The following is a 54,614-nucleotide window of genomic DNA, read 5'->3' on the forward strand; positions in this document are numbered from 1 at the left end:
GTATTTGGAACTTTGTATTAATCACTATTCTGCTGCAACATCATTTTAGAAAATGCAGGTAATTGGGTTTCACTGAATTTTGAAAAAGTCACATATAAACACATAAATGGGGGCTCATATCATACACACAAAGTTTGTTGTACGAATGAAGAAATTTATAACTGCTTACAATATTAATCTGAATGCAGATTGATCAGTGACAACAAAGATAAGCCTTGTGGTTTATTAACGTTGCAGGTAAAATAAGTAAAAGTTTTTAATTGTTTCCTTATTTTAAAAAAAAAACATAATTTACATCATGTGTCTAATGTTAAATAATGATAATCGGCGACAGAGTCAAATATAATCAGCGCAACAAATATTCCGAGCAGCTCTAAAACTCATGTCTGCCTTGTAGTGTTGATGAAGACTCATTCAGTACATGACGGCCACTTTTATGGACTTCTTACAGTCAGTTAAGATGACCGACAAGCACTGGGAACATTAGTTCTGTGCCACAAGTCCCTCACATCAACTGTCTTGTGGCGAGTAAGGGAGGGGATCAACATATTCTAAATGAGCAGACATAATCCCACTGAATGTGGAGTTAAGCCATTTCATAATTAGCAGATTTTCTAATGTATGCCAGGCTTTAATGACCTTTGCAAATGAGAATGGTTGTTTGAATTTCCATCCTTCACATCGTTTTATCCCTGCCATATCTGCCTGATAGAATGAGTGCACCAGTTGATGATATGCATAAGCTTAATGAACAAGTGCACACACTTCTGAATGGAAACTGATGAGCTCAAGGCAGGGAGATTGGAAATGCATTTCCACACCTTGCATATCATCATCATGACCATAAGTGGTGTCTCTATGACCCGTTAACAATGCATTTCAAGCCTTTTCCTTTAATTAGGTACACTTCTCCCTCAGATTTCTCTCATCAAAATATTATTAGCAAACTATGGCTTAAAAATACACTAGAGTTATAGAGCAGCACACGCTTTTAACTATTCTAAATGACAAAATCATCATTCATTCAGCAGCACTGATGACATATTTCATTGCTAGACTGATGTTTTGTTTGTTAGATGTCTAACCTGAAGCTGAAATTCTCAGACCTAAGCTCAAGGGACACAAATGTCTGACTGATTCAGCTTAAGATTGTGCATTGCTTTTAGATTTGGGTTAAAGGATATACCAAACTGCTGGTGTGGAGGGTCATTTACTCCATGTTTTATGGTCATGTAATAAAGTCCAGGGGTTTCAAAAAAAAGGGGGGGGGGTAGAAAATGCCCTGCTAATTTTCCGCTAGTACATGACCTTTATTTTATGAAAGCTTATAGAAATTTTTTGGCAAAAATAAAAAAAAAAAATGTAAATAAAATACAGAAAACATCTGAAAAATGCACATATTAAAAAATAAAATGTGATATTATGCTCTATTTTTGCTTGTTTGTTTGTTTTTTCCAGTGTATCTGAATATTTGTAATATTTTATATATTCAACTCCATTCAATCCAAGTCTGTTCTGGGTGATGATACAGAATTGTCAAGAGAAAATAAACATATTAAAAATGAGCTCATACAAACAATTTAGAAGGCTGAAAAATTGTTTTTAAAAATTGCAGTATCTATCTTTGTTGTTGTTGTTTTTTTGTTTTTTTGTTTTGGAGGAACCTGGATTTAATGATGAAATGTGCTTATAATTAATTATGAGTGATGACTAATGTTGGGTGGGTGCTTGGGTGCGTGGAAGTGTATTTATGGATTATGATATAGTAATTTGTGGTAGTAAGTCTCTGTTTATTTTTGTTTGAAATAGAAATAAAACTGTTAATCATAAAAAAATATCTCAAGCTCAATCACTGCTGTAATAAATAATAGATTAAAATTGCTTAAATTTACTCTGTGTAACATAGAACTAGACGGCAATAAAAAAAAATAAACACCTATTAGTGTTTTTATTGTTTTTAATATTTTTACTCACAGAGGGCAGATTTTAATGAAACCAATGAGATAAATCTACTTTGCAAAAAGTAAATCAGCTCAATCAGCACAATTCAAAATGAAATTAATGTTGCCCCTTCCTCTACTGGCTGTTTAGACCTTGTAAAACAGAGCAACTTACAAGAAATTAGTTATTGCACAAGTATAAGTTTGTCGTTTGCAAGTTTTTCCTCTCTGCAACTACAGCAAAGATGACGGTCATATTGTTCAGGTCATATTATCTACTGCAGTAAAGCTTTGCCAGATGTGATTGGACAAACATAGAAAACTGATCAAAACTTCTTTGTCACAATGTGCACATGAAAGTAATGCATCAATATCTAGTGAAACCTAATTACCTATCTAATTACCTAACAGTTAGGGTTTCATACATCCATCTATTTTCTTCCACTTATCCAATTTAGGATTGCCGGGGGGCTGGAGCCTACGCCAGCTGTTATGGGGTAAGAGGTAGGGTATATCCTGGACAGGTCAGGTGTTGTGCATAAATAGCAATATTAATCCAACTACAAGTGGGCCTACTGTGTGTACCTTTCTTTAAACTGTAAAAAGAGACATAAATAACACATTGATAACTGAAAAATCCCACACATAAAAACAACTCACTCATGTTTAAAATACAGTTCATAAATGTATGAAGATAACATGGCCAGCAGTAGCAATTTCTTCAAGACAGAAAAGTTTCAGGATAATAAATTGGCTCACAGAAAGAAAGTTTCATTAAATTACACCAGTGATGTATTTACCACTCTACTGTCAAGCTGCCTAACTTCTAGCCCTTCACAGGATCCTGGTAAGAAGCTACATGGTGGGTTCTGCTAAAAGCCACCAGCATTCATCGTGGCTTTAATGCTATCAAACTCTAATCTGTCTGGGATTTCATGTGTGTTAACACAGCTACAAATGAAGGGAGCATACACTTCAACAACACTACATAAATGTCTCAATATCCGAACTAGACAATAAACAACCCATTCAGTTCAAGGGATTTGCATGAGAAACGTGAGCATTAGCGAACACAGAAGAGTCTTCTGCGTTTCTGCAGAGGGGAACGATGGCTTCAAACATGATTCTTTGTCAGTCAGGATGGGGGACACAGTCGTGAGCGCTTCTCAGTTTTGGCAGATCTGGGCTCACAATGCCATAGATTAGTAACAGCCTGACCACGGATCTGGAATAAGCTAATTGCTTAATTAGCTGACCCAATTCTATAAGCTTCTTTTAGCATATTAACAAGAGCTATGCAACAAATAGTAATGTTTCACAGAGGCGGTGTTTGTTTATGGAATTACAATAATGAGGATCAAATACAAAACATCCGGTCAATGGCATTTCTTTTATGGAACCTCTGCTTTAGAAAATCACTGCATTATGTGATTTCAGCAGAACACTGAGGTAAAACTTTGCTCTGATCATAATGCTTATTTGCTTCTTATTTTTTCCTTTTCTTTTAAACAATTAAGCTGCTTTGGGGTAATGGTTTGACTGCCCTCTTAATGATACTGGACATTTGAGCAATGTGGGACAAATGAGGAAAAGGATGGGGGGAAAAATGTTATTAGATTGAATGATGATTGAAATGGATTAATTTACATTTTCGGCATGCATACTTTACATACATGATCTTTGCTCAGCACAGGGAGTTCTGGGCAAAAGAGCACTATTTGTATGAGATGAACTCATCTATATGCTAATTCATTGGCATGTAGACCTGCTTCATTTCTACCATTCAGGACTGTTTACCTATTAGCTCTTATAGATGCAAAGGGAATTGGAATATTAAAATAAAGTAAAAAAAAAAAAAAAAAAAAATACAGGGCATTAGCAGCACATCAGCTGTTATTATATTTATAGAAGCGGTGGCATTTCTGCCCTTTGTTTAAGCTGTAACCAGCACCACAATCCAAGACTCAAAATGAAATAAGCCAACTCTTTCACTTAAGTGGGACTTGTTGCCACTGACAAAGGCGCCGCGGCTTTTTAGAAGTCCTTCAAAAGGACTAGAACAGACTAAACCAGGCTGAAAGCTATACGAACTCCTTTGATTCGAATGAAAAATGATCAGATGCTCAAAAAGCGCAAGGCAACTCCTCTTTAGCATGGAGCATTCAAGTCGATTTAAGGTGCTACATTATGTTTGTGTATTAATCTACGTGACTATAATTCAAGCAAAAAAAAGGATGTGATTTAAATGTTGGCTGAGTGCTGCGTAGTAACACTAATATGGCCTTATAAAGAGATGTTTGACAGATCAAGCTGCAAGTGATGCCTAAATGCTAATGTAATTTCATATGAACCAGGCTGAAAGAGATGCAATCAACCATTCCCGATTCAGATGACTGTTGTGTTTAAGAGGATGACAACCCCTTTTCTCATTGTCTATGTAATTCACCAAAATTGCCACTTACAGCCGCTAAGAGCAGGACGTTTCATCTCCAAGCTTCCTCTGGTCTTTGCTACTCATCCCATTTCTACTTCCTCCAAAAGTGCCACCACTTCATTAACCTTGCCAGGCATGAGATAAGAGAGGCAGTGCATCAAAGCTGCCAGCCCACAGAGAGAACAGAGCCCTGCATGTCTCCACTACACAGCGGCCGTCACACACACTAGCAGATACACAGTCCAAAACCCATCCAACTCACAGAAAAGACCTTTTGTGTTCCAAACTGTCATTCACAAATGTGGTGGTTTTTTCCTGTTCTTGTGCACATGACATCATTATGTTTTAAATATAAGTCCGGGTGGAGCAAAAGCAATTGGTTGTTCTAAAGGTTTTAAGTGAGTTTGACTGTGAGGAATGCAAAATAATTGGTCTCGGTCAGACTTTTCATTGCTTCCAACACTTATCTCCTAACACGCATTGTCTCATTGCATAGTCATAAGAAGAGTTCAGGTACACGCTGCTGTCATCGCTATGACCTGCACACTTAAAACCTCGAAAGTGAGAAAATTAAACAAGAAAAGCATCAAAGCCAACTTCAGCCCAATGAGTAACAACTCCCGACTTCCTCAAAGCATGAAAGTAGATGGAAGGAAATATATTAACTGAGTCACAATATTGTTTTACTTGCACCACATACAAATCTCTCTGGTGTATTTAATCCCTCTACCCACAGTTTCTCAGAAAGGAGGATATAAATTATTTTCCTTTGGTGGAAACGGCAAATCCCTGTCTGGATTCTGTTAAAAGGCTTAAAATGTCACTAAATGCCAAGGCTGAGACTCCTGCTAACACGTAGGTCTTTAAGACAAGATGTTAAAGCGTTGAAAGTTACCTGAAATTGATGAGGTTAATATTCTTATCGCAGACTGAGGCTTCTGAGAAAGTGGATATTGAAAATAGCCAGGTAACCCTTCATATTAGAGGCTATCAGGCGGATTAGTAGCATAAACACCAATTACACATTTCATTGTTTGTTAGTATTTTAAAAACATGCCACAATGCATAAATTAAAAGGACCGGGATGTGAGGGGTGGGGGATGCATTTCGCTGTACAGCATCATTACCAGTATGGATTTCAGTGAAGAAGACAAGGAAATGTCCCTAAATAACAAGTCGAAATGCTGAATGCTGGGCTATAAATGAGTAATTTACCATGAATATCCTTCTCTATCCCTTTACGGCCATATGAGTTTCCAAACCACATTATAGGATCATGGAGGGGTCTGTCACTGAAATTTGAAATAGAGGACAAAGGGCCACGGAGCAAATAGGTTTTTTAGACACCATCCTCTGAGTTCTCTGCCAATGTGAATCAGAGGTAAAATACAGTGCATTAAGTCGACCTCTGAGGCTGCACAGAGGAGGGTAGAGTGAGACATTCTGCTATCTATTAAGACTTGCGTTATGTATATATTGTGTTTTGAAGGAATTTTACTGATCCACAAAACCAGCAGGCAAGGATAAGAGTGAGTCCCTAAGACCATGTGGTAAGCAACTGCAGTGCAAAATCTCAGGCAAGTTGAAAGTTGCTGTGCCGTTAAGGAGAAAGTCTGGCAGAATCCTGCATGCCCGCTGATAACATGGTTGGATTAAGGATGTTTAAGGGAAGTGAAAATTATTCATTTGAGATGGATGAAAGCTGCACTTGTCAAGTCTACCAGTCATGCACTTTATACATTTCATTTCCACTAGCCAGCATGCATAATTTCCCCTCAATGCAAATTTCTACACACTGAAAATGGTGAGCATATTTACACCGCTCCCTTAACACATTCTCTGACACAGAAAATGGATAATCTCTATTGAACAGGGAACAAAACAATGCAATTTTGTTTGCAGAGGTGTGAGAATCTAATTTTGTGCAGAAAGATAAACTCTCAAGACTCCCTAGAATGCAAACAATGGCTTTCATTTGAAATCATGCCTGATTCTCTCCCCCCCCCGAAAAAAAAGAAAAGAAAAAAAAAAAGACGACTATGTTTTGTGCCCTGCTCATCACAGTCACATCTTTTGTCATTTTTAAAGCATGTGCCCAGTTATCCAAACGGACTTGTCTTAGGAGTGTAATTACTGATTTTAAGTCACAAAGTCTTGGCCTCGGTGTTGTTCTAGGAGCTTTGCAACCAAGTGTGTATATGTATACTGTATCAGTCTCACTCTCACTCTCTATACAAATATTATGATCTCTCTGATGAGAATTAAGTCTCCAGCCTGGATGGCCAATAAATTAGAGGCACGCGTCTCGTTTACTCATCAGAGCTAATGAGCCTGATAAAATTACCTCGAGGATCATAATTACAGGCTAGTGGCAGAGACTCTGGCAGTGACTGGAATAAGACGAAACACACATACACGCACGCACACACAGAATTTAGATGGCGTTGGAAGAGGCAGACTAACAGCCAACCTAAAACATCACAAAGCACTCACGCCCTATTAATACAATAACAGACTAATTTCAGTAAAAGAAAAAAAAAATGCTTTGTACATTTTCATGAGACACACAGAAACCTATACTGTTTGACATCACATCGTCACAAAATGCACACGATTAACATAATGTAAGGTTCTGAACAATATTACGATTTCCACCTTTCTGTTCAAGCAGTTCAAACTGATTTTACCACCCTTTCATAAAGATTAAGCACTTCATGGGTAATGGCATATTTTAATGAACGATGGCAGCCTGGACACAAGAGCTCACCTCAGAGGATTCCATTTCATCACACATTCACAGGATGAATTGTTTTACTTATGAATATTAATGTCTCTCTAATTTGAGGCTGTTGTTAATGCTTGTCGCTAGGAGCTCGGCAAATCAGGTCCCATTCCTGTTAAAACCATGTATTAGACACCCCCCTGACACTAAGCCCTCGCCTTTGATTCTTAATTGCAGAAGTGCAAGCATTTGCAGTAGATGGGGCGCAAAGCTTTAATTAACTCTAATATCACACATTCAGTCTCGACTGTCACCCACATCACGCGTGGCATTTTGTACCAATATCATCCTCAACTCTGCTCAGCTAGAAAGATTGTGTTCCAAGTTCATGATCACAATTTCATGCATCTCAAAATGAGCGATATGTAGTTTATAAGAAGCTGCGATATATTGACGCCAGTGAATTATCTTGATGCCGTCTTTAAAAAGCTTTAATGAAAGCATACATCGATGCTGCTCCGTGATCGCTGCACAGCTTTAATGCAGAGGAGTTCCAGTGCTGTTGGCTTCTTACTGAAAGCAATGTCTGATCTTGGTAGTGTCATTGTATCAACAGTCATTGGTGAAGCTCGTAACATGGGGAGGGAAGAGATGAAAAGTTTGGGGATCTATTTAAAATGGAAGGAAGCGGTTATTGAGTAAATAATTCAACCTCTCGTTCGTTCTAATCTTCAAAGGATTTATTGGACAACAGATTTCAAGTTTTAAAATACTATAAATAGGAGAACGCATACACACACCTTTCAATAACACTTCTAAAATGCAACATTACAGAGCATTCCTTACAAACACAGCAAATGCCATTTTCACAGATGAGTGCCCTCGCACGTCATTTCAACATTTTAATAGCTCAGGTATGGAGCAATTCTGATGCAGATATTAGTAAAGAGTAATGTTTAATTAAACCAGGTTTGAAGATAAAGAGCTCAATACATCCTATAGTTTATAAGCCTTTGCCAGCCATAAGCTACTGCTCTTCCTAATCCTCTTTCACATAACATTATTGCATCAGCACAGCTGAACATTTTTGCAGCATTTATAAAATTAGCAAAGAAATTAACTGTCTGTACTGTGGCAAATTGGATTTCCAAGTTCTTGCCGTGTGATACAGCATACCCAGGCTGCCACCTACAGTACAGTCTGAGAGAGGAACTACAGTCCAACAGTTCAACATGTGTGGCTCCCCATTTTACACTCCACAGCCATTCAAACTTAATTGTCAAGGCTCCCTCTAATATCCTTACAGGAAATTTGTTAAAATCCATTATTAAATAAATACTGAAATAATTTCATTTTGACTCAAGACTGGCAAAGGATTACACATTTATCCTCCTCACTCCTCTTCGCATGTGGAAGAGCTAGTGTTCCCTCATCATTTTGACATTATGACAGTTGATTCAATGCTGCTTTTGTTTTAAACCATGTGCGATTTTAAAATGGTTAAAAAGGTTACTTTATTCCAAGAATATATATCTATAAAAATTTGTATACCCCCAAATGTGATATTACTTTACTTTAGTGAGACTGAAATTATATTAACAGAAAATGAGAATTTTCTATACGAACAACCTTAACAGTGGAACAACAGTGGAAAAAATATATATCTGACAACACCTACACTCATCTTAAGTAGCAACAAACCAAGAATTGAAAGTGATTCTTTAAACAAAAACATTTGCACTGATTTTTTTTAAATGGTGTATAGACAAAATATGGCTTGGTACATTCTTCCTAATTTGAGATCTCTTCTCTTATTTTTCCCATGAGCACAAATTATACATAAAAAAGTTAAATATTTAAAAGGAATATTAATACAATAGAAATAATGACAATTTAGTAAAAAATAAAAATAAATGAATCAAATAATCCCCTTTAGCATCATTCAAAGCGTCTTTTACTTCTTCGCCTGAACAGTTTTGAGATGGAGGATTTCCTTTCATTTTTGGCTTTCTTCACTCCTGTTCTCAACAAAACCAGTATATTAACAACTCAAATCAAATTGAAACAGAAAAAAAGACATTTTATATGTTGCTTACCAAGGTTTTGCATCATTTTATTCAACTGCTGATCTTCTTCCACTTCCCTGAAATTAGCCAAAAATCAAACTAAGCACTGTCATATCTTTTTACCACATCAATCTTTAAGATTAACTGCATTGTACTTAAGAATTAATTAGAAGATTGATAATGTTACCTCAGCCTGTCCTCATCGAGACCCTCCACAATTGCATTTCTGCCATCCACGATCTCCATCAATTTCTGCATCAGTTTCTTCTCCTGCCGTTGTTCCTCTCTGGACTTTAAATGATCTGTGACAAAGTTAACAACCGCATGTTGGAAAAGGAGGTAAGACAGATGCTGACAGGCAAAGAGACCAAGCGCTTACCTGGCTTCTCGAGCAGCCTGCGAAGTTCCCCCTCAACACCTGGCTGCTGCTGCTCCAGCTCTTGAGTCCTGGCTCTGAGTTTTAACACCAAATACTAATTCTAAACGCACATTATATCTAAAACTTCTAAACAATCCTAAAAATGTTGAGTTTCTCAATTAAGTTTGATTTTTGTCCTAATGTTAAATGCAAGTAAAAGTGTAAAAATTGTGTACAAACAATGGGGGAAAAAAATCTTTAAAGAAAATATCAGGTACAATAAATAAGGTTTGGAATTAATATAATCAAATATATAAAGAGAAATCCAACTATCAAGTCACAAAGTCAAGTCAAAGTAAGAGTATTGTTCAAAAGCCTTTTCTGGTGTAAACAAATATTATCCAAATGAGTAATAATTCCCCAAATAATGGAGAAAGGGTCATTTAATATTCTCAACCTACATCGATCCTTCAGTAATACTCACATGTAAACGAGCTCTGATTCTTTCCTAATGAACATTTGTTTTTTTCGAATGAGGTTAAACCAGTCGACCATCAGTGGGTCCATCAAGATGTCACCTTCTCCATCTGCAAAACAGGTTAGTAATACTCAGCTGAATTTATTAAAAAAATAAAATAAAATAAAAAGTTTTATAATGGTCTTGGTCTTGTTTTTCAATCACTGATGTGTATATATTGTAGTAAATCAAGCAGTTATGATCACTGACTAGATGTTTCTTTAACAAGCTCATAACATTTATCATTTCACGTAAGCCAAATATTTTGTGCTGTTCTGATGTTAACTGATATACTCCAAGAGCAAACTTAAAACAAATAAAAAATAAAAAAAATACCCCACTTGAGCAGACTCAAACCCAGTGTTTGCAAGAAAAACATTAAGTAGAAATTAGGGGGGGGGGGGTAGGATAATTTGGCTCATATGCAGGTAGGTGGTTCTCAATTTTTATTAAGAGAAGAAGTGACTCACATCCTGGAACCATGCTGTCACCTTTATTAAGACACTATGTCACAGCCAACAATCTTAAAATGGAGCTTAGCCTGCCAAACCCAAATCTATTTTATTTAATAATATCAAAATGTATGTCACAGAACATGATGTTACAAAAACCCTGTCTATAGACACTGTATAGTTTATGTCAGTCATCATTCCTGTGGCATCGACTTTAGAATATAATGCAATTTGCTCAAAAACCAGTAAAAAATAATGAATTACTAATTAAATCATTCACAACAATGCTGCTTATATTTTCCCAAAGCTTTCACATATACAAAGAAGCATTTTAAAATTTCACTTTCAGCCCTGAGAAGTTATATTATTACTCAGATTTTAAAGAAAATGTGAGAATGGATGAATTATGGATACATGATGCAGGGAACAATGCAATTTACCATCTATGATTCAATATTTCAGGTTTTCAGGATACAGTGTATACTTTTCAGTATTGGTCCACCACAGTATTCCGACATGCACTGAAACAGTGCTTAAATTTGCTGCTTCACCGAGTCATACCCGAGTAGGTGGATCAATTGATTTTAGGCTGAATATTTTGCTAATCCTAATTAGCGACCAATCAATCAAGTCACATTTACAACAGAGAGCGAGCTGCAGAGACAGAGGACGGAGCCCCACACATCCTGTCATTACCAGAACAAACATGATTTGATTCTGAACTGAACCCGAGTGCCAGGGTTTAGTTTTTATGCCAACAAATTCCAGTTGAGAAGTAGATGATCTCCTAGGTAGTGTGGAAATGATGTTAAATTCTGGCCGAGTGATTGCATGCTCAGGCTTCCTGGGTGGCATGTAGAAAAAAAAATTAAGCAATCGACCAGAATATATATAACTATACCCAAGTCATGTTGACCTTGAGCAAAGCAATAAGGCCCCCTACTCCTACTACCTCAAAGGAAACGCAACATCCCTGTGGGCTAGCTGTGCCTCTCACCTCATTTGACTGCAGAAACACTAATAGAAATGGCAGGCAATTCCCCTGCATGCACACACACACACACACGTGCACACACACACAAACCATCAGCTGATGGTGAGCAAATGTGTGAAGCACCCAAGATACAAGTCACCAATGCAGCAGAGCGATTCAACAGTTCAAACAAAAATATGATGTCAAATTTTATTTTAAGGTTATTGCACGACACCTTTTGCTTTAGAATATTACCTCATTCAAACCAACATAGCAGTGAAGGGTCTACCAACCCCCCCTCTTGCTCAGAAATGGTCAGGTATTAAATATTACCTAGCTTAGTCCGATCCACATATACAGATGTCATAATTGGTCATATTCAGTGATATAGATGTTACAGATGGGATAGGATAAAATAAAACAAAAAAAGGAGATACCACAATAAAACTTAGTATAAGCATTTTGCAGCTCAAACTTCTTGTTATTACACAGAAAATCCTTCACGTTTCCAGATAATCATACTTCAAGCAATGTGATGATTGTGTGGAAAGATGTAGTAGCTTTTGCTTTAAGAGGTTATTAACATGGAATTAGATACAAATCAGCGTTTTTAAACCCCGATTCCTGGTTTTTACATTACCATAGAAATAAGAAACTACAATAGACAATATGCCACAACATTAAACATAATATTTACAAATAATAATAATACTAATTATTAAAGGAAAAAAAGATAATATTTGCATTGTGACCTTGTGAATAAGGAAAATGCTGGGGACACAAGATCCCATAATCCCATCATCATAGTCTGATAATACTATCCTGATATGGTGAAGCATCACCCAAAATAACCTTATGATTATGAGGTTACTACCACTTAAAAAAAAAAAATTAAAAAAAAATCAGTGTATGAAAAATGTAAATGCACAGATGCAACTTATATTCATTGCTAACAAGTTATAATATCATTACCAATATACTGTACGATTAATAATTGGGTTTGCCTCAAAGGCATGTTTGTTTTCATTGTATTACCCCTAGATTTTGGCCCCTTATTAAATTTCAGTTTAATATTACTAAAGTAATTAGTAATGTAAGATATCACATGATATTCATTTGTAATCAAGATGTGGTAACTTGCCATTTCCATATCTTTAACTTATCATATCCAGCTTATTACCCCACTACTGCCCTCACACTTGTTCGTGAATAGTATGGAACTACGCTGCAGAGTTAAGAGTGAAAAGTCAGCTACTAAATGTCTCGTGAACCGTGTCTGAAAGTGGACTATTGATTGCACTGATTAATATTTGTATGTTTTTACAAGTAAAAATGAGAAGAAGTGGAACAAACAAAACGTACCTTCCTCACAGCTTCGGAGCTTCTGTTCCAGCTCCACACCCTCCTTCTCCAAATGAGCCAAGTTTGTCTCAATATCATTCAGCTCCCTTTCAATCTGCTCCATTGGGATATGATAAGACCTTACCTGGTGCAAAACAGAGAATTTAAGAGTCACTGTCAAGTAAAGATTATTGTAATTTGAAAATTCTGACTTTGGCCACTTTAATGTAAAGAAGGTCATCCATTTTTTGCTGGGAATGTAATGAAAGCATATTTGTAGAGCTGTTAATTAATCTCTTAAGAGACTTAATGGAGGGAACTTACAGAGGGTGACCTCATTTCAGTCCTGGAGGCGTTGGTGGGTGACAAATACTTTCCCTTTTTAGCAGCTAAGAGGTAGATAAAATAGGATTAGATAGTCCTTTCATGGCAGCTTTTTAGAAAAGTATTGTCACATATGACTTAACCTGTTTTCAGTAAAATAACACTTTTTAAATGTATTTATACACTTTTCATATGAAATCAACAAGAAATCTGAAATCATGTATATTTGGCTTTGATAGCGATTTAAAAGATGGGAAACAACCTGATGGATTTCCATGATTGGCTGGAAAAGTAGTTGAAGAGCTAATAGATTTCACAGCTGGCAGTCTGGGTGAGGATTTCACAGGCAAGCAACTCCCAAATTTAAAATCTAAAATAAAGAGAAGAGGTCTTAAATGCTGCAGAAGTGCAGAGTTCACAAAACTTTGTTTTCGTTTTGTTTATTTAATATGGGAACTAATACAATAGGGTGTGTATAATTTTGTGGACGTTCAGAGCATACACAGGATGAGTCCCATTGGCTCGAGTGATTCATTTAGCATTTCCTCAAGCAAAACCATGAGGTTCACATTTATAGTTTTCAGTAAAATAAGCCAACTAAAACTGGCATAAAAAAATTACATTCAAAGTACAGCTATTTTACCATCTTAATAGATGAAAGCGCACATTTTCTACCAACTTCATAGTTTCCTTATGTAGCTTTAGATTCTTCAAGAGCTTGAATAAGTTAGCCAAATAAATAGAATAAAATAAACATACACTTGCTTTACTTGGGTATTGCTGCTCTCAGTGTGTATTATTTGATTCCAATACAGTCATTTAACACATGACTGAACTTTGTTATTTAAACATGAAAATGGCAAAGACAAAACTGCTTGGATCACTAAAACCTTACAAACTAGTTCTGGTTCACTTTGACATCAAACACTCAATTCATTTAATATATCAGCAGACAAATGTCTCTCATTATAATGCAAAGAAGCCTCTCACCTAGGATTTCAGAGGCAGGCTGAGGTTTCTGGGGACTGACTTCCCTACAGCACGCAGGATCAAACAGAGCAAAGCTAACTCCTGGTGCTGCAGGTGTTTGAGCCAGAGGAAGCCTTGTTGGACTAATTGAGACATTAGATGGAGGTGTGGACATGAATTCGGCTTTATGATTTTCAGTAAAAGCTTGAGGTTCAGCATCTCTGCAAGATATAAACAAGGAAATTAACTTATTATTTTAATACAGAGGCATTAATCCGACACAGGTGAAATGTACTGATGGGTCAGATGAGTAACAACCTCACCTCAAATTTTGAAATGTTAAAAAGGTGATGAAAACAGTTGAGGAATCATCAGCAGGGGTTAGAAATGAGAAAATCTAGTGTTAAGGAGTAGGAAAGTAGGAGGTCAGGCCTTGCACTCCTTGGGACTTGTTAAGATCGGGGACAGAACTAACGGCTCCACTTTGAGCCAGTCAGCAATAAAAGAGATGGACGAAGCTTGATGATTCTGCGTTCTGGTGAGTAAATAATCTGATAGGTCAGATGTATTTCAAGGCAAGTCTTTCAAGACATTCTGGTCCACTTGTGCAGCTTTTCAACTTGCAGCCGAGTAACTGTAAATACTTACTTTAGCCTGAGTTCGGTTTTAACAGGTTTTCTTTGCCACTCATGGCATACTGGATCTGCAGAGAAACAACAGACAGTAAAACCAAAAAACGAAAAATAAGGTCATTATTGCTAGTCTCCAAAGACCATGAATACTAGAAATGAAAACTATAACGGCATATCACTGCATTTAAGAAAGGACTTGCTTGATAAACAACTGAAACAACATTAGAATTTGCTGTGAAATTCCAACAAAATTTTATGTTGGAATCGACATAAAATTATGTCGATTCCAATGATTCATTTTTTCTTGCTGAAGCAGAAGGGCATTCTTCCACAAAGATCAATGATACTTTTCTCAATTTAAATAAAGTGTTTCAAAATTTCAGAGGTGGTTCTTGTGCCTGTGATCGGCATCGCCACCAAGTTTCCCAGCATCTCACTTGGCAGTCTTTTTCCTAATCTTGCTGACAACAATAACACGAATCACAATGATCACAAACGTCTAACTCTGCATTAGCCTTGGCGGATAAAAAGCACAATATTAAATCTGCCATTACACTTCACCTTATCATCTTGTGTAACTACCGTTTTAAAACTTTTTAGAATGAAAGAAGATGGCACATTGCAGCTTATGAGACATCTGCTTTGTCAATGACGTGCACACTCGCGGCAGCTCCAAGTTATTGTACACAATAAACAAACAAACAAAAAATTCCCTCGACTCGTGTGTCACACTCGTCTAAACAGCTGTCAAGCGCACAGTTACTGGTTTCATTATCTAGGTATTCACAGCACTCCAATAAAATGATTGCGCTCCACATTCTCATCTGTACACAAGACCCAAATGACGCTTTAATCATTGACCTTGGCGTAATGTCCAGTCAACATATGGTTAATATTAGTAAGAAACAGACTTAATTTCCATGTCTGGAAAACTTCCATCAATGCTAAAAGTAAAAGTGACTGAAAAACCATTCTCAGTAGACCCACCAGTAATTGTGTTTCTGTCTACAAACCCACCGACAGCCAGAATGTGACACCCGTGCATGCACATCCATCCCAGGAGAATGACAGTTCAACTATGAAAGTTCATTAGTGTGAGACAGGAATTAAAATGTCAGCTATCAGCATGCGAGATGCACTGGTTTTATAAATAGGGTAAAAATGACAAAAGGGCTTTGTTTTCTAGGAATGTGAGAGACAGACTGAATGGTGGGGGTGGGTGGATGCTGGCTGGATGTCAAATAATGGATCAGACACAAGTAAAATGAATTTAGTGGAGCTTGCCTTTGTTGGTTTTGTGTACAGTTGTTGGCCCTGTGTTGTCTTTATTGATGGCCTTTAGACATGGCAATTCCTTATTGTTTGCCTGAGTGGTGGAGGGCTGTCCTGCATAGTTTCCTGCTGAGGCTTGGCTGCATTTATCCTTTTTCAAAGCAGAGCTGTCAGCTAAACTTGGCTCATCACCAAACCTGGGGACAGAGAAAGCCCTCACCATCAGCTTTGAAAAAAGACTGTGGGAAAGTTTCCTTCAGAAGCATTCAAGTGCATTCATGGCTATAGATTGTATACTAATGCAATGCTCACCATCTCTCATCCGCCGATCGGATTGTAAATGGGCGTTTGTTATTATTGTTGTAGTTTTGCTCTGCTAGTTTTTTTCCAACCATTACCCTCGACTGGCTCTTTTCATCATCATCATCAGTCAGGACCTTTGGCCTTACTTGAACACTTGATTGCTCTGTTAGCTTCCTGTTGTTGTCTTTGGAGGTTTCAGTAACTTGTGGCACAGCCTGGAAAAACTTCTGCCGGGCAGCCTGTGTCTTCTGGGCTGAGGCCGTCCAGGACTGGGAGGTTGGAGTAGGAGCAACTGGTTTCAAAACATTATTCAGTGGGGCTGACAACACCGAAGGGGGGTGTGGTGAAGGCCGTTTTAGGCTGGCATCATTTGGTGGTCGGGCAGCTGAACTGGTGAGACCATTTTTGATCAGAGCCTCAGAGGAGGAAGTCTTGGAAGCATTCTGGTGGGAGTTACAGATAAAAGTGTCTGGATTCGTCCCAGATTTGTAACCGCCTACATGAAGTACGCTGGAGCACTCGCCACACCTGGTGGTGGAAGTTTATTAATATTAAATTATTAATGGAATAAGCCCCTGTGCATAGGGGGGAAAAGCATCTATGAATATAGATTAAATTCTTACTTGAAACAGCTTCTGTGATAGAGCTTGCCTTCCACAAAGTGCCTCTGAACAAGATGAACATGGCCCTTGCATGCAACACATTTGCTATTGAGAGTCCCGTTTTTGTTGGTGTTTTCAGCCAAAACTACCTTCTGTGAAAAAGAATCAAAAGTGAGAAAAACATTTATCCAGAAAGGTATCCCATTTCCCCTAGGATTCCTTTGGTGGCCCACTGAAAATAAATGCCATGTTTAACCCTAAATATTATTTCTTTAAAAAGCAAAAGTGTGTAAAAGAAAGACGTTTTAACACACAGCCTTAATTTTAGCTGACTGATGACGTGCCGTTTGACATGACTACTGACCTGAGTAGAAGCTCTTGCCAATTTGGGTGAGGTCTGAGCTGTGTGAGTGGAAGGTAAACAACTCTCAGTGGCAGTTTTAGTTACAAAGCTTTTGGCAACCACTGGGAGATTTTTTTTCTCCGATGGCTCCTCCTTGGAGCCCTCTGCTGGCCTTTTTACACCTCCCACTGAAGACAGTAAAACATCATTAGTGTCAAAGAGTTGGGGGAAAAAAATACCTCAGCCTGTACATAAAAAAGAAATATATAAGGAAAAAGCTCAGAATTAAAGAGGATGAACTACTCAAATGTAGTTGCTAGGGATTTTTAAAGCAGACATATTCTCACTGGGAGGCCGTCCTTTGAAGTAGTTGTAGTACTGGGAGACGTAGGTAAGAATGCTCAGCCTGTCTGGGATCCTTAAAGCCACCATGTCCTCTGCATCTAACAAAGCTGGGATCCCCAGCTTCTCCTCTGCGATCTGAAAAGCCTTAAGAGAAAATAAATAAATAAATAAATCAAAGTTTAACCAACAGCCCCCAACTCCAACTAAACATGACAAACAAAGTAGGCATATCCAAAGCACATGTAAAAACATGGCATTGGCTGGGCTAACTCCTACAGTTACAGCATGTGTAAATATGTCACACAATACAATTTACTTTAAATAGATTGGCGGTATTCTGTGGCACAATCCTAGGAGGTTTCGAAAGGGCTCTATAATGAATGGCACACTTCCTGTGAGCTTGCAGGGATAAGAAAAAGGATGGGAAGAGCGGGATATCAGTGCATTGTTTAGGATCAGCCTGGATATGCTCATTAAATTTAAAGAAAAGCCTTACGGAATAGCAAGTGGGCATATATAAAAGAAGAGGATGCTGAAGAGTTTAAGTGGACAAAAACACAAATTTCAGCTCATGGGGAGGAAAAAAAGTCTAACATGGTTATTTATGAACTTAAAATATATATAGGATTTACTCACCTTTAACCCCACCCCCCCACATGGGGGATTTTCCTAAACCTCCAGTAATATAAAAATAAATAATCGAGTATCGGAGATGGGGACAATGGGTGTTCAATCAGGAGTTAGGCCCATAGGTACAGAATAGTGGATGTTTTTGACTGTGAAGCAACCAGTTGCTCTGCTGGCCTCCACTGTGAGACGTCTGTGGGTTCAGATAAGGGCAACAAGAGGCCCAGTGAACTCATAAACATCAGAAGACCTCCGCTGCTGGCAACAGGAGGAGGAGCATAAGCCAACTCCTCCATTGCAGACCATGTTAAAGACCCTGGAAATAAAGGCAGCTGGGGGAAAAAAAAATCGGTTTCCGATGACCATGTTCTCCTACAGAATCCTTCCTTCAATTACTTCTCTCGATAGGTCTTGTTGAACAAAAGGCTCGCTTTCTGTCCATGTGGCTTGAGCTGAACTAAATAGCTTAGGCTTTTAGAGTGTAAAAACACACCACTGTCAGGTAAAGGGGGGTGGTTTATTTCTAACACAAAACAAAATTAGAGCTTTATGGTGAAAATGAATTCTAAGAAGCAATTTCATACTAGATTGTACCTGAAATTAAAATCCAATTTATCATCCAGCCCTACCTGTAAGAAGCGTGACACCATTCATGAAATATAGAAAGGGTGTGAATTACCAGTTGCTCTCTCATATTTCAGTAGAGGGAGCATCTTCAGCAGGGTATCAAACTTAACCTTGACCAAACACAGTTCTTTGCCCACAAATCGTTTTGTTCTCGTATACCATTCAAGATGTATGTATCAGCAGTGCCTTCAAGAGAACAGTCACCATAAGGACCGACTGGCAGACGACAGTAAAGCCTCATTCAAAATGAATAGACTTGAGAGCCTCTCCCCTGAGCTCAGGTCTGTTGCTGACACAGCCAAGATGATCGAAAACAACAAGGAAGTCGTACGGAGCGCGTACTGTAGCGCACTGCAGGGCCTGTAACCCTCAGACGAAGCCGACAAGAGGGTAGAAAACTAAATAATGGAGAGGTCCCAGCAGTGCTGCTCATGTCACGCAGGGGTTAACCGAATAGATGAGTTCAAACGGACAGAGGCAGAGCAAAGATTGAGAAAGGTTGGGTTTGACAGGAGTCTAAAATTAGTAGAGAGATATGGCTTTTGCTTAATCTGCTGTGCTGTGAAAACTGAAACAGCTAAATATTTGTCCAATCTGCTGCATAGATGCCAAGGCAAGAACAAACAGCGTGCTGCTGCGTGGCCCGTCATGTCTGGGGTTAATGAAGTGGATGTTTTCTGCTACATCAGATTTTGCAGTTTGTGTATGAAGTCTGCTCCTCTCAGTAAGACAAAGGCTGAACATCTTGACATCTTACCAGTCTGTTGTTCTCAAACACATCCTCCTTTCTGAGTGAGTCATAGTCTCTGGGAAAACAGGAATACAATGAACACAGAGAAGTTACCTCAACTACCCAGAATAGCTCTTTTACAGCATGTAGGAAAAATATATATTTAAAAGGGGAAAAAACAGCAATATGAAACTGAACAAATGACACTGTATTAATAAAACAGAAATAAGAATAAGGATCACTTAAGTTAGTACTTATACAACTAAAATATTAAAAACAAAATTTGGAGAAATTATTAGAAGAGGCAGGCTGTCTATATGTATCACAATTATTAAAGTACTTGACCAAACCAAAGTAAAGTTTTTGAAAAAAAAAAAAGTTTTCAATACTTACATCAGGTCCGGTCTGTACTTGTGTATTAGCGCACAAAAAGCCAACCCGTTCCTGAATGAAGTCGTCATGTTGGTGATGGCCACATCTCTGTAACCCTCACATTGCATTTTACACCACTGCTCCAAAGCCTTGATGGCAGCCATGCTTGTAGCGCGACAGAACCACTACTGCAGACAAAGTGTGCAACAGGCAGGAGGTTTGAGTGTGACGGAGTGAGAGGAAAGACAGATATAAAACAACGTGTCTCTGTTCTGGCTTTGACCGTGATCTGCGAACTGCAGCTGCGTCCTGTTTCCTTCTTTCACCTGCTTGTCTGACTCTCCGACTCTGCGAACTGCTGCTGCTTGCTGCTGCTGGTGTGTGTTTCTCGGCTCATTTCACTAATTGACGCGACTGCCGATTCGTCATTCACGACAGTTGAATAAAAGCTCATTCAGCAAAGGAAATAGTTGGCTAACTCTGATGTTCATAATTCAAGCACGTTTTAATCCCAGGAAGTGGATCGTGTTGACCTGTTATTTATTTATTTTCCCTGGAGTGGGAGTATTTATCATAAGTATTGAAGACTAAAAGACTCAAGAAATTTGAGTTAAATGATGTTCAGAAAACCAAAAGAAGGTTAAATTCAGTTAGTAGGTTAGTGTAATCTGTTATCAGACAGCACTTGTTGTTATTTAGTGTTTTTAGATCCTCGTGCTTGTCTCACCTGACCTTTTTTCACAATTATGGCACATTTGAACCATCATCTCTAATAGTCTTTATTGCATTTATTGACCCTGACAGCCAAAATGATGATCGGGGAATAAGCGCTTCTTGATTTTATTTTGCTGGTAAAACACAGTGTTGGACTTATATGCACGTGAGCCAGTTACGAAGTTGAGTTTTCAGTTATATCTTTAAAGATGTAATTAAAAAGATCAAATTAAATAAAAGATATTAATGACATGGCATTTATAGTTAAACATACATAAGAGATATAATTAAACGACAGCTGAAACTTTTTGAGAACAGACGTTTTATGGCCAAAATATATTAATTTAATGCTAAATAAAAATATCCTTCGAGCTAAGCTTTGAAGAACAAGTGTGCTCTGGGATATCTAGAGTATAAAACCCCAGTATTGCTACCTCAGACAGTGTACATAAGGATAGTTAATACTCTTCTACATGCATTCTTTAACCTTATTGTTCTTTGTGTGTGGCCTAATTGGGGACTAATTGAGGCCAGCAAGCCTCATCTAAAGATTCTGACCCAATTAACCCATGTCGCCATGTCCCATTAAATCTTAGGGAAAAGTTATATGTTAATTTCTGGGCATTTTTTTATGTAGTAAACTGAATACTTAGACATTTGATTTGCAAAGACAGCTTGCAGAGTCATTCCACCTTAACTGGGAACAAAATAAGTCTGTGTGCTTCCCTGGTCCGTTCTGAAAAGTAGTCCCAAATCAAATTTGACCCAGACCTCATCCATGTGTATTCAAACCTCTGACACAGAGAATGTAATTAGTGTGAGACCAGAGCTGAAATTGAGTCTTTGAACTGGGAGCAACCCACACTGACCTCATCATCGATACATGTCACAATTACTGTAAGACATGAATTGTTTATTAATTGACACAGGGTGACTCAGAATATGAAAGCAAAGTCTAAAACTATTGTAGACAACAATTTAAAAAAAAAAGTTTCAATACGTTACAGTAAAATAAAAAAAAAAAAAAACGCATTCAGTCGGTACATGTAAAAAAACAAACAAACAAAAAAAAGACAATGTTTGTTGCCCTGTCCTGTCTAAAGACGTATTGAAGCCCAGAAGGGGGCAGTGTCACACTGTTATCATGCCGCTTTCAACCTGTGGTCAACTCTATAAACAAGGCACACATAACATAATTAGTATCTTTAAAATCTAGAAGTTTAGGTGAAGCAGGAACAATTAAGGAGGCACAGAGCACATATCTTTCCACACTTGTGTGTGTGATTCAGCACATCAGAGCACAATTTCCTAATACTAAATAAATAGACTGTAATTATAGTACAGAGGAATTAGTATAAACAACAGGTATTGTTGATCCAAAAACACCTGAAGGTTCCAAAGAGAACCAAACCATCCCACCCCTCTCGCAAGCGCTAATATGCAAATATGAACAAAGCTTTTAAATGTATTGTAGACCACTGCTATCTCCTTTAATCTCAATATTAAACATGAGGTAAAGTTTTGACCCGACATCAGAAATGAATAAATGCAGATTTTGTAAATTTGAAGTTTGAAGCAGAAATGTTGTATTAATTAGTATTACATGTCTAATAAATGAGTGTAAATACTGCAGTTAGTCTTCATGATTTCATTTTTTAGCTATTTGCGTTGTTTCCTGTGAGGACGTGTGGCTGCATGTAGACATCCTGCCTGTGTGTGGAGGTAACCCAAGAGGTCAGGGATGGTTGTCGTGCTGAAATCATTTACAGATTACTTGAGTGTATCCCATTTCAGTTTTGCCCTGATAGGCTGACACAATAAGACGTCCACATTTATCATTTGTCATTGTTACATGTTGAGGCCCCACCATAGAGCATGTACCATTCATTGGGAGTGGATGCCACTACACACATTTGAGGTGTATCTAAAACTGTATTCAGCATATAAAAAGACATGATCATCTCTAATAAAATGATCATTTTCATTAACCCCCCCCCCCAAAAAAAAATATATATATATATACATATATGTATATGTGCTCAAGAAAACATAAAGAAAGTCAGTTGTAATTCACGGTAAAGCCAAAACCTTAAACTTTGACATTATGTAAAATTTATTTTTCAATATAAAATCTTACAGAATATATAGACATACATATATTCAGCTAATGACGGCTAAATATTTAAGTTCCACTTCCCCCAAAAGTTCCAACTCATTTATAAACAGGAAGATTGAAAATGATCAGTCATTGTGCGTGGAATCAGTTTCCTGTGTTTGTGACTGTTTGGTGCCTCCTGACATGCTTACATTGCTGTGGATCTCAGCCTCGTGCTCTCTGGCTTTGGCCCGCAGCTTAGCAATGCTGCAGGAGCGGAGCTCCTCTGAGCTCAGCCCCTCCGGCCTCTCCCACTTCCCCAACTTCTGGGTTGTCCATGGATAACCTTCGGCTTCCTGTTGTTTCTCCCAGTGCTCACCGTCCAAAGTCTCTGTGTGTTTTAAACTCTTGCTCGCTTTTGCAGATGTTTCATCGTTGTCCCTTTTCACATAAGGCCCTGGACATTGGCCCTGGAGTTTCAGTTGCCGCCTCATTTTTGCACGGCGGTTTTGAAACCAAACCTTGGAATGAATGAAAGAGATATGATATATGAATGTAAGTAACAAGGAGATTATATAGTTAAAAAACAATAGTTGAAATGTAACTGCACTAAACAGGCTCTGATGTATTTTTAGTCAAGAATTGCTTTCATGTTGGTATCAGCTGAAACTGTGATTACATTTTTGTTGGGACAGAAAGGAATCTTGACCCATATGGATAGCAAAACAAATACAGATTAATCTAGTCAAGTTATTGTATTTATATAGAATAAAATACTTTTTTTTTCTCCAGGCATTTATTTGGTGTGCAAGATGATTTTACTATGAATTATTGTTATTATTGTCAAAAATGCCTATGATGGAAAATAAACAGTAGGGCTAAAGGCAAATTTGCACACTGTGCATAAAAATTAATATCAGCGAAATGAGTACAAAATTAACAACTCCAGCAGGAGTTCGTCGTGCCAATTACCTGGACTCTGGCCTCAATAAGGTCCAGTCTGAGGGCCAGGGCTTCCCTCATGAAGATGTCCGGGTAGTGGGTGGTCTCGAATGCCTTCTCCAGCTCCTCCAGCTGCCAGCTGCTGTAGTTGGCCCGTGCACGACGCTGCTTCACTGGCCTCTGTTCATCTGGAAAGTGCACCACAAGCACCAATTACACAATCGCCAATGGGTGACAAGGAACTAATGGCTCTAGATTGGATAATTAGCACAGCAATCATTAGGCCCAATTTAACACTGCTTGATAATTGATTGTTAGTTACGAGCTGTTAGTCAGTCTTTTGTAAACATTTACACTGCAATCAGATGGTGCTCACAGACTGTCTTTGAGACTGGTCATACTGTGCCAGTTTGGCTACGCTCTATCTGAACAAGTCCAGTATGATACAATCAGTCCCATTTTGGCTACAGCAGCTGTGGCTTGAACTCACCTATGCTCTCTGTGAGTGGCCCAATCCCGACCGCCTGTGTGGCCAGGAGCAAAGCTTCCTTGCATAGCTCTGGCTGCAGATAATTCCTCAGGGATTCGTAGCTGATAAAAGGCCCCGGGATCAGGAACTGAGGTTGAGAGCCCAGTCTGGCTGGGAAGGCAGGAAAAAAATGAGCTGCAGGTGAATGGAAAACTGCAGGAAGGAGAGAGGATACCAGCTGCCCTGCGCCAAACATGTCCAAGTCCAATATTTAACGTCAGTCCACTGAAAAGGGTCTGGTTGATTTCTAGAGGTTTGCTGGTAGAAAGGAGAAATGCATTCCAAGGTCCTGGGTAAAAATAGAAGAGAAAATTAAAGAGCTCCGATTGTCCAGCAGATGCATCCACTTGGTTGTCAGAGCTGCTGTTTGCTGCTGAGGTGCTCAGCCCAGGTACAAGGTGTTGCCTGAAGAGGAAAGGTAAGACTTGAGCGGTGGAGGTGGGCTCACCTTAGCTTTCTTCCCTTCCCCACCAATCATCTTCCCGTCTCTTCCCAGTCACATGACATCTAAACAGATATAGGTTTATGGCCTAAAAAAACCAAAAAAACCTATGATTTGTTTCTCACAGGATTAATAGTATCACCCCATCACTATTTACTGTATTTGTCATCTCTTCTCCAACCACACACATCCTGCAGTCTTTTTCAGACATGCCCCAAACCTCCTCTCACTCTCTCTCGCTCTCTCTGCCTTTCAGGGACAAGTTGCAACATCTTTGGCTCCTGAAATTTCAGTGAGTGAGACGAATGGCAGCTCAGTAAGTAGCAGAGATGTTTATGTTCACTTAGGCGCATACGCTTCAGACAACTAGTTCAACGGTTGTCAGATATAATAGCAACAAATTACTGTACAGGAGACATAATGAAAGCAGTTGTTCAGTTTTGTGGAATGGAAGTAAATACAACGGTAGCTGAACCTGAATAGCAGGTCTCAGTGTTACTGCTTTTGATTTTCTTCTTCTTTTTTTTGGCTGTTCCCTTTCAGGGCTCACCAGGGTGGATCATCTGCCTGCATGCTGGTTTGAGTGTATTGTTTTTAGTAAATGAATGCTGTTATATTTTTTTAACAACAGCAAGGATAGCTGTACATCATGTCACTCATCTTACACAGTAGCAGAAATGCAGCACAAATCATTTTTACATGATAAAATAAACTATTTAAATATTAAAATAGATAAACAAAGTTAGCTAGTTAAAATGTCTAAAAAAACCTAATAAAAACAAAGTATTTTTACTGTGTGCATTTTGCTTATCCTATACATATTCTATATTCTCTCTCTTAGACATCTTCTTTTGCAAAATTTGGTCCCGGACACAGTGGTTTTTTGTTTATTTACAACTAATTTACAATTTGGCAGACTTCCATTATAACTCCTGCAAATCTAATCTAATAATCTCAGTCTCCTGTAGATGATTAAAGATCAAAAATAATAACTTGTCTCACCTGTGTTTGCTGTACTTTCTATTCTTCTGAGTACAACAAAATGTTAGAAGGAGCCTATTAAGGTAATTTTTCAAACTTTTATTCTTGCACTCTACTCAAGTTTCTTGCATTTATCATTCAAAATACTGCTTTGTTGTATAGCCCATCTTCCATCTGACTGTCTGTTAGCAGACTGTAGGTTTCATCCACAGGTGGGTGGGGTTTCCCTGCCTAAAATGACCATAGTAGGTATATCCACTCTCGCTGATATCATACAGAGGCCGGATTTGAAAAAAGCGGTACATAGGTACATTTTAGCATGTTATCTGTATAGGTCAGTTAACATTTAAGATGGTAAACTTAAAGGTTTACAACTTTTAAAAGCATATCATCAACAGCTGCATGAATTGGAATTACATTTTTTGACACGTCTATAAATTAATGGTCTCCTGTGGATGTTTGAAATTTTAGTACACTTTAAATGGTGATCATAAGTACTCTAACTGCTAACAAGTGTCCATAACAAAGGGTATGTACATGCAAGGGTAGGTATATGCATTTTCTTCAAATGTTTAAGGTTCTCATATTATGTGGAAACAAAATACAAGTTTTAGAGAGGAAAACATTGCATCAGAAGGATATGTCCTTGATAGAAAATCTTTAAAAAGGCAAATTTCTATTTTTATGCATTTGTATTCTGTCACTTATCTCCTATAAAAACCCATGTTAGAAGCTAACTAGTGAGACATAAAATCTAAAAATGTTCTGCAGTAACAGTAAAATACTTTTATCATATCATGTGTTTGGTAATGATAATCTTACTTCCACAGCTGTAAAGTATGTAGTCAGTAGTCAAGCCCTGATGGGATTCTTCCATCTCAGATCAAAGCTAACACATCAACACATTAACAGCCAAGGCACGAAGATTATTAACACTTTTTTTTTTTTAAAGCAAGACAGCTGTAGCTTAGTGGTGATGGCTCTCTGATGAGATGATCTCCAGCACTGTCTGTGAGAATTAAACCCAGGTGTGTCAATTAATCCAAAGTTACACATCACCTAACAACATATCTTTCTAACTGCTCATCAGCTCAAACGGTGGTGAAAACACTCAGCTGTCAGTGTTGTCACCACAGAGCTGGCGGGCTGAGGTGGCTTTGATCAGCCTGGGATCTCTGCAAGAGGCAGCTGGTCAGAGCTGAGGTGAGTCACAGGATGGTCATTCCTATACGTGCTGTGAGGACTGCAAATCCATCACCTGTGTGGCCCTTTCATCTGCACCTGTTCAAACACTAAATTAGGAGGCAGGATTAGGGGTTGAGCAATTCGGATGTCTTTACAGCCTGAGTTGTACCTGAAAGGCAGTATTTAGATGAAGTGGAGTGTCTTGTCTTGAATTGCAGATAAAAATTGCTCGTTTTCCCTACATTATGATTCCATAACAAAAACCTAACAACAATGAAATGTCAGCTAACAAAGCATTTTAGCATCTTTTTAGCAATCAAATCACCCCAACCAAAGGAAACAGCACTTTTAACTGCACTATTAATCAATATGAATGATCTGTTGTTTTAAGTGAGCCAACTCAACAATTAACAGGTTTTAGCACCACTTTCTACTCGTGTGGAAGCGTATGCATGTAGGGATTGGAAAGGACAGATGTAGATTGAGAGAAATAATTTTTGGGGTTTGCAGGGAAAAGGAAAATAGATTAGAAGTGTCTGGTTTGAGCTGTGGCTAAATAAACACTGTGTGTGGCGGGAGTGACGACTGAATAGCCATTCCGTTTGTCCCTGGCACACAGATAGTTACAGGGATTTCTGGATTGTCTGAAAGTAGACCCCTTTTCCCACCCTCAAACTACTTCTGTTTGTCTGTGCCGGGGTCCTTTAATGCCCATTGATCCAGATAATCAGGGACAAGATTGGTGAAAAACCAGCGGGGGAGGTTCTGACAGTAGTTGCTCAAAAAGCCTGATAGTGGATAATTGAAGGAGGCATTAAGACAACAATAGTAATGGCTAATGCCAGCCTGTATTGGAGTTCCAGCTTCTTGAATGACAACACTGGAGATCCACAGCTAAAGTGGCAATCATTGTATTATTAGCAGACCTTCAAGTGAAGGGACAGACTGCACATTATCTGAGATTTCAGTAAGTCACCAGTGGGATGCTCTTCACGTGTCTTTAGCTTGAAATGGGCATGTTTGAGCTTGAAATTATTCATTGTGAAAGTTAAAAAAAAAAAAGAAAGTAAAATCAGTTTTTTGGTCTCACTTAAAGTGAAGTAAAGTGTTTTGTTTCTTCCACTTCAGTCACACTTGAATTTAAAACCAATCATCAACTCTATCTGACATAAAGAAGTAGAAAAGTAGTAATAGACAAAAATCATTATTCAGATTTGAATATTTGTATACACCTGAAAGCCAGCGTGACTGTTATATAGCCATCTGGCAGCAGTGTATATAAACACTGATATGCACGACATTGATATGCAGTCATGGTACAAACAAAGTCCACCGGCTGTCCCTTCAAAGTTTCACATATCAGGACATAATATAAAATTATGTAATCCTTACTAGGTCTTAAATAAGGTAAATACAATCCCAGATGAACAACGCTGACATATTACGCCGTGTCACTATGTAGTTAACAAAGTCAAAATGCAGAAGCAGTGTGTGAAAACTACAGTACAACTCATGAGTCAACAGCTTACAAAAGCACTTCTGGCAGCAACAACTTTAAGTAATTATTTTCCATATGACCGAATCAGTCTCTTGCATCATTGTCAACTCTCATTTACAGCGATGCTTGAGTTCATAAAGATTCGTGGGCACTCACAGCTCTTTTAAGTTCCCACCAAAGCAGTTCAATCCACCCAGTTTGGTACAAAATTCAGCTATTGGACAGATAGCCTCAGATTTCACTCTAGAATACTTTAGTATACAGAGGAGTTGTGTTCATGACCCCTCCACCACCGTGCTTGACAGCTGGTTTGAGGTGTTTGTGCTGATTTGCTTAAAGAGCTTCTTTAAGATCATTCCTTATATATCACCCCCTTAGCATTGTGTTAACATACACCTGAATGCTCCATATCTGCAAAATTCTGCTTTTATAGAAGTGCTCACACTTGCTAATGATCAATTAATCTCGTGCAATTGATTATCAGCACCTGGCTGCTACTTACCCTCTAAATTCCAATGGAAGCGGTTTTCAGATACGTCTTCTGCAGTTTGACTTGATGTTTGTCAAATACATAATAACACGTTGTAATAAGACTTCTTTTGTTGTTCACCTGTAGTTGTACTTATCTAATTTTAAGACCTGTTAAGAACTAGATAACCTTTCATTAAGTCCTGATACGTAAACCCTTAGAACTGGCAAAGGGTGTATCTCCTTTTTACCATGACTTTATCACTTTTGGGTTGATATGCCAAACATTTTATCAAACAGCTGCTTTTCAGTACATCCAGTTAAAAATAAGCATAGGGAAGTATGAATTGAAAATCCAGATTCCTGATAAATCTTTGTCTAAAATTAATGCTCTTGAATTAGTCAGTTTTGGTCTCCTCCAACTCTTAAAGAAAATACTTAAAGTGACTATAGCAAGCACATCAGGAGGTTGCAGAGTGAGTCTGTCTGCAATTTGTTTTTTCTTTAACTTTGTAACCTAAAACAGCTTCTGGCCGCAGCCAAAAACAACATTACAAGAGCTGCGTGACACAGGAGCTGATAATTATCTGTAGGTTCAGTTTTCAAGTATATAAATATTAGTGGGGGAAAATAATAATCTCAATATCTCCAAACAAAGCTATGTATAAAATAACCTAAAAATATTGTTTATAACTATCTACTGAAGACATGATTATTGTATTTAAAGCTATTAACAAGACTTTTTCACTGATGCAGGAAACTTTTTTTTATCTTCAAATCTGTTGCACAAAAAACACTTTCACTAAGCTGAAATTTAAATTAAATCACACAGGCTATTTACCCACTTTTTTCCTTGACAGACATGGCTGAAGTGGATTAACTGTCACGCTCTGCCCTCAGTGTCATAAGATACCATCTGCTCTAATAGAGATCGTGAACACTGTGCATTATTATTTTTTCTGATCCACTCCAGTGGCACTTCAGCTCATAAAACAAGAGTTCTGCCAAATGTCATGCGAAGATGGATGATTATCGTCAGCTCCACTGTCATGGGAATTTATCTATCTGGTGTAATTTGCAGGCTGGAACAGCAATGAGCACAGATTCAATATTTAATGAAAGTATAAGTGAAGCTTAAGGGTTGTCACTTATGCCTCTGCTGTTAATGACATGTCACATTATCATACTTATCTGATTGGGTCAATTTTAACTGCAATTACTAGCCTCATTTCTTTTTAATTCATTAAAAATGTTGGATCATTTCAGTTGTCCACCTCTGCAAACACATTGGGAATGTATTGTAATGTATTCTCTAGCTGCTATATATTTTAGTGTCAACTGTCAGTACAAACTTAAGTCTAAAATCTATTAATGGGAGCTTGGATTTGTATAATTCAATCAACACACCTAAAATATTTTAGTTTAGAGGGGAAAAAAAAGTATTTTATGACCGAGGAAGCCCCCATGGTTGGTGCCTCACTCTTGCTGGTAACAGTATCCCACAGCGAGCAGGTTGATTGTTTTAGTCCTGGATCACTGGCCATGGGATAAACCTGAGAGCCCAGCCTGCTTTTCATGTCAAAACCTTCAAGGGAAAGCGGCCACAATCCAAAAGCAATCACACTTGAGACATCAAAGTGCCAAGGAGAAGAGAGGCGAGAGACGGTCCACATTTTTTCCATGCAAGCCAAGTGCAACTCAAGCGTGGAGTAAAAGGAGATGATCTAAGACGAGGGTGCCATTGAGAGGAAGACGGAGAGCAGACAGATGTGCATGGGCAGGTAGTGGCACATCAGGGCCCCTCCTGCAGCTGAGAGGGAGACCAAGAGGCCTCCAGTGGTCGGCATTCCTGCTTGCCGCTCATTTACTGGCCACTTTGACACGGACAGGGGAAATCGGTGATTTTTCCAACACTTGCATGATTGGTGCTGGAAGAAATATTAAGACTGTGTATTCAAATTAAAGTGATCATACACTGAGCAAACCAATTATAGCATTCAAATAGTATAGTACCAAACAATTACAGCAAAATGTTCTGTAAAAATGAAAACTCCAAGCACTCGTTATGCACAAGTGACTGCTGTTAAAAAAAAGAAAAGTGTACCGCAGGTTGAGATGGAGCTGAAATGTTTTAACCACAACTTAAGCTGTTTGGTAGATTTGTCCACCCACCCCCACCCCCACCCCACCTCCAGCAAGGTCACGGCCTTAACACAAGAGTGTGTGTTTTGGGGGCTGGAGACCATATGAGAAGCCTCGGTGTTGGAGCTGCAAACAACCAGGGAGAAATCTGAAATGTGATAAGGAGTACCAACTAGCCACTGTTGTTTTGCAAGTGGTCATGACTATGAGTCAGAGTTGACGTTCACGGCATTAAGTAAGAATAACATTTACTTTTATTCTGAACTCTTTACCCTCAAATCAACAGTTAAAGCCGGTGCAAAAATACATTTGGTGCATAATTACTTTCTGCAGTGGATTTGTTTTTTTTGAAAGGATTCTTTATTTTACCATGAAGCAAAATGTTAACAGTGATCACGCAAACATTTAGCTCTTTGCAGCTGCCTTTGAGGGCATCTGGATTGGTATGATGAATAAAGACAGAGGTTGTTAACTTGTCAGTGGTCCATCAGGCTATTCAGCAATAGGCTTGGCCCCCCCGCTCTCCCTCCCACCACTTCCTCGTTCGCTGTCACTCATCTCTGTTCCGCCTCACTGCTGTCCAGCCAATGGGATGCTGGCGCCGGACCAAGAGCCCAAGCTGCTTGGACTTGTGTAGTCCGTTGATTGATAACCGTAAACAGAATTTTTGGCGAGTTACAGGACACCATACAGGTGCAATTAACATATCACGCAGCAAGATGAGCAAGTACGGTGCACGATATATATTTTCAAAACATTTAAAGTTTGAATTATGTACATTACTGTTGTCACAAGTCACCCTGTGACAGTCCCCAATAAGTAAAGTAATCATTTTTATAGCACTTTGTCCAACAGTTTTGGTTATTGTCGTTTTTCTTATAAGAAAAAACACATTATTTTGATCTGAAGAAAACCTGCTTCCAGCTGCCTGGCCCATATATCTCAATGGGTGACTGAACATTTCTGAATGACAGATTCCACTGACCCACCAGTGTGGGCATGTCTTACCATCACTGATGATCCTCAACCGTGCTGCGACTGCATCGCCACGTCCTCCTATGTAACAAAACACCAAGAGCACTCTACGTTGTAAAACAGCCTACCCACATCACATCTTCAAAGAAGCCTTTGGTCTGTGTGATTGAACAATTACCACCATGGTTAATTTACCATAAATGTGGACGTCCACTTTGCTAGTTTACCGGCATGCCTGCACATTGTTTAACTTATCCCTTTGACTCCATCAAGAGGTTTCCAGATGAAGTCACTGGCACTGGGCAAAACAACTCACACTTTCATGGCAAAATGGTTTCCATCACAGCATGTGCATCACGCCTTTAATTTGTCTGTTACACCCCAGTGAAGAGCAAGCGTACATGTGACAGCTGTTTCCAGTTTTATCAGGATCCAAGAAATATTGGAATGAAATGAATCCTTACAGCATGAATTTTTCCTCCGTTCAATCTTTTTTTTTGAGGTGCTAAAATATTATTTTGAAAGCTAATAATGGGTTCTTGTGAAATTTCTGTTGCTACATTTTGAACTTTAAACTGCTTTCCATATGAAGTTCCATCAAAGTGTCTCCACTGAGCTTCCAAACTACTGAAATATTACACTCCTCACATCCTGTCAGGTTGAGTTGAATGAAAAATAAAAAAGTGGCAGTTTCAAAAAGTTATTTTATTAAGTTCACAATAAGGTTGCTTCCAAATGGTGCGCAGGGTTGTAAGGAATTCACAGCACTGTTTAAACAGTTACACTTTTTGGTTTCTTAGTTTTAATGATTCACAAGCTCTTCGAACATTTTAATAACTAGTTAATAAACGAAAGCTCTTCTCGAACCCAATACAGTCAAGAAAATAAGTTAAACTCTTAATTTCAAATTCTGGAAATTCAAAAATTAAAAAGGACTTCATTTTCTAAACTATTAAAAGTGTGAAGCCAAAAAACCCTTTTCTTTTTTCATGAAGCGTTGAAATAGTGTATCTGTAAATAATTTAATAACTTCAGAAATGCAAAAGTTTCGCTCCAAATTACACCCCAAATTATGAAATATCAATTCCTATATTAGATTTATTTTTCATTATCTTCTGTTGAGAATTTCTTCAGCGTTATCCGCTCTGCTGTCTCCAACTAATATTCCTATATAATAATATGACCTTTTGATGTTCCTTTTAACTTTATTGTTGAAGTAATCGAACCAAGTTAAATAATCCATATCTATTAAAATGTAGCACAGTAATACCTGTTCCATTATTACAATTACGCAGATTTTACAGTTTTAATTAGATTATTTTCATTTTATTCAAAGGGATTTTTTATGCATTTCTTGAAGTTAATAAATTATCCTGAACTTATATCGCTGAACTGAAGTTAAGGGATTTAAAAAAATAATATCAAGATGTGGAATGCAAAGAATGACTGACACCGTTTTTAGTCAGACGTGGAGTCGTACACTTTATCGTTAGGTTGTTGCTTCCATGTGAAGGACTTTCATGGACTCTGAGATCATTGAACTGGTGTCGATTTGTCCGTAGATACCCACCAAAAACGCCTTGTAGAGCAAGATGTCTGCATGTTCTGGAAAGGGAGGGGGGGAAAAGAGAACACGCCATCATTCAGCTACAAATGTGCGACTCTTTTACAACAAAGACCTTTGTTAAAACAACTAAAATATTAAAAATACACAACTTACAAAATGTTTAATATGTGATTCGTTTGACCATAATACCAGCGCAGGACTCAAAGAAGTGTCTTCTTACCTTGACAGAGAAGCACATATTCTGGAAGATTCCTTAATGCAGTCTGCACCACGTCAAAGTTGCCACTGCCCATGCAATACATGAAAGTTGGCAGGAAGTCTGTTGCCAGGCTACAACACAAAAAACATAGACTCTTATGTAAGCAATCACAAATTATATAAATATCTGAACTAAAGAACAATGACAGACAGATAGAGATCAACATATTTTTTTCATGACTATTGGCCTTTTCCCTCCTCTCAGCTATTGCCACACATTTTCTTTTGCTATCAGCATGTTTTCCTTTGAGTGGTTTGTCCTGAAATGCTTTGAACCTACCATGGATTATTCTGAATGCAGCGTAGGGCAAGACTGAAGGCCATGTTCCGACACAACTCCTCAGGCGAAGTCATGAGCCTCTGCAGATCATTCTACCAACAGAAACACAAGGTGGTGATTGACGTGTCTCACACTGAGACACTGCACTTGACCTTTTTTGTGTCCATTTTCTGTGACTCACAATGAAGTACTGTATGATCTCTGGGCTCCTCCTTGACTTCTCATCCACCTCTGTCAACACCTCCAACACATCTATAGCAGTTCAGGGGGAGAGAAAAAAATGAGTGTATTACTCACTATAGGTATTAAAACAGTATTAAACAGTATAAAACAGTATAAAACGGTATTAAACATTACTCAGTATGATGTGGGACATAAAGGAGAGAAGTTACCCTCGACTGCCTCTCCCTTTGACATCTTTTTCAGGTACATTGTCATGTCTGCAGCGCTCAGTGAAAATGAGGCCGATATGTTGACTAAGGGCAGAGAACCTGCAGCCAAGTCATCTGGTAAAGAGAAAAAAAAATGAGATTAAAGAATTCATGCTTTGTGGAAACCACAGTTTGCATAGAGAAATTACAAAAGATGCTCTCAAAGTGTAACAATGTATTCAGATATACAGTATGCCAGCAGGCACAAGGTGATCACTTGTAGCTTCAATGTATCTACAACTTTAATTACACATAAGGATCAAATGTGGACAATAGCAACTCTTACCATCTCTCTCTTCTGTAGATACCTCTGCAGAAGAGCTTTTTACGGGCAAAGTGAGTCCCGCTAGGAGAGATTTCAGCTGGACCAAGTCTGGATTTTCCGCACACAAACTCCTGAAATCAGAACGGAAAAATTTGCCAAATCTTTCTGCAGTACAGACTTTTTTTTAAAGGTGTTTACCCATCAGGAATGCTTTTTAAAGTTACTGCTGCCACTTACTGTAAGATGTCAGAGTGCTTCTGTAGATAAGGAATGGCTGCTGCTGCGTCATGCGTAATGTACTTCTGTGTAAACTGAAGAAACTTGTTAATGAAGACCAACGGCGAACGCGTCCTCTGGAAATTCTACAAGACAAGAGAGAGGCACAAACATAAAAAAAGATACTATTAAAATCTGATTTGTAGCTCCTTTTGGTAGGATCCCGATACTAAATCCCCTAATGAAGATTTGGAAACGTGGAGCTGCCCACCTGAAGGACCTTCATAAAAGACAGAAGGCAGTCTTGAAGCGCCCTCTGGTGATCACTGTGGAAAACAAGTGGCTGCAGAAGCTCCAGAATAGCGAGCACATTGCTGAAGAATGTCATGTGGTTTTGCTGGCGAAACTCCTGCATGTTTAGGTGCATGCGACCGTGTAGGAGGCCTGCAATCATGGGCAGGTGTCTGGAAGGCCAAAAGAAACGAAAGCGCATCAGTAATCAGCTTAAATTTATAATTTACAAGCTCATGAACAAAAAACTGCATCATAGTTTAGTCTTTCTTTTTCACCTGAGTAACAGTACAGGGTGCGATACAGCCAACTTCCTGCAAGCGAGGTTGGCATCAGACACGCGGCTCTCGGCAGACTTTGAGTCTCCTATATCAGCAAGCAGTGTGACCAGGCGATGCACCAGCACATCAAGCTGAGAAACATAACATTTTGCAGTAAGTGATATGTAGTAGTGAAATTGTGATTTTAAGAATTCAGAAAACAAGACAAAATATTTTACAAAAACATAATTCAGCATTATGAGAACTTTTAGTGGGTACATCAGAGACGGTTAAACCATTAAACAAAGCTGCAAGTCATGATGTGTGACCCATTTCTAATACATAGTGTAATACACCATTGTCTTCTACTGCTTCGGTTTAATTATATAGCACTTAAAAATTCCCAACAGTATCCATCAGTTATGGTGCTAAAGCTACTAAATGTAGCCATGTGAACTGCACATAAGGGGACCTTTAGCATGATATTGCTATAACTAATTGCAACACTGAATAAAGGGAAATAAGAATAATTACATTTAAAGACACAATCAAATCACTCAATTACTTGTATTTAGTAAGAACTATACCATTCAGTCTACAGTAACATCTTGTTGCAAAGCTGGATCACTATTGGACCCTGGCATGTTGATGTTGTTTATACTTATAATCCACCTTTACGTCGTTGGATACCAAAAAAAACACGAGGAGCCTACACAAGATTAGGCAGGAAGTTCTATAACAGAGGGAAGACATCTTTACCTTGCAGGTGCTGCCATCTGCTGCCCCGCCGCTGCTGAACGTGCTTTCAGGCAGGGCAACGTGCTGGATGACCTCAGGGAAGTGCAGATAGATCTGTAGCAGCAGGTTCTGGCACCTCTTACTCATTGCACTGAAAGCCAAAATAAACAAAACGCTAAGTATACTATATGTTATGGTTTAGGGGCAATCCACCATGGAAAGTTTCTTCGCGGGGGGAGGACACGCATTAATGCATTATTGGCTTAGAACAGTTCAGCTGACCATCCTAAAGCTACAAACTTAGCGAGAAAATAATCAAGAGTTTAATCCCTCATGTTATGGAGTTGTGTCGCTTGGATCTATTTATTTGACAGTAAATAGGTGCCTGCTTTTTGTGCAGTCACAGAACACTTGTCACAGCTTTTCTGCTCAAGCGAGCTAGAGTCCCACTGACTTTATAACGTAACTTCACAAAAAAATATAAAACTTTCATCAAATTTACTCAAACTAATCTTTTTGCTAGTGATTATACACCGAGCTGACGTGACACCAGTTTAGGGAACACGATATAGTAGTTCCCTATTATTTATGTCTGTAGGCAACAACAATTAACATATATTAACACAAGCTATTGACATGAATAGCTTAATGCAATTCAGAGGTATTCACCTTGGAGTCACTGCAGTTTTATAAAATCCTCTTACTTGCTAAGGCTCTTGTCAGGCTCAAATGATGCACTTCTACTAAATGAGCAGTTTATTACAGCTATGCATTAAGCAAATCAGAGCGACCTTGACCAAGAGTAAAACATCGGCTCACTGTTCAATAGTTTCTGTGTAATTGGAATAAACACCAGCTTATCTGTCAGCAAGCTCTCGCAAGAAGAATGCTTAACATACAATCAAGTATTTACTCGACACAAGGCCGAAACCCTCTACTTTCAACATGTTTTTATCCCGCCATATTTTCACTAGCAACCATTTCACCAAACAGCTTAGCTGCACTTAAATTACTGTAATTCTGAAGCTAATTTTCCTTGACCTTGGCCAAAGTTTCCTCATTAAAGTGGTTTAATAACCAGAGACATATTCATGAAAGGAGGGTTTGCCTCCACAAAGAGTTGCACCCTGATCTCTGACAGCTAAGTCAGTGCAGGAATTCACAACACAGGCAAGTTTAGAGCTTCAGCCTTAATCCTCTTGCCTTCATTATAATACACTGAGCTTTTAAAGAGATCACAGTACAGACGACTTCTGCTGGTTTTAATTTCACACCAATAGACCTAATTATCAAGTTTTCCCTGGTCCACAGCATTGTGGCTGACAGAGGAAGTCTGAAAAGTTCATCTGCACTGAGAAGGAAAATCTGGTGCGATTTACCCCAAGTTTATCAGCACAGCATAAAAGGGAAAAAATGACTTTCAGTATTGGGGCCAATTAGTGTGAACAATACAATGTGTCACAATAAGATTAGTTGAGTACTATGGTAAAATATCCACAACTAAATGCAATAAACATATGTATTACCAACTAAGAATGGATAAAGAAAAAAATCAATCTGAAAAAAACAAAAAGATAAAGAAAAAGAGGAGGCGCTGCCAATAAATACAGTAGATTTTTAAATAATATAAACCTTACCTGTCCTCCCATTTTTTTGAGCAGTTGATGAGGTACTCTGATACTTTCTTGATGTCTTCTAAATTTCCATTACAGTACGAGTGAAGGAGGGGCAGTCTGGATTGGATGAGGGAGCAGGGAGCCTGGTCCACACTGTTTTTGTCATTGTGGAGTGTGTCGTGGCTGTTAAGCTCTGATTCTGACAATATCAGGTCCATCAGGCTAATGAGCTCCTCTGAACTGAGCCGGAGAACAAACTTCTCGGTTTTCTTCTAAAAAGACCAAAAGGAGAGCACTAGAGTCACCAACATCAGCAGAAAAGAAATGAGAAAAAAAAGGTGGTAACTATGAAAGCTTTTGATCCTACTTGAGGGATCTTCTGGTCACGTCCTTGCCAGATACGAGGAATGTGGCTGCACGCCCACAAGAAATCCAGAGCAGAGGATGGGTCCAGTCTAATAAAAGCAGCAAAGTGAAATTTTGAATTCTCTACATATAGGATCATCCTCAATAAAACCTCAAGACTGTGGCAGACAAAGGTTGTGATAAAACTACATACTTGTAGTCTCTGCGCTTGCTGAGAAGAGCACTGATACACTGCAGCAGAGTGGACCAGTTTGACTGATGTGTAAGCAAGGCCAAAAGATAAGGTCTGTAAGCTGGGGTCCCTCGTGCCTGAAACAGATAAACAGTAAGAAAGGATGCATTGCTAATGCCAAGCAAACACCTTCTCTGGTGTGATAAGCCAAGAACACTACCTGCACACAAGCCTTATCTTACCTTGTTGAGGGCAAACAGCAGCTTCTGTTGAAGGTCTGGACACACTGAAGTAACCTCAGGGTCAAGATGCTCCAGCAAATCAACCAGAAGCCCAGAGCTAAGTCCTGAGTTTGTCACCTCGGAGCCACTGGCAAAGATCAAACCAAAGGATTAGTTTATATAAACGTAACTCAGTATCTGTTAACTACTAACAGGAGAGCTACGGCACATCTATAATCATATTTAGTGTTAACAAAGCTGTACTGGTCAATTAGAATCAACAAACCAATTTTGAAGTTGTTACATGGAACCTGTCTTTGTCACCTTTAGTTATCATTTTAGCCTCAATAAGCACAAGAAAATTGCTTTTAGAGCTACATCCCTTTTCTGACAATTTACAGAGAGTATCCAATAGTGCTACTACTCCCTCTACTTGTACTCCCTCTATCAGAAAATATATAACACAGTAAGCAACTTCTCAGTGGTAGAACTGATTACAGATGTCTTTGATGTCACAGCATGTGCATCTGAAAAGCCACCACAAAGCTGAAAAGCTAATTCAACGTTCCCGAATTAGATTCCAAATGGAGTTTAAAGTACAAGGCCACAGGCAGCAGGCGCTGTTCTGCTATTTGTCCCAGGCAGGCATGTTTGCCATCTAGTCCTGTCAAATATAAATGTTTCTTGCATGACTTGTGAGGGAAATAGAATTGTAGTGCTCACTTATTAGAATCCACTTCCTTTTTCACAGCTCGCTCCTCGCTTTCCTGAAGGAGCAAAGAAATCACCATAGCAACAGAGCCCGCTGTCCCATTCTGTGTACCAACAGTCATCAGCAGAGACAGTAGCTCCTCCAAATATGGCGACTTTACCTCCATCAGACCTTGTAGCACTGAAAAATATTAATAAGTAGTGTATTTTTCATAGGCTTTGGACCACCTTTATATTGTTTAAACACAACCAAATGGGACTATGGGACTCTATCTATCTATCTATCTATCTACTACAATCCAGTGACTTCATTATTACCTTTGCCAACAAGTTCAGGTTCTGCATTACATTTCTCTCCAGTTTTCAGCATCGCTATGATGGCTCTCAGTGGAACTTCAGTATCTCTGCGATATGCCAACGCTTCAGCCAGGTGAAGGAAACCTGTACGTACTGCAAAGCAGAGAAACACATTACTTGCAGTTTATAAAAAATGAATAAAGCAGCATCTGACAAGAAATTACTGGCGTACTCACCATCACTGAGTCTGTGCTTGTGAGAGTTCTGTCCAGCAAAGGATCTGAGCAGAGTCTTTAGTGGTCCTGCCTCTACAGTTGGGTTGTCTAACCAGATTAACATCTCAACAATGACTTTGAGAAACAGTGATGAAAAAGCAATGTCCTGGGAAACGAGACGCTGCAAAGAACATGCAGAAAGCAAAAGACGGGAATATTGTATTTAGAAGCTTTATAAAATACATAGAAATATGAACAGACTCTGCTTGTGTATGTGTATGTGTGTTCCACCTGGTAGAGGTGAAGCTGGCGCATTAGAGGACAGGACAGAGAATGACTCCGATGCATTGATATTACTATTGGCCCTGCATGAGCAGAAGCGAGCAAGGCTGCAATGGCCTGCAGGAGTCGAAATGCCAAACCACCCTGCTGAATCTGGCCCTGCTTAGCTCGCATTAACTCTTTAGCTAAGGCCTGCTGGAGGGCCAGGGAGACCTGACTGGGAGGAGGGCCATGCCAGCGGGGTTCCACTTTCAAAGGGAAAATCTGTAAAGATTATGAGAAAAAAAAAGTAGGAGAAGTTACAGAAGTTACCCAACATCAGTCTGAAAAGAAATAAACTACTTTTTATTTGGATTTAAAACTCAAATTAATAATAAAATTCACCCCAAAGGAAATTGTAACTTGCCTACTAAGTGAGCTAATAGTTTAAATAATGCCAGAAAGAGTGGAGAAATAAATGGCCAGTACATCCTACCTGAAGCAACAAGCCAGTGAGATCATCGTCAGGCCCAACTACAGGAAGCTGAGTGGCTGCTCTCATCTTCACAGAGCTGTGAGGAGTTTCCACTGTAACTTTGGCCTTGCTTGTTTCAGATGAATCTGTCGGGAACAGTGCAATAACAACATTAAATAATGTTGAAAATGCAATAAATTCTGAGGTGTAATTTTGCAATCTACTTCAAATTTAAGCCCAGGGTCGTGTACTGTTAGAAATCAAAGCATAATGTGGATAAACATTTAATCTATCCAGTGATTTTAATGTTTACTTAAATGTTTTGCAGGATAAAGACACTGACCTCTGTGTGGAGGAAGAGATGAACTGAGTAAAGAATGGAAAGTATGCCCCCCAGTGGCACCTCGCTCATGCTGCACTTCAACCAAATGGGCCATGTAGTCTGTGACAGAGGATATACAGAGTAAGATCAATGTTAAACAATTTAAAGAAATCCCCCAAAAAGTAAAAAAGACAGGTAGAACACAGAAGAAAAAAAAATCTTACGCTTGTCCATGATGTTTTGCTCTAAAGCCTGTGGATCATGGGACACAGCCTGATCCAAGTACTGCAAAAGTTTACTCATACTGGAGACTGGAATCCCAAAAGATTGAACAAAAAGCAGCAGCTGCTGAGCCTCGAGATCTTGTAAAGCTGAGAAAAGAGTACGCACACATTCATTAAAAAGTAAAAAATTAATTATTTGATGAAAAACAAAGATTTCTATCCACATGAGAAGTTGTACCTGCATCGACCAGTCGTGAGACCTCAGAACGAATCATCCTCAATTTCAACCAATCGGGAAGCAGCAGGGCTTCCTCTGAGGTGTCAACCAGGAAGGCAGTGGGTAGAGGTTTCTTGTCAGGAAACCAAATGTCCAAAAGCATGTGGAAATCACTCTCTCCTGTAATGATACACAATGCTAAACTTGTTCTTACAGCCCTTTAGCAGTTCTGACAATGTTCTTTAAAGCAAACAGGGCTACCTTTGGGTGGTCCCAGAGTCAGCAAGATAACAATAGCATGGACTACAAGAATGTGCATTGTAGCAGTCTCCCCTGTAGTCCAGCGTAGAAACACCTGGTCTTGAGATTCTGACTGGAAATTACAAAATAAAGCATAAAGTTACAAAATAAATGTATCTTTCCCTGGTGTATGTCCACAGTTTAAGAACAGAAATTACTCTTCGATTTAGAATGACTCTCAGGTGGAAGTTCAATATTTTCTGTACCTGGCTATTCAGTACTAGAATTTTTTTTTTCTTTAACTCAAGACTGCTCAGTGAAAACAAAAAAAACAAGGCCTAAAATCTTAACATTTATTTTAAAGGGGAGCTATTTTAAAAATTTCTGTTATACTTTCTTAAAATAACCCTTATTTATCTGAAAGGCAGCCTTATAGTGGGCAGTTTTATCTCCTCTCCCTTTAAGACCACCCTCCCTTAAAGAAGGAGGGTGGAGTCTAAAGCCTGAGCTTTTGGATCACAGGGATTACTTTTACACAATTATTTGAAATCTTTAATAGAGAATCTAACATTGTAACAGTAGTTATATGACTAAAAATGAGGAAAAGTTTAAATTGCTGTGGGCTAGTGAGAAGATCAAGAGAGCAGCATTCATCGCCAGTGCTCACCCAGCTGTAAAGATCCTCGCCCTCCTTGGTCTTCCTCATCCTCTTAATATACGTAGAGAAGATGGAGAGGAAAGCACAGAGCACAGCATCAGACTCAGGTCTGCTGGAGTGTTTGGAAAAGAGGTTGTTCATGATGGTTGAACGCTCGACGATGAGCCGGGCAATGTCCTGCAGAGAGCAACAGGGAGACCAAACTCATGTCAGTGCTGCTCATAGATAAAAAAAAAAAAAACTGGTTAAAAAAAAGTGACATGTGGAAACTCAAGCAACTCGCTGTGATTACCAAAGCCAGGTCATTATGAGAAGCCTGCTCCTCCACTGGTGCATGCTGGGATAGATAGATGAGATAGGCACTGATCGTCTGTGGATCTGTCTCCATGTGAATGGCCTTTAGAAAAGTAACAGACATTAAAATTCTTCAAAACTCTTACTTATTAACTTTCATTAAAGTTTTACACTTATTTCCAGTCCACTGTTGAGAAAAACTGACCTGCTGCAGAGCAGTGGATGTCATGCCCCTGACACTGTCAAACAAAGGGAGCTTGGGGAGGTCCTGTAGCAGCCACTGGTAACCCGGCAAGAGCTCAGCATCTGCAGAGTCTTCTTCCATGGGCTGGTCTCTCTCTTCCCCATCTTTCAAGCCTCCTTCAGTCAGCACCAAAGACAAACCCTGCAAACAAATATGCACTGTATATTTTAAATAATGCTTTACCTACAACACAATACCATGAAACATTTTTTATCCTTTCAGGACGGTACCTTCATGGCTAAGACTCTTGATGCCACTTGAGAAGAGCTGAGACGGCGCAGGAAGTAATCCAGTACTTCACATGTTGTCTGCTCATCAGCCTTGGGACCTAACAAAAGATCCTGGAGGCGTCCAAGTAATTGCCTCTGCTTTTGTTGTCTCTGACAGGAATAAAGATCAGAAATCATAGGATTAGTCATTAAGTCTTATTTTGTACGCAGATGCAAATTTCTATTATCAAGGACATGTATACATTTTGTATGGAGGGTATGAATTTGGGATGAAGCCCTGTAATTAAGAAATAATGTTAAACTAATTAAAATACTTGTCTCTTCTTGGCTTTCTGCTCTTTGCTTTCTCCTTCTTCGTCATCTTCTATGAGCAAGCTGTCATCTGCAGCATCGTGAAGAAGGAATTCACACAGGCATTGCACTGGGAGCACATCCAAGGACCCCTCACTGGACTGCACCAAATCAGCCAACCATGGCATGGACTGAGAAGAAGCCTGTCAGGGATTGAAAATATACATTTTCACACTGACATTACAACAGCAACACGAATAAGTTCATATTTTCTTCCAAGTCAGTCCCATCCATCCAATCGGTCTGGATGTGAGAGGTGGGGTACACCCTGAACAGTTTGCAGGGGTTACACAAAGAGAGAGACATCCACTTACACTAACAACTTAGAAACACCAATTAAAGTACAATGCACATCTGGGGAGAATCCACACAGGTACAGGGATAACATGTAAACTCCACTCAGAAAGGCCAAACCCAGAAGCAATGATAATAACAACAACACAACCATGCTAAAGCTTACAGCACTCATGTGGTTTCCCATCCAAACCAGGCCAAACCCTGCTTAGCTCTTGAGATCAGATGAGAATCGGGCACACTCAGGGTGGTACAGCCTAAGCCCCAAGCCAAGCTTATATAGCTAATATGCACATCATATGATTGTTGAGGCATAATCTAATCTCTTATATCTAATATATTTATAATCTAACACTGGATGTTCTTGGAAACATTAGATAAGTACTGAAGTCAATATAATACAACAATGACCAGGTCATTTTGGACATTTTAAAACCAAAATGTTCTATGTAATACCTTGAATTTGGTCATTGTTTGGCAATTGCTGAAGATGAGTTTGAAAAAAAAATGTGAGCAGCAACAGACAAAACTCACTGATTAATAACATAAACTAATGCTCTTTTTTAGTACTGTGGCTGAACTGTCAGGACTACAACAATAAACTGAAAAGGGGGATAAAACAGGTTATTTTATGGAGATGGGGGGGGATGCAGTGTTTGGGAGAGTTATTGAAATGGTTATTACCTGTCTCTGGATGATGTTGAGAAGAAAGTCGGGGTTCCGGCTGCGGCATAGGAGGTGACCGAGACGCAGAGATTGGTTGAGACTTTTAACCTGCTCCTGGACCTGAGGAGGGGGTCTACGAGGAGGTCCCCTAAACACAAACACCAGCTATGATTCTGACCATCAAATAAAAGCTAAGAATATCTGTTATGACTTCATTCAAACTGTGATGGAAATATATTGAGCTTATATAATTTTTTTTCGGTAAAATGGAGGATTTCAAAGGTCATTTCAAAGGTAAGATGTTTCATGCTAGTATGGATGTCTACTCTCAAATAACTTCTGTCTTGGTATCTTACTGCGGGTCCAGACTGGTAAGCTGAGACAAGAGCAAGCTGTTGCTCTCCGTGATGGTCTGTTTGGTTGAAGCTGCAGCCAAGTGGCTCTCAAAGGCTAAAATCTCTTGTTTCTCTCTCTGGGAGATCTGTAACTCTCTGTTGATCATCTCTGTCTTTGTGTCCTCATCCGCAATGGTACAAGGAGGGTATGTATAGTTACTGTGAAACCACAGAGACAGAAGTGTTAGCCAATCAGAAGTTATTACATTTAAATAATTTAACTGTTACCGATAACTTTTACTTACTTTGTCATAACCATCTCCATAAGCATTTTTAGGGTGGGATATCCATCCCAGGCAGCCAAACCTAAAAGAAAAAAAGATGTCAGACACCATATCTGTCAACAGATACCTATAACAATTTATCTTATGTAAAAATGTATGTAAATATGATTGCTGTACCTATCTTCTGAGGGTTAAATGCAGCCACAACAAGCAACAATAGCCATGCCTTCCAATAGAGTGTGGATATTGCCAAATTTGGTGGTTGGTACCTTAAACAAGAGTAGTCATTTGTTACTTAAGTCTGTAAACAGTATGACCTATATGTGTTCTTAAAAGCCATTAAGGATAAGTGACATACCCGGCAGGCAGCTGAATGTTCTCTGGGTGGTGGTATGTACACAGATTCAGAACAGCATCAATGAGCTGGATCCTCTCCACTCTCAGGACCTCGAGATCTGTTTAACAAGAAACAGGCAGACAGCTCAGCAGCACGCATTAGATTCATGCCAAGAAAACTATAACAATGAAAATAGTATTTCCTTTGTTCCTAACATTACTTAGCAAACTTAAAAAACATAAAAGTTGCCCCTTGAAATATTTATGACAGCTCATTAAAGAGAGGCACAAGTGTTTAACAAATCTACAAACATTCGACTAGAGTTTATCATAAATAACTTTAACAGCAGCCATAAACATTTACAACCAAAATGGGTCTTCCACAAACCATCTGACTGAACTCCAGCAGCTCTCTTAACCAGGTGATCAGCAAGCTCCATTGCATCTGCCGGGCCCAGAGGCAAATCACGCGACAGCCCGATCACCAGAATACGCATCAGAGTGTCCTCCAAAAGAGGAACTTCAGAACAAAGGCGAAGGAAGAAACTGAGGAATGAAAAGAAAAGGTCCATAAAGTTAAAGAAGCTAAAAAAAAATAAAGAAATAATGAAAAGCAAATTATGTGCTACTATTTCAGGGTTGCTCACTTTCTGTCACTCTCTGGAGGCCAGTTGTCCCACTTGTAATATGTCTCAGGCTGCTCTGTGAAAAGCACTTTGTGAAGGCTGCAGACATGAAGCAGATAAATGATTTATAAAGCAGCAAAAATATTTCCACGTGGACAATCGACACATCTGCTACGGATACTGACCAGTGAACGTAGTCTTTTGCACCAAGTTTGCTGATGGTAGGAACAACAGTGTGAAGCCACCACACAGCATCTCTCTGGATGGCAGCAATCTGATTCTGAAACGACCTCAGGACCTCAAGATCTGAAACAAACCAGACACATGTTTAACCCAAGCCAAGTCGAGCTACTTTAAATACAGCATAAGGACAAATAGATAGAACGCACTCTTCTTCTCTCCTTTGTCCCATGCAATGCCTGCTTCCTTGACCTGAGCGGTGATACCCAACATCATAGAGACAGTGAGTAAATCAGTCACCTGGATGACAAATCGCTCCTATGGGAGAAATAACCAAGTTTAAATGCATGAACGAAACAGCTTCAACAAAGTAGGCCTGCTGAATTTTCATATCCACTTACTTTAAACTCCATGTCAACGTAGCTGGCCTCTTTTCTCTCCTGCATCAAACCAAAGCAAAAAGACTGGAAGTTGATCTCATGCTTAGTCTGTTTGATGATTTCTCTGAGCAAAGCTCTTGAGGCACGAAGGTAATCATCCTTATTGGTTAACAGGTCCTGGAACACCATTGCCAAGAACTGCCGAGACAAAGATCAAATTAAATGCAGAGTTTATTAAAAAATAATTTCATTTCTGTTGAAATGTTTCCAAACGATCTAGTTTTACCTTTGGAGCTTGCTCTGGGCTGTGCTGCAGCACTGTATGGAGGACTTGCATGTTGTTGGGATTCCGGGCATTAGACAGCTCATTAAAGATCACGAGCTTCACCATAGTTCCCAGGTTGTCTCTGTGTGCATTTAGTAGCTCCCTGCAAAGATACACGCAAAGCTCCAGTTAGTGTGAATTACTGACTGTGATGACAAAATAGACGTGTGACAATAAGAACAACTTTACAGACCTGACACATAGCATGTAATGATTAAGCAGAACTTTGGGTTTGAGTCGGATCTTGATCAGGTTGGAGATAACCTCCATGTCATCTGCTCCGTGCGTGTTGCAGTTCATGCACAAAGACATCAGGAGGTCCTGAGCAGGGCGAGTCAACTGCAACCACAAAAAAAGCAAGTTAATGCTTAGTGACCTACTTTTAATGTATTGCAATATTTGTATCTTTAGAGGCCACATTTCACCTTTTATTTACACAAATCCTGCAACATATTATTAGTACAACTATATAACACTATGGATTTATTTAACACAGTCAGTATCAAATGTTTCACCTTTGGGTTCTGGAGCCACATCTCCAGCCTTTGCACCGCCATGAGTCTTGCCTCTTTGTAGCCACATGTGGCTGTGAGCAAACGCAACAGGTTTCGGGACACATTGTCCATCGGCTGCCTGCGGTTCAACTGATCCCTGAGGACATCAAGCACATAGTCCTCCACACTCTCTGCAAGTTCGTCATACCTACAAGTTTCCAATGAATAAGAACAATAAACACAAAATGATCAAGGAGCTCAATGCATTGTTTCAATCATTTTTCATTGTTCAATTGTGAAAATTTAACCGCTTTACCTATATATGCTGTAAATCTGAACACACAGACTGTACGCTATGGCTGTCACATTTATGTTGGTAGCTTTCATACCTTGGCATAACCTGCCCTTCATCCTCAGGGCTGAGTTTCTCCTCAGCTATCAGCAATTCAGTCTGGCTGTCATCCTCATCTGGGGTTGATGGATGAGGGCTGCTACCTAAAGATCAAAAGCAGCATGACCAATCAGCACTTGTTTCTGACATCAGTAATCCTGACTTGCAGAAACCTGAATGTACCATACCTGCACTCAGATCTCCAGCAGAGCGGCCTGTATCAGCCTGGAGCAGCATACTCTTTGGGGGCATTTTCGTTCCAAAAGCAGTCTGAATGTTGTCAACAAAATTCTTACAGTGAGAGCTGTCCACCCAGATTCTTTCACCCAGAGAGTCCTCAATGTAAACCTGAAAGTATACGTCAGAAGGACAAATTATAAGAAGAGCTCATGCATGACAGAAATATGTTTGAGTTTTGTGGGCGTTCTCACTTTGACAAATATCTCTGGCCAGTTCTCGTCCTCCTCGTATGCTGCCATCAGCAGATTGCATGCCAGAACAGAGACCAGGCTGTTGCCTTTTGCTTTAAAGTTGATGGAAGCATCCCTACGCAGGAGGCTGCACAAGGCCTAGTGACACAAGTGTAACACATGGAAAGTAACAAAGATTTTGTCAAATCATTGAGGTTCACTTGGCAAAATATTGCAATGCTGATATATTATACATTATTCATCTGTGTATATGTACTGAAGAATAACTGTGTTAAAAGAATTACCTCAATAATTCCCTCAGTTGCAAAAACATTGGGCTTGATTTTGGCCAGAAACATGAGGCTAAGGTAAAGTGTGATGTCGGGCTTGGCTCTGTTCATCTTGAGCTGTTTCACTGCTCCACACAGCAATCCCTCAATGCGATCGTCATTTCCTTCTGATTCAGCAGCTTCAATCTCATCCAGCAGCACTGCTGGAGAAACTGCCATATAGAAACATATTTTTTTAATTTCCTTGTCAGTTGTCACCTGAAGATTTTCTGACATTTCTATCTCAAATTTTACAACACTTCAGAAATGCACAGGCTTCAAAGTTACCTTCAATAGGTACTACTGATGGCTCCTTTATTGAGGGCGATATAGCCCTCTTGTCCACTGCAGCAACATCAGCGAGACGTCCAAGGGCACTGACAGGAGGGGTGGTGGATAGTTTGGGCCGCTTGGTTAGGTTGGCTAGCCCTGATGAGGATGGCAGAGTGGAGGAAGTCTCTCTCTTGCGGTCAGCAGGTAAACTTGTAGAGGTTGCCTTCAGGAGGACAGCAGGGGCTTTCGGCTCTCCTGCCTGGCTCTTAGAGCCCAGAGCAATGAAATCTCCTGTAGGGGGATGGCCTGCAAAAATGCAGATGTTACAATTTTAGTTTCTCCTGCCTTGGTGCTATTCAACATGGAACACACAGCTAAGATTGGATTTGGTTGCACAAGTAGTCCGACCTGATGGTTTCGCTGCACTGGGGCGCCTAAGAGTTGTAGGCTTCGGACGATTCATATTTACTGGTAGGCACAATTACAATCAAAGTAGAGCGGGAGACATGTATGTGTCGTATGTGTCATATGTGTAGCCTGTGTAGGACAAAACAATAAATAAACATGAAGTTAGTAACAACAGCAAAGGTAAAAGCCAGTAACAAATAGCAGTTTAAATCTCTCTAAATCTCTACAGCTAGTAAATCATTGCATAAGAAGACTAGCAAGAAGGATGTGTTCAATGCCGCTTAGCACTATAAAGGTTATTAATTACATGTTTACAACACACAAGACAAAAAATGCTAGGCTAACAACGAAAACTATGGCTAATATGACTAGTAGCACGACGTTAAACGTTAACACTGACAACTAACAGGCGTTAGGTTTCATTTAACTTAAATCAACCGTAAGTCGTTTGATTAATATGTTCAATAAAAGTCATACTGATTTGATACCTGGACGATATACTTCACACAAAAAAAGTCATTCACCGCCTCAAAGCTATCAGACAGACAGAGCCGTTGTGGCTTCTTTTTCTCGACTGAAATTACTCGATAACACCAACAAGTAACAAGTAACAAGCGCCACCAAGCGCCAGGGAGGATCATGTACAATCTACTTTGAGCGTCACCTCCTGCTCGTCGTGCTGTGTATATACACCAAGTTTGTATACGAACTTGCTCTCTTATCTCAACTTTTTATTATTAAGGCATTTCCAATCAGTTCAAAGTAAAATAGTTCGCCGTATCCTTAAATGTCTATGCAGCAAACCTTTGTGTTTAATGACTTTTACAGATTAAAATGGTTAACTCTTCCAATCATGGTGGAATTCTTATCTTTAACCCTCATGTGTAATATTTACGACAAAACTGCGCCATCACAGCTTTATGATTTTATTCCCCAGCTTCAGTACCAGTAGACGTGGTTTGCGGTAAAAAAAAAAAAAAGTTAAAAATCTAAAAATAAAAACTATATATGTCTAGCCAGTTTTATTTGCGGGGAAAAAACTTATCATTTAACCACATCTGCCTTGGTAGACATGACAAATCTTCTCCTTTGTGTAAAATTTTGTAACAAGTTTTTTTTTTAACCGGAAGTCGTATTATGTCATTGTTCCCGTAAGCTGACGAGCCAACGGTGATCGTCAGAGGGCGATAACGACATTATAGATTCATAATACATAACTGTTTCCATTAACTGTTAATATAACATAGCTAGTGTGTGTATAATGCTGCCACAGTACTATCTATGCTAATGTAATACACGTGAAAGGAAACGTGCTGTACACCACAGGGTTTGTACCACAGCAGAGGAACGTGTATATTTGTGTGTACTGTCATTGGTCAATACCATTGGTCAATACTTAATTTAAAACACCTTCCGGTCACCTCCAAAATAAAAAAAAACTTTTCTTTTCTTTTCTTTTTTTTAAAAAGCGAAGTAATTACGTGATATTACCAATTGGGGGCGCTAAAGATTCACATTTTTTTCTTCTACCTTTAGTGTTAATAACATGAAAATAAAAATAAACAAGAATGTGTTGATAAAAATGTTTTTGTATCAAAATTACTGATGTTAACGCATGTTATGAAAAATAAATATGTGTTAATTGAAATAGTCTATGGTAAAGTTAAGTTGAAATCAGTGTCACACAAACAGACAGAAATAATAATTTTACTACTGTCTACAGTATTTAAGTATATTTATATTTAAATATCTCTTTTTTTTTTCAATAGAATCTCTAAAATCTCTTTCTATTGGAGAAAAATATGAGAATAACAGCAATGTTTTATACTTGGACTCAGCTTTTTTGATGAGGTCTTTTCTAAAATCCCAAGTGAAAGATAAAGAAATGGCCAGCAGATGTCATCACTCCGACTCAAATGCTGCAAAACCGTGAATCATTTTAAGCAGTTACTGGCATTTGCTTAATGGGGTTCAGTCATTGCCTTGGAAAGCTTTTTCATCATCACTTGTGCCAGAGTCTGCAGATATTTTGCCATCTCATAATCATAGTCATCATTATTTCTGCACACTGTTCCTCACTACAGCTTTAGACTGGTCAAGCTTGAAAAAATACCCCTCTTCTTTATCATTTAACCTTCATTTTTAGTCTCCTTTGTGTTCCCTTGTGAAGTCGGAGGACAAAAAGGCAAGCATTGCATTTGAACTCTGAGTTTTAAGCACTTTATTATGAATTAAGAGACGAGATAGCTCTCGTCAATTCATTTGATTCACATCATGCGTTTAATTACTTTCATCCTTTGTGAAAATTAATTGAAAAAAATAAAATCCAAGCAAAACTTTGGCTGCTTTTAAGCTTAATAAAAGAACTGCATTTCGCTTTCAAAAACACCGCAGCCAAAGGTCTGGAATGAGATGCAGGTCAATCAGCTATTCTACTAAAATATGAAGATTAAATATTCTTCTGTGGAGGGATGCAGGTGCTTTTTTGCCCCATTTAGCAGAAATAACCATTTTAAGAGTTTTTGCATAATTGCTTACTATCTGGCACTGGGTGGTTGAAATTTTTTAACCACTCTTCTATCCAAAATTCCTTCAGTTGCCAGATAACCATAGGCGGGAGGGTTTTCAAACAGCAGTTCCTCTATCAAATCCTTTTTGAACTCTGGTCTTTAAGGCCATTCCATCACCTTACAGTTCTTACTTTTGAGTTATTCCAGAGTGGACTGGAGGTTAATTATTGCCTTGTTGAAATGTCCCTTTCTGATTCACTTTTCAGACAGGTAGCCTCATATTATATTCCAATAATCTTAGTTATGATGCAGAATTTATAGTTCAATGAATGATTGCCCAGCCCCCCAAGAGAAAGGAAGCAACCCCAGACCTTACCATTTCTGCCATTTCTTCATCTACTAAGCTCCCTGTGTGACAAACATGTCTACTGTTACTTTAACCAAAAATCTGCCTCTGATTTGTCTATCCAGAACAAATTATTCTAAAGCTCCCAGCCTTAGCCTGTTGGCAAAATGTATTTTACTCTTAAATTATTTGCTTTGAACATCAAAGTTTTTTCCCTGCCACATCTTCAGTACAGGGAGCCATCTCTTTCTGATTATCTAAACCTTTGCTTTGACAGCAACACTTGCATGAGCTACCTGCAGCTCCTCCAGTTAAAACTAGGGGTTTTGTCACTCTGGGGTTGGATTTGCTTTGGCAGCCGGTTCAGTAAAAACTGGCAGCCATCTAAAATCTACAGTTTTTACTGAGAGTGGAATTGTGGACCTAAAAAAATAATTAAAAAAAAAAGAGAGAACTTAAGATCGTGGCATGATGATTTCAAAGTGAAGCAGCAAACTCTAGATGGGTTTAATTAAGACAGGCTCCACTTGTCACTTTGCAAGCAGAGGCTTATTTTATGCTTATAGTGACTAAACTTTTCTGTATATAGTTACATTTGGAGAATTAACAGTGTTCATTTTGAGTGTTAATCTTCACTTTTTTTTTCAAATTTACAGCTATCAGTAGCTTTAGGGGAAAAAAAGGAGAGCATCAAAGCGTTACACTTTATAATGCCCATATTTAGTCCCGCCCATAGTCAGCAGCAGTGAATTGTTCATTCCTTAAGCATTGCTCAGCTGTGACAGGACTAAAAAAGAGAAATTACTCTGTCCTTCTCTCTGCTCTCTTGCTGTCTGCAAATTCCCAAACTCACTTTTTTTTTGCCATTTAAAGCGTAAAAGAGAACCTTGGTATTAGACTTTAAACAGTCCACCAGTGTTTGCTCCAGCTAGTACTGCCATCACTACCACTGTAACCTCACCATGTTCATTTCCATGCTGCTCTAAGCTGCCAGCTGGTTACGTAAAGTGTTTTCATATGAAACACATTTTGGTGAAGTCAGTGGAATGTTCAGTAAATGCTCCAAATTAAATCTTGTGTCACATGTGAAGTCTACAAATGTACAAAAAAAGCTGTTTTTTAGCTTTCGAAATTACGTACAGCTCAGACTGTGCCAGAGCTGGCTGTCTAATATGTCGGGTATTTTCAGCAAGTTGTGCCTGGACAATGTGGAAGGATCTAGTGGGAGGAAAACAGGATTATTATTATTTTTAATGCAGTGTGAGTTAATTGGCTGTGAGTTTAAAGTATCCTATAAATATCTTAAAACCATTCTTCTGCTAACAAATCATTTGGAGTATTTGGAAGAAAAGGAATGATCCCCTTACAACAGTGGGCCTCTTTGTACCAGATCAGATTTCTTAGGAGTTGAGAAGTCTGAGTCAGAAAGAACCCAGATTAGTGAGTCAATGTTACTTCCTGTAATTCAAAACTGCCCGCAAGAACCCAGACCCCACAGCACGTCGGTCTGACAAAAACCCCGGCAAGTCTGCTGCACATGGTTTTGCTGTTTTTGTTTTGTTTCACACATCGGGTGTATTTCAGGTCACCGGCATACGCTGCTGCCAGATGGACAGTAACTGAGGGTTATGCCATTGACTGAGCAGCTGGATGTCTGACTGGTGCAGAATATTCGCGGTGGTCCTGCAGAGACTCTCCAGTTTGATCTCTTTCTTTTCTCTGTCTGCACATTCTCTAGAAAACAAGCAATACAACAAACTTTTGTATTTTTTATTTACATTTTCTGCATTGTATCCCATCATCTTATTTCACTTAATATGTGATCCTGATTTACTTAAGCTCATCTTTAATACAGTCCAATAACAGTTATTCTAATAACTCATTTGGGTCTCGTCTCATCTATAATCTGTGATGTGATGCAAGTAACCTGTACAAAAAGAAGGTTACTCATCTGGTTTATTTGCTTTTTACTCGAAGCAGGTTCCAGCGCAGATGAAAGGACGGAGCCAACCATCCTTAGTAAACAATTGATTCCATATGTGATTCGGGGGAAAAGGTTGAACTGTTGAGTCATTTGCCATAAATGATGACATTCATTTTAAATCTATCCCAGTCTGCTTGTCTGGCATAAAGCCAGAGTAAAAAAAAAAGATTCGAAGGAATTAGTCAGTTTTTCTGTAAGCAAGCTTTTGTGAATCGTATAAAGGACTACTCCTCTCTGACTCAGAATTGTCAGTCTCCAATGTTTTTGTCCAGTGCTTTGGAAAAACTGTAAATGTTAAACCATCCACCCACCAGAGAGAAGTCTGCACAGAAAGATCTCAGCGCACTGAATCGCACAGCCAGAAGCCAACTCAGCATTTCTTCTTTATTTACTAATAAACTACAACTCATTCTTTATCTAAAGGTCACGCTTTTCGTCATGGATCTGACATCGTGTCTGTGTGCTGCTGTGTTTCCTCATTCGTCTCACCACTTGCTAAAGATAGCACCATTAAACATCACGGAACAAAAATGATTCAATAATGAAGCTGCTTTTGGCCTAAAATGGTCAAAGAAAAAAAAAAAAACTTCCCTGACGTCCTGACAGCATGTCCATGCTTAGAAGAGATGTATGGTAAATGCACAATAACAGATCAAGAGAGTATTTAACGGTTTGATATTCGTCATAGGTAGGCATAAACCAA

At 38.9% G+C, this 54,614-nt stretch overlaps 3 protein-coding genes across 8 annotated transcripts; all 3 read right to left on the minus strand.

Annotated features, from left to right (window-relative positions):
• Positions 1 to 7,814: 7,814 nt before the first annotated feature.
• Positions 7,815 to 20,415, minus strand: micall2a (mical-like 2a). 3 transcript variants are annotated; one of them, XM_005468804.4, is made up of 18 exons: positions 20,233 to 20,387; positions 19,971 to 20,137; positions 19,605 to 19,653; positions 17,596 to 17,737; positions 17,270 to 17,436; positions 16,927 to 17,057; positions 16,313 to 16,831; positions 16,013 to 16,197; positions 14,745 to 14,799; positions 14,118 to 14,317; positions 13,390 to 13,497; positions 13,128 to 13,192; positions 12,825 to 12,948; positions 10,005 to 10,107; positions 9,542 to 9,615; positions 9,350 to 9,464; positions 9,193 to 9,239; positions 7,815 to 9,114 (listed from the first exon to the last, which is right to left on the minus strand). In XM_005468804.4, exons 2-18 carry the CDS (start codon positions 20,111 to 20,113, stop codon positions 9,035 to 9,037), a joined length of 2,307 nt encoding a protein of 768 aa, XP_005468861.1. In that variant the 5' UTR covers positions 20,114 to 20,137; positions 20,233 to 20,387; the 3' UTR covers positions 7,815 to 9,034. The 3 variants fall into 3 exon arrangements, with proteins under 3 accessions (XP_005468861.1, XP_003442230.2, XP_025762147.1); XM_003442182.5 differs by having other exon boundaries at positions 9,021 to 9,114; positions 20,276 to 20,415; XM_025906362.1 differs by lacking the exons at positions 7,815 to 9,114; positions 9,542 to 9,615 and having other exon boundaries at positions 9,208 to 9,239; positions 20,233 to 20,388.
• A 1,881-nt stretch (positions 20,416 to 22,296) lies between these two features.
• Positions 22,297 to 27,788, minus strand: si:dkey-43p13.5 (visual system homeobox 2). Of its 3 annotated transcripts, XM_019357752.2 has the most exons (5): positions 25,674 to 26,117; positions 24,678 to 24,759; positions 24,191 to 24,518; positions 23,731 to 23,888; positions 22,297 to 23,279 (listed from the first exon to the last, which is right to left on the minus strand). In XM_019357752.2, exons 3-5 carry the CDS (start codon positions 24,423 to 24,425, stop codon positions 22,905 to 22,907), a joined length of 768 nt encoding a protein of 255 aa, XP_019213297.1. In that variant the 5' UTR covers positions 24,426 to 24,518; positions 24,678 to 24,759; positions 25,674 to 26,117; the 3' UTR covers positions 22,297 to 22,904. The 3 variants fall into 3 exon arrangements, with proteins under 3 accessions (XP_019213297.1, XP_019213298.1, XP_019213296.1); XM_019357753.2 differs by lacking the exon at positions 25,674 to 26,117 and adding an exon at positions 26,475 to 27,788 and having other exon boundaries at positions 24,191 to 24,759; XM_019357751.2 differs by having other exon boundaries at positions 24,191 to 24,759.
• Positions 27,789 to 32,604: 4,816 nt separating this feature from the next.
• Positions 32,605 to 49,720, minus strand: ints1 (integrator complex subunit 1). Of its 2 annotated transcripts, none has more exons than XM_005468809.3 (48): positions 49,560 to 49,720; positions 49,072 to 49,200; positions 48,679 to 48,954; positions 48,367 to 48,563; positions 48,083 to 48,220; positions 47,840 to 47,999; positions 47,650 to 47,755; positions 47,282 to 47,468; positions 46,960 to 47,105; positions 46,728 to 46,869; positions 46,463 to 46,639; positions 46,271 to 46,379; positions 46,067 to 46,187; positions 45,903 to 45,980; positions 45,644 to 45,801; positions 45,278 to 45,374; positions 45,097 to 45,188; positions 44,941 to 45,001; positions 44,657 to 44,854; positions 44,319 to 44,448; positions 43,304 to 43,483; positions 42,990 to 43,139; positions 42,721 to 42,900; positions 42,514 to 42,618; positions 42,231 to 42,398; positions 41,585 to 41,696; positions 41,345 to 41,503; positions 41,107 to 41,253; positions 40,904 to 41,002; positions 40,582 to 40,706; positions 40,116 to 40,370; positions 39,846 to 40,005; positions 39,631 to 39,762; positions 39,325 to 39,493; positions 38,623 to 38,749; positions 38,402 to 38,517; positions 38,210 to 38,297; positions 37,864 to 38,114; positions 36,248 to 36,377; positions 35,507 to 35,640; positions 35,209 to 35,401; positions 34,959 to 35,083; positions 34,743 to 34,852; positions 34,418 to 34,531; positions 34,207 to 34,277; positions 34,026 to 34,117; positions 33,708 to 33,817; positions 32,605 to 33,525 (listed from the first exon to the last, which is right to left on the minus strand). In XM_005468809.3, exons 2-48 carry the CDS (start codon positions 49,124 to 49,126, stop codon positions 33,410 to 33,412), a joined length of 6,546 nt encoding a protein of 2,181 aa, XP_005468866.1. In that variant the 5' UTR covers positions 49,127 to 49,200; positions 49,560 to 49,720; the 3' UTR covers positions 32,605 to 33,409. The 2 variants fall into 2 exon arrangements, with proteins under 2 accessions (XP_005468866.1, XP_003442102.1); XM_003442054.4 differs by having other exon boundaries at positions 48,679 to 48,969.
• Between the last annotated feature and the right edge of the window lie 4,894 nt (positions 49,721 to 54,614).

This window comes from Oreochromis niloticus, linkage group LG4, assembly GCF_001858045.2.
Source record: "Oreochromis niloticus isolate F11D_XX linkage group LG4, O_niloticus_UMD_NMBU, whole genome shotgun sequence".
NCBI lineage: Eukaryota > Metazoa > Chordata > Actinopteri > Cichliformes > Cichlidae > Oreochromis > Oreochromis niloticus.

What these genes read in the sequence shown, in the direction of transcription:
- micall2a (XM_005468804.4), bottom strand. Translation starts at nt 20,113, where the DNA reads ATGGCTGCCATCAAGGCTTTGGAGCAGTGGTGTAAAATGCAATGTGAG. An exon ending in AAGTACAGACCGGACCTGAT is followed by an intron (nt 19,654 to 19,970) that starts GTAAGTATTGAA and finishes CTGTTTTCCCAG; the next exon opens with AGACTATGACTCACTCAGAA. An exon ending in TGTACACAAAACCAACAAAG is followed by an intron (nt 14,800 to 16,012) that starts GCAAGCTCCACT and finishes GTTTCTCTGCAG; the next exon opens with ATCCAGTATGCCATGAGTGG.
- ints1 (XM_003442054.4), bottom strand. Translation starts at nt 49,126, where the DNA reads ATGAATCGTCCGAAGCCTACAACTCTTAGGCGCCCCAGTGCAGCGAAA. An exon ending in GTGACCAGAAGATCCCTCAA is followed by an intron (nt 38,115 to 38,209) that starts GTAGGATCAAAA and finishes TGGTCTTTTTAG; the next exon opens with AAGAAAACCGAGAAGTTTGT. An exon ending in ATCTACAGAAGAGAGAGATG is followed by an intron (nt 34,532 to 34,742) that starts GTAAGAGTTGCT and finishes TCTCTTTACCAG; the next exon opens with ATGACTTGGCTGCAGGTTCT.
- si:dkey-43p13.5 (XM_019357753.2), bottom strand. Translation starts at nt 24,425, where the DNA reads ATGTTTGGCGCAGGGCAGCTGGTATCCTCTCTCCTTCCTGCAGTTTTC. An exon ending in GCCACTCACAGAGAGCATAG is followed by an intron (nt 23,889 to 24,190) that starts GTGAGTTCAAGC and finishes TGCACTTTCCAG; the next exon opens with ATGAACAGAGGCCAGTGAAG. An exon ending in TTATTGAGGCCAGAGTCCAG is followed by an intron (nt 23,280 to 23,730) that starts GTAATTGGCACG and finishes ATTCATTCCAAG; the next exon opens with GTTTGGTTTCAAAACCGCCG.